Consider the following 70438-nt stretch of genomic DNA (forward strand, 5'->3'; position numbering starts at 1 on the left):
TTCCACTCCTATGTTTGTTTTGCTCTCCCAAACTAGATCTGACACGAGATGAACACTTTCGTGTCACCAAGCATCTGGATCAGATTGTAGTTCATGACGCTACTTTCATGCTGTAAAAACAAATTCAGAAGAAAAAAATCTAAGATTCGGCTCAGTAGCCAATGGAATCCTCACCGAACATATATATCCCCATCGAAAATCCCTTAATCCCAACAATAAAACTACTCAGACATGATGAATGAAATCAAATACATAGTATTAAAAAGTAGAATAGAAACCGAAATTCAAAAAGAAAGAACAATGGTTCAAGAGACAAATCTCTCTCTCCCTAAAACCTAAAACTTAAAAAGTATTCTAAAACAATAAGAACATATGAGGTCATACGAATTAGGGTTCCTAAAACATGTATTTATAGTGCTCAAGACATCTCTAGGGTATAGGGTTCCGGAATCAAGGCTGGGAAAATGATATGGGCTTCAGAAATGGGCCTTCGGAGTCGGAATTAGCTGGTCGCAGTCGGGAGGTGTGTGACCGCGAGAAATGGGTGGCTGGCCGAGGTCGGGATGTGCGTGACCGCGGGGATTGGTCTGTTGGCCGCGGGTGGAAACGCTTGCCGGCTGGTTTACGGGACATCTTGCTCTTCGCGTATCTTTGATTGAACCGTTGGATTGCCAAGCTGTAAAGTGTGCTGGAAAGCTGATACTTCCATCTTTAAGATCTCAAAATTTGAGCTGGATCAGACGGTGAGAAGGCCTTCAATTGGAGGTGAACTTCTGACGGTTTGACTCTGAGCTGAAATCTGGTTTTCTATCTATTTGTTAAGTTTTTTCCAAAATTACCTGAAAATAGTCTTGGAACTACAAATACTAGGAAAACGTAATAAAAGTACATGAAAGCAATTAAAAACATAAAAAATATTTCAAAACGATCCATAAAAGTAGTCAAAATACGGTGTTATTAATATACAACAGATAGAATCCATAGCTGCAATCACAAAACCACAAACTGTCTTGCTGCTCCAATTTGGAGTTTAAGGACTTAATCTCCTCAGCGGCCCAAGTAAGAGCCCTAATCTGGGACATACTCTTGCCTGCACCATGAGGAACCTTCATTTTCTGTTTCAAGGTAAGCTTAGATAATGAAATATGTGCGTTATTTGTGCATATGGCCACTGAGTAAGGATGTATAAACCAATTGTTTCGGGAGCTAATGCTTACAAAACAATAAGCGGCTTGGTTATCCAATTGGTATTTAGGTATGAACTTAAACACAAATTCTCTTTTGAACATTACATAGTCAGTTTTCTTACATATGATTTTTTTTCTTTCATAATTAATTCCACCACTAGACACCTAATCTACACCTAATCTACGTTGCATGGAATCAAAAGCAGATATGCAGAAGCATATGTAAGTGCAGAGAAGCGGTTTTTTAAAAAGAAAGTATAATGGAATGATAATATGGACTACATAGAACATGAATTTTTTAATTACAAAATTTACAATATTATCCACTTTTTGAGAAATTTAAATCTGTTTTTAGAACATTCAAAGTTTAAATCTGTTTTAGAACATTCAAAGTATGTCATATACTAAAATTGTGAGCTAAACAAATATAAGCGAAGTTAAAAAAAAAAGTATAAAGAGGGGACTAAATTTAACAGCAAAGATGATAAAGAGAGAGAGAGAAAACGAGAAACAAAACGTGTGTGTGGGTATATATGGAGCATTCGTATTAATGATAAGAGTATTATGACATATATCACATAATAGAAACTTTATAAATTACTATTCCGTAAATTAATAAACAACATAACTTAATAATTTTTTTTAATTCTGAATTGTACCGATTCAAAATTTGATATAATATGATAAAATTATAAGATAATATTTTTAACAAAATTTTTTAACAAAATTTTTTTTTAACAAAATTTGATATACATATATGTCTTATTAATCTTGCAAATTAATATTTATATAAAAAGTGATACATAAATAGATATAATTAAAATAATATACTAAAATATGAATTTAGTAGTGTTTTTTTTTTAAAGTGAAATATTTTTAGAATTCATCTTTATATTGCATCAAAAATTCTTGGTGTTTTCTTTTTAAACTTTTCTAGAACTGAATCCAAAATAATGAAGTGTTGGGAATAAATTAGATCGTTCTTACGTGAATTGGACGAATCATGTGTATATGGATGCTTTGACTTTTTTGTATGTACGCCCGGTACGACCTAAACATATAAGATTGGGCCTTAAATCCATCAAATTTGGGAGATTCGGTATGATTTGCCACTTGTTCCCAGATTTCTCGTATCTAATAGCGTAAGTCACGTTGTCAGGAACAAAGAAGTCAGAAACTGAATGGTCAGGAAAATGATAGATTGCCTTACTTATGTTCTAGACCTAAGCTCAATGATCTAAAAGGGTCGGGATCTAATGAAGAATAATCTGCACAAATATCGGAGAAAGACGACGGCCAGCGAGACAACCTCGACAACCCGGTCCTAATATCAAAGGATCCGAACCAGGTATGAATATCTTCTTGAGTGGGAAACACTATTCAAATTTCTTTCCATTCGACAATTAGAATATGAGTTTGACTAAGTGGATTGTCTATACCCTTGTAAACCCACAAGATCAACATTTAATGTTCAATGTTTATACGTATCAGGTAATAGTGACCATTCGTGGGATACATAGGAAGACATAGGCTTAGCAAAGGCGATACAGCGTGTGAACCACCAAACTCAAACCGTACACTGAGAGTACTATAAACCGTACACTAGTGAAAGGGACACATCAAAGGCTGGTCTCGCAGCTGGCAGAAGATACCAAGAAAAGTTGGTGAGACCGTCATAAGCATGACGAAATTAACAGCGGGTCTAACCACGCTGAATTCTAGATCGATCTGCCAACCCGACAGTCCAAAGTCTGATCCGGTATACTAATCCGGATCAAGTAAAATTCTATAAATACTTAACCATTTCTTCACTCTTTTCGCTTCTTTTGAATTATGTTATCTCTCTAGGTATTCATAACTCAAAGGTCTAGCACTCTTATTTTTCTGGTCATCACTCTGACCACTTTCTCACTTCCATTCCACTCTACGGCGGTTTCCAAACCGTGGAGCACTTCCACCCTCAAACTTTTACATTTGTTTTTTTTTCACCTAAAAAAAGCTCACTAAAGTTAGGTCCGGGTAGACACATTCCTTCCTAAGAGCTCTCGGCCTGTTTTCCTTTCTGTTTTCCGATCCTCTTTTCCTCTCCCCGATTTGTCACTTTGTGGTTTTTCTTCTATTGTATTCTGACTTGAGCGTCGGAGAGCCATCGAAAAATATCCCACCATCATGTTTTTCGGGCCTTCACATTTTCTCTTGTTTTGTAGGAGACTTACTTCCGAAAAGACCAAAAATTCTCTATACAAAAAGTATAGACGCGATAACTTATGCCTATTTACTTCCATATTTATCATATCATCTTCAACATCATCACCAATATTAAAGTTAGAGGAGATAATAATTTTTTTAAAACTAAATTGATGATAATCTTGTTGTATAAAAACTTTTTATTTTAAATAAAATGAGATTTTAGAAAATTATAAACTTAAAAATAAATTTATATTTAAAATTTTAATATGGTTTTTATTCAAATTTTATAAATTAATAACTCTGTAAATTATTAAAATTTTGATAATAGTAGTTTTTAGAGTTTCTAATTAAATAAAACAAGTTATAAATTTATCTTTACAAAAATAATTAATTAGAAATTATTTAGATTTAAGTTAAATATACAAATTTAAATAATTTTATAATAATGCAGATAATAAATTAATATGCTATTATATAATTTTATCATATTAAGATACCGAATTTCTTAAATATTGATCTATATACTTATTTGTGTAGTTATTTTTTGAGGTGTCAGCTCCACAGAAAGTTTCACAGCATTTTGTTGACGTGTCATGTTCTCAGAGAGTTACGGGTGTAGAAAGTATGTACTATCCTTAGACCAACTGCAATAGCTAGAGAATTGGGGTGTATTTTCATCCAAATGAGAAAATTTAAAAGGCAAAATGCCACATCATTCAACAAATACAATTTTTTCTTCCATAAAATTTTGACAGGTCCCACATAAATTGTGACGTGTCCACTTGTGATTCACTGCTGATATATTTTATTTTTCCTTTTCTCCATTCTTTTTAAATACTATTTTTAGCCAATAATTATTCAAAATTAATTTTTTCTTTTTACACCATTATTTTTTTGAATAATTAAGAGGTCCCGTCGCAATAGCCACTCGAACCAGCGACCTCTAGGTTTTGCCTGGGATCTTTACCAGTTGAGCTATGGGCTCTTGCTCTTTTTACACCATTATTTTAAAAAAAAAAAACATCTACAAGTACAAAAATAGTTTAGGTTTATATCATTTGAACCAAAAAAAATTCAAATTTTAATACTTTTTATAATTTTTCTTCTATATTGTGATGTGGAGGAAAGAGAAAATGAGTTGGATAGAAAAAGATACTCATTTGTCTTGCTATTGTAGACTTGGGTATGAATTGAAAAAATGAAATGAGGTGGAGAGAGAATAAAATGATGTGGAAAAAATATTGAAAGAGAAATTTGCGTTTCTATTGAAGATGGTCTTAATGATATGTTTATAATCTTATGTATATGTGTCTAATTCATTCTGTTTTGTTGACATGTATAACTCACTAAAAACAAATCGACATAGAGTTTATTGTACCGTTTGATTAATAGTAGATGAGTTACCGTAGGACAGTGTTTTGCCAGCTTCATTCATTGAAATTGTTTGTTTGACTCTGCTTTGAATAACATCTGACTGAGGACCTCTGCACACAGAAAAAAACAAATATGGACTTAAAGGATCTCTTTGTCTTATTCCTCGTGTTGGTTTTATCACCATATGATGATCCATTTACCAATACCGAAAAAGAAGCCGTACGAACACAACAAATAATCCATTGTATCCATTTTTCTTCAAAACCTATTTTTTTCATAATTTGCTCCACGACATCCCATTCTACTCGATCATAAGCAAGGCTTATGTCAGTCTTTACATCAATGTAATTCTCAGCACAATCTTTTTTTGATTTCAGAGCATTTAGCAACTCGTGAGCAACCAACACATTATCAGATATGTTACGTCCAAGAACGAAAGCTTGAGACTCTGATATTATTGAATCCAAACAATTCTTCAACTGCATAACTAAAATCTTGGAAATGATTTTGTAGTTGACTGTACACAAGCTTATGGTTCTAAACTCAGTCATTCTTGTTGAGTCAGTAGTTTTTGGAAAAAGGCATATATTTGTGTGGTTGATCCCATTTTCCATATGCCCTGTTTCAAAAAATTGCATTACCATATCACATACATCCTTTTCTATTTCTGGCCAATACTGTTGATAAAACACGGCTGTATATTCATCAAAACCTGGAGCCTTATCAGGACCTATTAGGCTATTAAAAAGATTGCATTTCTGATTTCTTCATCAGTAACAGGTCGTGTAAGCATAATTTTCATCTCAGTCGTTACTCTTAGTTGTACATCAGCAAAGATGGTCTCTAGTATATCAGGATTCGAATTAGAGAACATATTGTGAAAATATTCTTGAGCCACGAAGGCTATCGCTTCATCACTTCGATGTACAATACGTGATTGTCAATTATTTTCTTGATGCAGTTCTGAGCTTTCCTAGCTTTTGTTACTCTACAGTAGAATCATGTGTTTCTGTCACCGGCCTTTAACCATTTATTTCGAGACTTTCTTTTCCAAAACCATTCTTCATTTCTATAGGCTTGGTTAAGATCCTTTCGTAGCTTGTGGACATGCTTTGTTGGTATACTCTGATTCTTTAATGCTTCGTCTATTTCTTTCCTGAGCTTTTGTATTTGTTCTGATGCATTTGTTTTATTTCTTCTTCTCCACCTAGCAATAGATGTACAACATACAAATAAATTTTGAGATAGCCCAAGACTATAAACCAATCTTCTCCAGCGCTGTTTCATCGTTTCTACAAAATCTTCTTGTTGGTACAAACTTGTATCATATCTAAACTTTCCCCAACGAATTTTAGGCTCATATTCAATGGACACCATCATTGGTCGATGATTAGACTCTGCCAAAATTCTGTCTCAGATGCAGGATACAAAGATTCCCATTGGCTATTAACAAACACTATATCCAAACAATATTTTATGACCTCAATTCTTCTTCTACCGACCCAACTGAAATGATTTCCTTTTACCTCATGGTATAAAACTTCCAGAATCAATAATTGTGTTGAAATCAGTAAAACTTCCAGAATTTCTCTGACGACCTCTTTTTTTTTCTCTCACTGATGTTTTAATTCGTTAAAATCTCCACACATTATCCAAGTACCAATTCTCTGGATAACTATTCTTTGCAATTTTTTCCATAAAATCTGTCTCAATTGCAGAACAGGATTACTATAGATGCAAGACAAGTAAAAAGCAAATGATTTATATTCATAAAAATCAACCAGTCTTGCATCAGAGGAAATACATTGAACTGAAACATATTTTTTCCAACAAACTACTAAACCCACTACTAAGACGTTGCAGATTCACTATGTACATCTGATCATATCCTAACTGAACCGCAATATCCCTTACATAGTCACTACATTGCTTAGTTTCTATTAGGACCAACATAAATCGGGCCACATAACACTTTAACCGATCCATTCATGAACTTATCAACTATATCAAGAGCTGGTGACTCTATTTCCTCTTGAACCCTATTATTTCCCTTTTTCACCAGACAATCCTGAATTATGATTGATGCAACGTTCTTGTATATTGCCAATAATCCCCATATAGCAAGCAGAGATATCAAAGTTAAACACTAGTATATAGATGAAACTGATACCTTTCATTGCAGGTGATGGGGATTGAGAGATTAACATGCCAGAATAGTTACTTGGTTCTCCCAAGAAACTACTATATTGACCAAAATCAAATCCCGTGGTGAACTCATTCGACTCCATAATTGCATTTTCAGTAGGAGGAGTAACAATTGCTTCTTCATTTTGATTTTCAGTTCCTTCTGGTTGCTGTTCACCTACGCAATCAATCATCAGGCTTTCAATGAAAGCTCTCTTCATATTTTCAGCATCAGGATCAATGAAAACCTTTTTTTCATTTATGAATGTCTTCATTGTTGTGTTGAACTTCTCCTCAGAGAATGGAAGAAACTCCTCTGAGAATTGAGTATTCTCTGTCGTCGTGTTGCTCTGTCCCCTGTGTTTTCCTTTGGCTCATCTTTGTCCTGAGACTTGATCACTCTGAGATCCACTTGCATCAACTCGAGCCAACAGATTTTCAACAAAGCGCCTTCTTCTTAGAACTTCCTTGGCACCATACTTCTCCATCTGGTAGTTCATAATCTTCAGAATCCCCATTTCTAGTGTCTTCATCAGTCGAGTTCTCTGGGTTATCAATATCTACAACAGAATAAATTTTCAGCAGCAGCCTCATTTTCTTGTTGTATTTCCATCTCCGCATTGCCCTGGTTATTGGCTTTGTCGCCGTCTTGAGCTACATCATCACCACCTCCTTCTTGTTGTATTTCTTCTCCCTGGTTTGTATTAGCATCCTCATTGCCAGCGTTATAATCATCATCATCATTTGCTTCATTCTCATCTTGATTATGGCCGAAACAATCTCCAGTATCATGGGTCATCATACTGTGTGTTTCACAGAATCCCCTAAGCCTCTCATATCAGAATTTTAGAAGAGTATTAACTCCTGCAGAGAACTGAAAATTCTTCTGAAATCGAAGTGGAAGATCGATATTTCAATTGATCTTTTCACGGACAAACTCAACTATCGCTGTCATTTCTAGATCAAAATCCACAACAACGACATCTCCAAGTCGGTTTCCAATATGACGAATGACCGGTACCATAAGAAATTGAATGAGAATACATCTTATCTGAACCCAGAACTGGATATGATTCATATAAAAACATCCATCTCCAGACTCCATCGGCATAACACTAGCATTCTGTTGAAAACCAGATTGCATCAAATCGCAGAAGGAAACACAAACTGGAACTGCCTCCTGTCAATCACCCGACCCGATATTATTCCTTGCAGACCCTAAATGCGTGGAAGAGTCGCAACAATTACCCTCAGATTTTGACGTCTCTAAACAAGTGGTCTTCCCATAAGCAAGAATTGATTTACCCATGCCGCCGCTGCACATATTTTCGTTGGGAGTGTCTCAGGTTCATCATTAACTCCAAGGTTGATATTTTGGATTGTCCTGCGTAGAATCTGTTCCAGTGAATCCCAATATTTATAAAACCCTGGATTGTTGCAGTTAAGCGACAGTGATTCATCATAATGATCCACGATGCCCACTATGGAGATGAACGATGTTGTTATAAGTCATACAGAAAAAACTTCTGGCCTCATCAGAGTCTTCAAAGAATAGGCTGAATACTGCAGATGCAGCCCACACAAGGCCCACTCCAGCTCATCTTCTTCAAACAGAGGCATGCAACGGTAACAAAAGCGATAAAGATCATCCTGAGTCAAAAGCAGTCAAATGTACGGAAATACCAGCCAATACACTCTTGCTACGCAATCATTTTGACACACTAAGCTTATGTATATGACGTTTTAACGACCTTTCGTTTTCTTCTCTAGGTTTTATGTGTATCCTCATCAGATTCTCTATATAAAAAGGTCCGTGAAAACTCTGTAAAACAAGTATTGATGAGTTAATAAAAGCTTGAGTCTTCTTTTATTTTTCAAGTTTCTTTCTCTACTTTCATGGTATCAGAGCGCAATGCTCATCCTCGGAGACAACAATGGCAAGCAACACGCAGATTCAATCAACCCCTCCCAGTTCTGAGAGCTCTACACCAAATCCAACTCCGGCAGCTCCTGTTCGAGTTACCCATGGCCAGGATTGAGCTGCTGCAGCTACAGATCAAGTTCAGAATGCGCCAGTCTCATCAACTCCGCCGCTTTTTGGAGCTTCAACGTTCTATCCATCTCTGCAGCCGGTTTCTTCAGCACATGTCTCGTCACCTCTGAATATATCTCATTTTGTGACGTTAAAGCTCACTGCTTCCACCTATCTTATGTGGAAGTCTCAGATGGGAATCTGGTTGTCAAGTCAGCATTTTCTGGGTTATGTTACCGGCGTCACACCTAAACCTTCTGCGACAACAACCATTCAGTTTGGGACGATGCTCTTTGATGTTCCAGAGCTTATGGTCTGGCTTCAAAATGAACAGTCGGTGCTTGGTTGGATTTTTAGGTCTCTTTCTGAAGAATTCTTGAGATTTGTCTTTGGCCTCCGCTCTTTTCAAGAGGTATGGCTTTCTCTTGCTCAGAAATACAATCGTGTGTTACTCACTAGGAAGCTAGACATTCAAAGGCGTATTCAAACTTATGTTAAAAGATCTAGGTCTCTGTCTACGTATCTTAGTGAAATCAAGAATTTGTGTGACCAGTTAGCTTCTATAGGAGCTCCTATATCTGAACAAGAGAAAATCTATGGTGTTCTTCATGGATTAGAACGTAAGTATGAGTCTATTGTTACATATATCAAAAACTCTATGGATTCGCACTTTAGTCTTTTGAGGATGTGGTTCATAAGCTGATGGGTTTTGAAGACAAGCTTCAGAGCTATTCTACTACGGTTGACTCAGTGACTCCACATCTCACCTTTTAAACTGAGAAAACCGATGATTCCACCAGTCGTCTTAGAGGTTATTCTAACTTCAACAACAACAACACCCAAGGGTCTCGTGGTGGTTTCTCTAATAGTGGAAGGGGTCTAATTAAGGGTCTTTTCGTGGCCACGGTTCTTACTCTACTCAAGGCTGTGGGTTTCAGAAGCAGTTCTCTTCCAACACTAATCGGCCCACTTGTCAGATATGTGGAAGGTATGGTCACTCAGCCATCAAATGATCCAATCATTTCGACAAGAACTATGAACCTCAGGATGTTCAAAAGGTTCTAGCTTCAATGAGGGTTTCAGACTCAGCTCCTACTCAAGGTACCGAGTGGTATCCAGATACTGGAGCAACCACACATGTCACCAGCTCAGTCTCTCTGTTAAATCAGGCTCAGCCATACTCATGTGATGATTCAATGATGGTTGGTAATGGGGACTTTCTTCCAATCACTCACATTGGATCCACTGCTCTGTCGATTTCTCAAGGTACTATTCCTCTTAAAGATGTTCTTATCTGTCTTGGTATTGCTAAGTCATTTTGTCTATGTCTAAGTTAACATCCGATTATCCCTGTGAGTTCATCATTGAATGTGATTCTGTAGTGGTAAAAGACAAGAGAACAAGGCAGATGCTAGTTCAAGGCAGTAGACACAACAACTTGTATGTACTGAAGAACCCAAAGTTTATAGCTTTCTGTTCACTAAGACAACAAAGCACAAGTGTTGAAGTGTGGTATCAGCGGCTTGGGCATCCTAATAAGGAGCTTCTTCAGTATCTTGCAAGTAGTAATCTACTAGTTATGAATAAGGCTAACTCTCATTTGTGTGAGGCATGCCAGTTGGTAAAATTCACTAGACTTTCTTTTGTTCCTTCAGACTTTGTAGCCTTTCGTCCTTTAGAGCGTATTCACAGTGATTTATGGGGACCTTCTCCTGTAATTTCGAACCAAGGTTTTCAATATTATGCAATATTTATTGATAACTACTCCCGCTTTAAATGGTTCTATCTTCTCAAAAGAAAGTCTGACTTCTACTCTGTGTTCATTACCTTTCAAACCTTTGTTGAACGACAACTGCAACACAAGATTCAGGTTTTTCAGAGTGATGGAGGGGGTGAGTTCACGAGCACTAAGTTTCTTACTCATTTTCAACATTGTGGTATTAAGCATCTTCTTTCTTGCCCTCACACGCCTCAGCAAAACAGCTTAGCAGAAAGAAAACACAGACACATCACCGAGTTGGGATTGTCTATGTTATTTCAGAAAAAGGTCCCACGATACTTATGGGTAAAAGCATTCTTCACCGCGTGTTTTCTGAGCAATCTTCTTCCCTCGTCAGTTCTCTCTGATAAGAAGAGTCCTTTTTGTAAAATTATATGGTAAGCCTCCAGTTTACTCCTCACTCAGAGTCTTTGGATGCTCCTGTTACCCTTATCTCAAGCCTTATGCAAAGCATAAGTTTGATCCAAAGTCTCTGCATTGTGTGTTTCTTGGTTATAATGAGAAGTATAACGGGTACAGGTGTCTCTATCCACATACAGGAAGAGTATTCATTAGTCGACATGTACTATTTGATGAATCTGTCTTTCCCTTCGAAGACAAGTACTGTACCTTTCAATCTACATCTTCTACAGGCCTCTCCTCTTGGGGAGTTTCTTCTACTTCTAAAGACTCAAATGTAAGTCCTATATAAATCGTGTGTCTGTGGTTCCAATTGTTTCTCCTGCAAGTGCTGATGCTAATGTATTACCTCTTCCGGTCATGACCTCTTCTACTGCAGGAGATAGTTCTGTGTGTACAGCGAGCTTAGATCCCGATCTTATTGGCAACAGCTATTCTCCTGCATCTGGAAGGTCTGATTCTTCAACAAATACACAAAGTTCTCACAGTATACCGTCTCCCTTAGTCTCACCACTAGTTCTTGATTCACCATGTTCTAATTCTTCTGATGTGTTGACACAAACTGTGTCAAAATCCTCTTATGGAGAATGCTCACTCGATGGTTACTAGAGCAAAAGATGCGATTTTCAAAACATATACACGGTATGTTTTGTTTACTGTCAAGACAAATTATCCAGAACCCAAAAACAGTTAAGTCTGCTATTAAGGATCCTCTTTGGACTGCTGCTATGGGAGTTGAACACGGTACTCTATAGGAAACAAATACATGTGATCTTGTTCCTCTAGAGGTTTCTGAGAACATCTTGGGTTGCAGATGGGTATACAAGACGAAACTCAAAGCAGATGGGAGTCTTGACAAGCTAAAGTCTCGGCTAGTTGCCAAGGGCTATGATCAGTAGGAAGGAGTGGATTTTCTAGAAACTTTTAGTCCAGTTGTCAGGACAGCTATAGTAAGATCAGTGCTACATGTTGCTGTTACTCAGAAATGGTCTATAAAACAACTTGATGTACAGAACGCATTTCAACATGGAGACTTGAAAGAAGTTGTCTACATGAGACAGCCTCCTTGTTTTGAAGATCCAGATAAACCAGATTACGTTTGTAGACTCAAAAAGGCAATTTATGGGTTAAAACAGGACCCTCGTGCTTGGTTTGATAAGTTCAGCACATTTCTCATCGAGTTTTGGTTTGTTTGCTGTATTCTTGATCCTTCACTCTTTGTCTATATTAAAGGTTCAGATGTTTTGTTGATGTTATTATGTCGATGACATGGTGTTAACAGGAAACAATGATGAAGTGCTGCAAAATTTGTTGGTCACATTGAACAAGGAGTTCGGGATGAAAGATATGGGGACTCTGCACTATTTCCTGGGAATACAAGCTCATTTCCATGATGAAGGATTGTTCTTAAGTCAAGAAAAATACACTCTTGATCTTCTTGTCACGGCAGGGATGTCAGATTGTGCCCCAATGCCAATCTCACTGCCTCTTCAACTCGATAAAGTTTCTGGTCAGGACAAAATCTTCTCGGATCCCACCTATTTTTGGAGTTTAGCTGTAAAACTACAGTATCTGACTCTTACACGTCCAGATATTCAGTTTGCAGTTAATCTTGTCTGTCAGAAGATGTACAAACTAACTGAGGCTGATTTTAGTCTACTAAAACGTATATTGTGTTACTTGAAAGGTACTTTTCAAATTGATATCAACTTGAGTTCGGATACAGACTCTACACTTCGTGCATACAGTGATAGTGATTGGGCTAATTGTAAGAAACAAGACGCTCTATGGGTGGTTTGTGTACTTTCCTTGGTTCGAATATTATTTCATGGTCTGCTAAAAGACATCCTATAATCTCTCGTTCGAGTACAATAGGTGAGTACAGGACAATGTCTATAGCTGCTAGTGAACTAAAGTGGATAAGTTCTCTTCTTGATGTTATTGGTCATCCTCAGTCGTCACTACCAGAGTTGTATTGCGACAATTTGTCTGCAGTGTATCTCACGCTCCAAACACTTTGATGTTGATTTTCACTATGTTCGTGAGCGTGTGGCACATGGAGTTGTTGCTGTGAAACATGTCCCAAGTCACCAACAGCTTGCTGATGTTTTTACCAAGTCCTTGGCTCACCAGCCTTTCCTAGACTTGAGGTTCAAACTCGGTGTTTATCTCCCACCAACTCCAAGTTTGAGGGGGGTGTATAAGTCATACAGAAAAACTTCTGGCCTCATCAGAGTTTTCAAAGAATGGGCTGAATACTGCGGATGAAGCCCACACAAGGCCCACTCCAGCTCATCTTCTTCAAACAGAGTCCTGCAACGGTATCAAAAGTAGTCAAATGTACGGAAATACTAGCCAATACACTCCTGCTACACAATCGTTTCAACACACTAAGGTTGTGTGAATGATGTTTTAATGACCTTGTCGTTTTCTTCTCTAGGTTTTGTGTGTATCCCCATTCTTTATATAAAGAGGTCTATGAAAACTCTGTAAAACAAGTACAGTATTGATGAGTTGATAAAAGTTTGTCTTTCTTTATTTTTCAAGTTTCTTTTTTTTTTACTTTCAGTCGTGAAAAAAAACCGCTGCTCCACGATAACAAAAAAAAAGTCGAAACCGTTCTTTTTGTTTACAAGGAGAAATCGTAAAATTGCCTAAAAAATTCGACTTCTCTCTCTCATTGGTTTAAATATTAAAACATGATTCAATTTGCTATATATATATATATTTTTTTTTTGCTTATTTCCTTTTAATTATGTAAAAAATTTGGTTATTGATAGTATTAGTAAAATGGACAATTAAGTGAATAACCAAAATTTCATGAAGTGATGAAGAAAATAGCCATGAAGATCACAAAATAAAGCAAGTAACAATGTGCATGATTTTGAGACGAAAATAACCTTGTGGATAAGAGCGGTAAAAAACAAACAGGAGAGAGAATGTATTTCTAGATGCGTCACACACACGCGTTATCTACTACTAATCTGTGTTAGTATAGACAATCTATGTAAACTACATCTGCCATGAACATTCTTTCCGGCAAATCTAAATCTATTATCGCAACACTGTAAAAAAATAAGAATAACTATTAGATACAATAAAAATATACATTCAAAGAGTAATACAAAAGTTATATGTACATATATATAGACAATCTATAGAAAATTCTATCATTAAAAAACCCATTCATGTATGTATACATAAAAAACACAGACAGATCTAAGAATGATTCACATATAGGCATTCTATGTAAACTACATATAACCATTCTATTTAGTAAAAACTCTAAAATAGAACTTTTAATTTCATTTAATCTGAAATCCAAAATTTTAATTTTCGATGATTTCAGTTTCCAATCGCAGAACCCATAACCCGGAATCAACAATTTCATTCTATGTCTTTCTGCGATGATCTCGACAAGAACCAACAAAAAAACCCAAACCCATAATCGAAATCGAAATCATGATATAAACCCAAATCCAGAATTCAAGAAATCCAAATCCAAACTTAGAATTGATGATGTTGTCGAAAAATACAAACCCAAACCCAAAATTGATGATGTCATCGAGGAATACAAACCCAAATTCAAACCCAGAATTGAAAGAAAAAGTTTTATCGTGAGTTTAAAAGTTCTTCTTCCAACCTTTTTGTTTTTGTTTTTGTTTTTGTTTTTAACAACTGATTTACGTGGATGAGTTAAAATCAACAATTAAATTAAAATTAATATATTATATTCTGAAAGTGGGAAGTTAAAGGGTATAGTTATATATATTGTATATAATACATAAAATATAGTAACCATTTTTTTTATATGGTTATTTATTTAAATATTAAAATTTAATTTGTTATTAACTGCAATTTTCCTTAGTAAAAATACTTTTTTTTTTTTTGTGTGTGGAGTATTATTATGCTCCCAACTAGCGGGAACCCTAGAGAACTTGGAATAATTTCAAAAATGGCTTCGGACATTGAGGTTCATATTTTATCTCTAATCGAGTCCTCCTCCGACGCCGGAGAAGTTTTATCCTCCGTCTCAGCATACCTCCGACCGTTCTCAGGCCTATTAACATGCCGGGAAGAGGACCGAACCATCGCCGTTCGATCCATCGCGAAACAATTCGTCCCCTTTCTCACCAAATCCGTCTCCTTCCTGCAGAAACGCCTCTCAGTGACTGGCCCTGCTCACGAATCCCCTGGGGATTTGTTCCGCGCGTATGATTTCTGTTTGGAATGCTGGGAATTGGTCTCCCACGATCCTCACGCCGTCCAGCTTCAGAGGATCGGACTGATTCACTGTTACCAGACCTGGGGTTGGTTCACTCACGCCTACAACGATGGTTTTAGAGTCCTGGAGCAGCTTAGAGGACCCGAGTCCAGATGTGTACAGTTTCTGCAAAATCCAGAATTTGAAAGAGCAAAGCGGGCAAAAGTCTTCCTCGAGGTTGTGGCGTCCATCGTCAGGTCTGTAGCAATGTCGCGGGATATGGACGAACGCCAATACTGGAGGGTTTCTTCGCTTCCACGTGAGATAAAACCCTGGCTCAGGTAACCCGTGAGAGTTATGCTTCCATTGCTGTATCAACAATTTTTCACTTTTTTTTTTGGGGTTTTTTAATTGCAGGTATTTGGATGCCAATTCACAGGACAAGTTTGTCACGCTGCTCTTGTCAGATTTGGGAAAGTGTGCTCTCTCGATAATTAAAGAAGCAGAGCGTTTCGATGAGGATTTTGTGCATTCGTTCTGCATCTCTACACTGGAGGAATATTCTGCGTCCCCGTTGCCAAAATGTCATTTTTATAAGGTGACTTGTCCAATTTCACATCTCCCTGCTAGTCTCTCTCTCGTGCATTAATTGTTCCGTTTTGTATCCAGTTCTCCCGCCAGGTGCTTTCTTTACTGTTTCTGTGTAATGAGACAAAAACATCACCAACCGTTGAAATTGTAAGGTCTGTGTTGCGAACTGTGGCATGTGAATTCCAGGTATGTGCAAAAGTCTCGTGTCCAGATTAATCAGTCATGAGATGTTTCTAGCACTGGTCGGCCATTATGTCTTTTTATTTTATTTCTTGTGGCACTGACTGCTCTTTGAGTTCATGGTGGCTCTAGCGTCTAAGTAACTGTTCTGCTATGTAGAAATTCTCATATCGCACTTTTGCGCTCTTTCTTATTCTCTCTCAGGTTGAACCTAAACAAAATTGGTTGGAGCTTGTTGACTTAGTCTCCTATTGTGTTCGCAAGTCTCAGTTAGCAGGAGACGTATGGTGTGCAGGAGTTTCGAAACAGTTGAGTGAGATAGCAGCTATTTTCTCTGAGGTATCTTTTGTCTCCTTGGGATCTGCTTCTGTCTCATATGGTTAATGACAATAGCATATTGATATTTGAGTGCTTGGCAGGCTATACCACAAGCTAATGTGATTCTAAGACTTTATTCAGCTGGACTATCTGTCAATGTGTTTGATGTTAAGTTCAGAGAAAATGGTAACGAAACCATGGAAAGTTGGGGACTTCAAGCTTTACTTGGTGACGAGGATGTATGGAAAAGTTTAGTTTCTTTATTGGGTATGATTGACCAATACTCAGATAATGAGGCCACATCGAATGATGGAAATAAGAATTCTGAAGGACAAACTAATGTTAGCTGTAAACACAAAGGCACGATGTGTATGGAATACACGCTACCTTACCTTGATGCTCTGAAACTTTTGTGCCAGCCGCTTGCCAGCTTGATAAATTTTGAGGACAGAAAGATGGTGCCGGAAAGAGAATTTGCATGTTATACTGCTCATCTATCTGTTATACAGGATATGTTTCTCCAATTTTTCCATGGTTTACGCTTCCTTCAGAGGTAAGGTTTTTTTCCCCCTTCTTGTACTATCTTCTGTAGGCTGGGGTCTATTTTATGCCTGCATCTAATCAAACTCGGTTGTTTCTATGCGGCAAAAATATTATAAAGTATTGTGGCTTGCTTTGAGTGTGAAAGCAAGTAAACTGCCAGTTGCCTTAGAACTGATACTTGTTCCATCATTTAATATCTAAGCGGTTGCCATATTATTGAGAGTCGGGGACGGCATCTAATTTCTTATGCATCCAGTAACATGCAAATATATGATTATTTGGTCGAATAATGTATTCTGGGTTGAATGTTTTGCTTACCTTTCTTTTCCCTTTTGCGAGATGGACCCCTGACAAGGAATGTAGTGGGACTGACTTTGACAAGACTCTACTAAACGTGGCTATGGCTGCTTTTATTATTTCGATGAGAACCCAACGTAAAGTAGAGGTTAAATGCTTACATGCAATTCTCACAAATCAGTTGGAAGTTTTGTTCAAACTCTTCTTTTTACAACATTTCCATGCTTGGCAAACTAATTGCCTCAATGTTTCCTTTTTTCAGATCACTAATCGTCTAGTTGAGGATGTAATTACTAGTCCGTGGATTTCACCTCCGGAGCTGAAATATCTATATGCTTCATTTCACGATATCGGTGTAGGTTTGTACAGTATTAAGCACCTAAAAAAGGTAGCATACCTGATGCTAAAAGATTTTTCATGTCCTTTGACCTTTAGTTTTGTTCGCCTAGCTTAATCCTTCCATGCAGATTGTCTTTAGAAGATTTTGCTGCCTAGTTTTTTTTTTTTTTTAATCGCATTGATGGTGTGTACTTTTCAGGCTTCCATGGCGTTCAAATTATGTATTAGAACAGTATGGACGTGTGTTAGACTCCTCTGTCAGATATATGTAAATGAGGCTAACCCATCTGAGGATTGTCTGTCCGGAGAAGCAATTATTGGTTTTGTGAGTGAAGCATGTAGCAAATCTGCATTTTATATGGATGTTCTCCAGCAACATGGTGCACGAGAAACCGAGAAGCTGCTTGTGTTTATTCTAGAAAATTGGTCTGCCGCTGAAGATCTCATCAAAAGGTTGCCAGACCCTACGCCAATAATAAAACAGTGGGTTAAGGTAATTGGTTGGTTCTGCATATCTTAAAGGTTTCCATCCCTGACACTAATAAGTATCTGCTTCTAATTTATTTGAATGCTTCTGATTGCGTCTTATCATCAGATACAACGCAGACATCATGAGAGTCGGGATCTGGCTGGCTCTTGTACACCTTTACACTCCTTGCTGTTATCCTCTCAGAAAATTTCGAAAAGAGTGACTAGAAAAATCTTAGAGCAGGTTAAGATCCTAACAATCTTTGAATTGGTACGATAATATCCGAGCAGGAAGTGACATGTACCATGCATTCTAGTTTACTAGTCACCTGCTGTTCTTCTTTTGCATATAGGCGGAATTGGTACTAGTAGAATTCTATTAAGCTCTTATTGTGAACTTATATTTATTGGATAAATGCGTGTAGGAGCTTCTTGCTTATGAGGAAATACTTCCTTTGCGCTCAGAACTCTGTCGAGCTAAGCATACACAAATAGCTGATATTCTTCTGAAAGAGGTTTTCATTACAAAGGATTTAGCTGTGGAGAGAGCAAGAATTTTAATATGGAAAGCAAGAGTGAGAAGAGCTTCTGGAACTGAACATTTAAAGGAGTGTATTCATTATTTGTCAGAGGCAATATTTATATCGGTATTTATCTACTACCTTGATGTAAACAGCTTATCTACAGCTCAAAGCAATTTTTGTGAATGGCATCTTTCTCATTGAGACAGGGCAACATTTTAAATGAGCCAAATAACCATGGGACTTTATGTTGCCACCAACTAGCCGTTGCATACTGCTTAAGAGCGTTATGCATCCAGGAAACTGAACCAGACTCAAAGGTGCCAATTCAGTACACTAGCTTCATTTAATTCTGTCAACTTTTTTTGTTCAGGTGACTGTTTTAGTCTCAGATGTCTATATTTTTCTTGCCATGTTACATATTTGCCTACCTCTTATCTCACTTTTATGTGCAGCAAGTTTTCCAAGATGTTAACACCTCTCTAAATTTCTGGCTACGGATTCAGACCCCATGTGATAGTAAGGACAGTATTCCCCTGGAAAACACGATTCATCTACTGTGTAATGTGAATGATTTACTCTCAATAAAGGTAAATCTTGTAATTTTATTTCTCTCAGGATATATTATTATGCGTGCTTTACGTCTCTCTAGTCCTTAATACTTCATTTCCCTCCTTTTTCAGGGTTGGATAGAGCTCCAACAGCACATATACGAGCTGATTTTTAGACTCTGTAAAGGGAAAAACGTCAAATTGGAGGTCTGTTTGGCAATGCTGTGGGACTGTAGACGTCTAAGTCATGCTCTATGCCCTTCTCCAATAAATGATGCTGTCATCCTGGGCTTATCAAAGTACTTTGGTGAAAAATCAGAGTCCACAGATTTCTGGATAAGTTGCTTGCAGTTTTCAAAAGCAAAATCAATTGGGTTCCAGCTGAGCTTGCAATGTTTGCCGTACGAAACCTTGCATACATTAAACAAGCCTGAAGATCCTCACAAACCAGACATCACTGTAGATGACGTTAACAACACAGCTTCCAAACTAGTTTCAAGTGTAAGAAAATAGAGTTATCTATTATTTCTTGGAGATATACATATCTAAAATGTGAAATTTCTTTCCATTCAGGATCCACTTCCCAGTCACTCGTCTTTTGTAGCAGCATCTCTCTATTATGATCTCTGTGAAAGACAGTTGTCATGTGGTAACTTATACGAGGTAAGATATTGTTTATTCATGACAGTCTTACTAGTGAATTGCTGCCAGTTTGTGTTAGTAGTAGTTTTTTCTTGATAGGTTCTGAAAGTTTGTCTTTTAGTTTCAAGAATTTTAGTTATCTATTTATCTTTCTTGTTTTCACAGGCTCTCTCCTACGCGAAGGAAGCTCATAGGATTCGGCGTCTTATTTTCAAGGATAAGTATAGCTATGTAGCGGAGAAGCATTTTGAAAAGCATAACAGGTCAGGAAAAATAATAGGAATACCGAGTTACATCATTAGTAAATTTGAAGTATCAAGTTTAGGAGCTGCCGATGTCTGGCCGTGTGGAAATTTTCTCTGGGATATCAACCGCTGCTACTTAAACCCTTGGATTGTGCTCCAATGTTATCTGGAAAGCATTCTTCAGGTCTTGTTTTTGCTTAAGTCTTCTCAGGTTTTTTGGACTGCCGCTATTTCTGCATTATTAATTTCTATTGATAAATGCAGGTTGGCGTTATCAATGAGATTATTGGGGAAGGAGTTGAGGCAGAATGCTTTCTATCTTGGGGAAAAGCCATTTCATGTACGCAGAGCCTACAGCCGTTTGTAGTTGCATTTTCTCTTGCTTTGGGTATGCTTTTTTTCTGCAGTTTCTTCTATTCCCTTAGCTCATAAAAGCCACTTGACAATTGCTGTATTCTTTTCTGACGCTTTAATTCCACTAGGGAATCTCTACAAGAGAATGCAAAGTCTGGAATTAGCAGCAAAGGAGCTCCAGAATGTGAAAGAGCTGCTAATTGATAGTCAAAGAGGTTTTTCTTGTCGGAACTGCAGGTCGATGTTAGAGGTTACACTGGATAAGCAACTTGGAGACTTGTCTCAAAGACGATATGATAACACAACTAGAATTTGCCAGATAGATGGATTATCACATGCTGAAAGTCTGTTTGGCGCAGCCTTGAGAAAATTCTGTTGCTCCGCTTGGAAAGGTTGCGTTAATTTTCACGTAAAAGAATTCGCCGAGGTAAGAGAATTGGGGAATAGTTGCAATGAATTTCTAGGACATCAGACAGAAAAACCAGACCCCGGTATAAAGGATAAACCAACAGATAACAGAGACTCGAAAAGGAGGCGTCGAGGTGCTATAACTTTACAGGCTTGCTTGACCAAGGAGCATAATTTGACATCTATGCCTAGTATAAGGTTGACCCGCTCAATGTGTCGATCACATAAAGAACGAGGTCAAAAAGTTTCTGCTGATATGCATAGAGGTAGTACCTTGAAGAAGCGTAGTTTTAGCGATGAATCTGATTCGTTTGATATCTTTGAGGAAAAGGAGTTGCTGCTGGGTACTGAAAACACAATCTGTAGCATCTGCATTTGCATCGACAGAAAATGTCAGCAGTGTCTCTCTAATGAAGTTACAAGGCCTGGATCGCTGAAAAATTTAATAAGTTTGAAATGGCAGTTTCACCAAAGGAGGCTCGCGTGCACTGTTCTTGACAACCTTGGTATGCTCTTGGCCCTTGTCATATTCGATGTATTTAAGTGCTTAGATTTTGGTGAATTGGGATTGGACATTAAATCGTTTTAGGTGCAACAAAATGGTCCTTTTTTCATTTTTATGGCTTGTGGTTTTGTTTTGCTTCTGGACTACTTCCTACGTTATCCTTTGCTCAGTTATTACTTATCACCAATAGTGTAATGTATGGCAGATCTTTCTATTTCTACCATTTCCACAAAGAGTGCATGACCTGCACGCATTACAGTCGGGAATCTTAGACTAAAATATGTGGCTGTTCTAATAGCTCGAAATATTTTATTTCAGGGAAATGCTTGGCTAAATCTGGAAAGGTTCATCAAGCACATGTGGCAATTTTGCGTAGCATCGCGATTTTATTTAACAGTGACAGATCCAGCCCCAGCTCACATTCTCTCTGCCTTTTGCTTAATTTTATTGGGAAAGAAATCAAAGGAGATGTATTTTGTGTTGATCGTGCAAGATTACTATACAACTTATGCAAATCGAGTCTGCGAACATACCACTCCAGGGCGAGCAGGTTTTTCATATTGTTAATACGACACTAATAGTTTTTACGACTATCAAATTTGTGGTCTCCCTTATGCAAAAACATATCTTAAAAGTCATATCTTAAATTGATAAATTATGTTCCTTTGAAAGTTAACCCAACATTTCTGATCGTTAAATTTTTAATAGGTCTTTCTGCTGTGAGCTATCTCATATTCCATCTCAAAAGCTGGTTTCATGGTTAACGTTGGCCTTTGTACTCAGCAGAGAGGTTCCCATACTTCATCAAAAGGTAAAAGTTGGTTATTGTCGAGAAGCCGATCTTTCCATGTATGTTGTGATATTGATTTAGCTGTAACTTCAAATTCACTACAGATTTCAAGATTGCTTGCTGCTTTATACTTGCTTTCTTCTTCAAGTGCTGACTTCTCATTCCCATGTGACGGTGAGCTGTCAGTAAGTCATTGGGTTACATATTTTCATCAAGCCTCTCTTGGTGGTCATATCAACTGCCAATTCTTGTCAAATTTTAGTAGAAGATACAAATCAGGAAGCAACTCGGATAAAGAGGTTGGTAAAACTGATATGGTTAGCCTTTCAACTTTTTTTATTTTGTGGTGGTGAGCAAACTACTTTACTACCATCTGTCTTATTGGTTATGGTTGTTGTACCTTAATATTGATCCCTTGCTTGCTTTTTAGTTTTGCTTAATAAATGACAAGTTGTCACTGACTACCAGTCTGACAGTTTAATTTGCAGGCTTCTAGATTGAGTTGCATGGCTTCTCCGGAATTCGACTTTCTCAGGTATCATAAGTTAGAAAAAAAAATATGGAGTAAAGTTTAGTTTTGTTGAGCCATTACTTGATACTGCAGGCTTGCTCCAGAAAGGACTGAAGATCTTGTGAAGTTTGCAAAGAACTTTTTCAATAGTCTGTCAGAAACAGCAGTCATCTGCATTAGCTTGCTTGGAGGCACACTGAGTAAATTGTTGGAGGAAATAATGAGAAGCCCCCCTGTTTGTGCGTGGCTGCTTTTGTCACGGTTAAGCGCAAAGAATCAGCCTGTAGCTGTACTTGTGCCAGTGGATTCAGTACTTGAAGGTAATGTCTACTCCAGATGGGAGTTTCCTTTCTGTCATTGTTACTAGATAACAAAATCTTAGTCAGGTTATGTTTCAACAGACGGTTCAGAAGATGATTCAAATCCTAACGATACTGAGGCAAATGGGATCGAGGAGATGGGTAAACAATGGGCTTGTCCATGGGGTTCTACAGTGGTGGATGTTGTCGCCCCAGCATTTAAACTAATAATGGAGGAGAATTTCATTACTGGTTCCGAGTTTTCTGTAGAAGATGTAAATTTAAGGTGGAAGAAGAGAGAGGAACTCAATTTGCGTCTTGCTAAATTCCTAAGGTACGTTACCTGTGTTAAGTGAACAGCATGTTTCCATGTTTCCGGTAATGCATTATAATGAACACCATGTTTCCGTGACTGTCTTTTTCTTTTTTGTTAAAAGCGTTATGTTACCTTGTGTTCATATAGAAAACTTGAAGATTTCTGGTTGGGTCCCTGGAGGCATCTGCTTTTGGGAGAATCGTCAAACAGAAAATTGCATGAGTCCACTCAAAAGACTCTGGTTAAGGAGCTTAGGTCCAAATGTAAGATGGAAGTAAATGAGACGCTTTTGAAATTTTTTCTTGGGAAAAACGAGTTTGAAGGAGAAGCATGGATATCTCAGCTTTGTCAAAAGAATGGTTGCTGCATAGGGCAAATTAGCCATATTGATATAGAAGATGGATTTGCAATATCTACCAGCACATCTAACGATCCCCAAAGTAGGTATGGGTTAGCATTACAACTGATACGGGAGGCAGAAATCAAGCTTAGGCAGCAGGAGAATAATGAGAAGAAAGAACCGATAATTCTTGTGTTGGATCATGAGATTCAGGTTGGTGGTAAATCTCATTTTCTTTCCCTTTTCTGAACGTCCATTGGAAGGTTTGGCTGAAAGAATAGAGTCTGCTTGTTGCTTTATATAGAACATAAGATATAACCTTGCGCATCTATATTATACTCTTAGCTTTTACCAGTAGAAAAAAATAAAAATAACGGTTTCATGGGTTCCTACGGAAACTCATCTGCATGTGTTCAATAGTTTAGGGATGATGAATTATCTTGATTAATCTGTAAGATGTCGGCATATGTTGTATCATCGGTTAACACTTGTGTTCAAAGAATTCGTTAATTTTGTACTAACTAGCTAGTTAATTATATGAGTAGATGCTTCCGTGGGAGAATATTCCAATATTGAGAAGACAAGAGGTCTACCGCATGCCTTCTGTGGGTAGTATATCAGCAGTGCTTAAGAAATGCTGTTCCAGAGAAGTTCCTGCTGGATGCTTTAGTTCTCCCTTCCCTCTGATTGATCCTCGGGATGCTTATTATCTGTTAAATCCGGGTGGTGATCTCAGATCAACGCAAATCGAGTTTGAGAGTTGGTTCAAGGAAAAGAAAATGGAGGTACATGAAAACGAATTGATGATGTAAATCTTCTGCGTTGGTTGGAAGTCGAACCGAAATGTTGTTATTGAAATAATTATATATACAGGGCAGGGCTGGATTAGTGCCACCTGCTAAGGAGCTAACTGATGCGTTGGAAAAGCATGATCTTTTCATATATTTTGGACATGGAACTGGTATGGTGGTCCTTTACATACTAATAACAATGTTTTTTAATAGTCTTCTTCTTAGTCAGATAATTTTGCTGATTTGATGGTGCAGGAGAACAATATATTCCCATGTGCCAAGTTGAGTATTTGGACAATTGTGCTGCAACTTTTCTTATGGGATGCAGCAGCGGTTTGCCATATGTAAGAGGTAGATACGTACCACGAAGTATTCCCCTGTCTTTCCTGCTAGCCGGTTCTCCAGTCATTGTAGCAAACCTGTGGGGTGTAACGAATGATATTAACCGGTTTGGGAAGGCAATGCTGGAAAGCTGGTTGAGAGAGAGGAGTGATGATAATACATCAGAGAGAGTTGGGTCGTTCATGGCTGATGCACGCGATGCTTGCACTATGCAGTTCTTGACTGGGGCTGCCCCGGTGTGTTACGGTGTCCCGACTGCTATTACAAAGATGAAGAAAAAGACATTAAGCAATTAGGCTGACTCGAATCGAATCCATTCTTCCGAAATATTTTGATGTTTTCTTTGTAATAGATATCATATCATGTTTCAGTTACCTGAGGAAACCAGACGAATGTGTCGATCCAAACGATTCTTTACTCTTTCATTAGCATACGATGTATTCAGTAGTTTGAATTTTTGTTCTTATTCTATTCTATTTAACATGTATCGAAATTATAAACGAAATTAAGTTACATTTCTGTAATATATATATATATATATATACATATATAATTTTTGTTTTTTGAATCATCGTATGCTTGAATTTGAATCTAATAAAGAATTCAGTAGTTTGAATTTTTCTTATTATTATTCTGTGCCATTAGCATGTATCGAAATTGTTAGCCTAAATTAGGCTACATTTCTGTTTTATATTTTTTATATCATTTTAAAATGAATTTAGAAGTCTATAATGTTATTTGAATTCATTTTATGGTTTTTTTTAATTAATTCCTGTATTTCCCTAAATATTTACGGGCTTAGTTAAAAACACAAAGGGAAATTACACTCGATCAGTGACCAAAAATCTTAGCATAATAACGAATTTTTATCATCATATTCTATATATATTATGTATTTAATGCCAGTATACCCTTATGCAGTATCACATATTCAACACACTTTTTTTTGTCTTTTCTCTTCTTTGTTGTTAAATTGTAAAATTTTAATTAAGAAATTAGTGTTCTATATAGTCCATGAAATCATTCCACTCTGATTCTTTTGATAAGATTCATTTCTATTTCCTAAAGCTTAAAGACAATTTCAAATTTCGAGTTTATTTAGAGGATTTGAATTTTATTTTATTTTTTGTATTTAGGCTTTTGGGTTTAATATATTATATTTAGAGTGGATTTTGTATAAAATATCTCTCAAAAAAGTAATAATGAGTATAATTAAGAATGCATTTGTCTATACTATTTGTTTTAGATAGGCAGCATAGGATATAATAGTAACTCGCGGTATTACATATAGAACACAACAACATTCCATTCCGGTGTTTTTTCAAAATTCATTATTTTCAAGGTTTAAGTTTATTTGTTTATGCTAACCTTACCTTAGTGTTTAGTAGATAGATAGTCAATCAACGAAATTTTGAATTTCTAAATTTTTATTAAAGAAAAAGAATATTTACAAGCATTTTTTTTTGTCGTATTTACAAGCATTTAAGAATACTTAATTTTGTTTGTAGTTCTTTTATTGGTAAGCGGTTGAATTATTTTTTCCTTTTAGGGACTAAAGAATCGATTTCAATATAAACAAAAATTAAGCAAATTAGAACAGCTAGATAGTAAACTAAATATCAGATGGTTTACACGTGTCTTCACTCTAAAGTGACTGCCAAGATGTATGTGTGAAAATCGTTGAGCGCAAGTAGTAACAGAATTGGGGAGCTGATAACGTCATGGTGCCGGTGACATTAGTTTTGTCACAGGCACTAAACGATGCGTTTTGTATAAATTTGCTCTGCATTGATGAAACTCACCGTTTCACAAATCGGAAACCTTCTGGATGATGTGGAGTTTTCTTCATCTTCTTCGCGTCGACATCGACTAGCTGCAAAACAAACCTCCAACGTTCTCATAACCTGCGAGACAGTGGTTGTGGGCCTGTTCGGTAAGTAGGAAAAAAAATTGGACCGAAACAAAACACAAAGTTTTGGTCACGGCTGTGTACTGTAGCATTTCCTCAGTGTCTGAAAAGAACGCGCCCATATTTTGAAGCTCTGCTTCTCTTACCCTGTGAGACGTTGTTGCGCCCAGCGGAATTAAAATTTGTTAGGTCACAGTCGTGTTACTCTAGCAAATCCCTGAATCCTAACCGTCTGAGTTTGAATAGAACGCGCCGCCCACATTACAAGCTCTTAGTTTCCAGTCCTCATTACCTGAGACAACAGTGTTGAAGGAAAAAAGTTTTGTTAGATCACAGTCGTGTACTGTAGCAATTTTATCACCGCCTGAAAAGAACACGCCCATATTAAAAAGATCCTGCTCCTCAGAAATTCTCACAACTTGTTTCTGAAATTTCAGTCTTCTCTCTCCAATTTTCTCTGACGAAAAGAACAATGGCGAAATATCCAACACAGCTCAGAGGTTACGAAGCTCTCTTAGGAATCTTATGGTGATTTCTCTCCCTCTCTCTTATGGTTCGATTGTATGATATGTTTTTTTTTGGTTTATCCTCTGTTTTCTCTTAATGCGATGCATCGTATAGTGATTTTCTGGTTTTTTCCCTACTCCTGTTTTTTTTTTTCTCTCTTTTTCCTCTTACGTATCTATGGTATGATCATCCTCTTCTTTTCGACTGCGATTTCTGTTCGTATGATCATCCTCTTCTTTTCGACTGCGATTTCTGTTCGTATGATCATCCTCTTCTTTTCGATGGCGATTTCTGTTCGCTTGTCCTCTGTTTTACCTTAATTCGATGAATGATAGATAATAAGGTGATTTTATGGTTTTTTTTCGCATTATCTCTTACATTCCCATGGTTTGATTATCCTTTTCTTAAGGACGTTGATTTCTGTGTTTCCTCTGTTTTTTCTTATTACGAAGCTCCTTTACGCATAATATGATTTTTTTCTTAGGTTTCCATTGTTTGATTTTTTTATTTTCTCCAGGGTGATTGCTATGCTCGGATCGATCGAACGGATGAGACATGAAGAACCGAGGAATCTGAGGAGGATCGAGCGGGTGGATATCTCAGAAATATGGTAATTTTCTTTCGCTTTTCCTTTTTGTTCAAGTGTTAAAAAAAATATTCAGTGGGCCTTATGGGCCAAAAGTTGTTGTTAGAAAGTTCGAACAATAGAGTGACCAGATTAGAATAACACCTGTTCCTTCCGAAACTACGCCTCGAAGAAAGAAATTGTCGGAGAAGGAAGGAAAATAAGAATGGAATAGTCGCTGTTGTTAGAGATCCAGCGAACTCATGGCTAATTCTGATGGTTCCAATTTTTTGGCTGAGGATGGGAATATGCAAAATGGAAAAAAAAAAGAATTCCAAAGTGTTCCGAGGAAATGGGACATACATGACATTGGGCCAATTCTCCGCTGCTAAAAGGTATGATTTCTCGAGTAAACAAAATTCTTGGGTTTCTTTTCTTCAATGCCTGATGTTGCATATTACATACCTCAATTTATAGCGAATGTTTTCTTTTGATTGGTAAGTGGTAACATCTTGTGAGTGTTTTATCTTCCGTATCATGCATGTTAGGTTTTCCTATTCCTAAATCGTTTATAAGAGTCAAAGGGATTCCTGTTCTCTGCTTGTTTTATTTTGTCTTACAACTTCTCTTATCTGATCTCTTTTTTTCTTTTTCCTGAGCAGAACCTTCTTTTGCGTTAATTTTTCCGTTTTAATCTGGAGTTAGTTGTATTTTCTAAGTGATTCTTGGTTGTTAGTGTACTCAGATTTACACATTCCCGTGATTGGCTTATTCTTTTTAAAGTTTGATTTTGAACATAGTTAGGGGACAAGTAGTTACTTACTTGGTTCATGTTCATAGTTATATTGTTTTCTCCGTTTCGTCTGATTGCATATAAGTAAGCTACACACTAGAAGATAAAACTGAGGTATTAATATCTTCAGGGTTGACAAATTCTAGGTAAGAATTGGAATACTAATTGTATATCTAGCAATGTTGTGAAGAATCCCGTGTTTAGATTTCTGGCGTACAAAAATTAGGAGGAAATTTGAGTTCAAGGCTAACAATTTTTGGGCGCCTGTATGTTTTCTGCTTCATATGGTTTTTTGTTTATGGGTGAGGTACAAAGACTAGTACTAGTTCTTGTATCTGTGACGAACTTATGCATTTGCAGGGATCAATGGTCCCTTCTTATCAAACTCTTGTTTAGCTTCTCCTCAAAAGTGAAATTTGATGTCATGTATCTTGTGTTTTGTAAGACTAAACATTTAACGAAGAACTAGTACTAGCCTAGAGTTTTGAAGTTTGATAACTTGTGGTAGTTTTTTTTATCGTTAATAATTCCATGCCATCAAAAGTTTGTAAATGAATACCGTAAAAACTAGTGGAACACATTGTGCTAAATCAGTGTTTCAAAAATTTGCAGAAAATAACTTCACAGAATCTCAAGGGTGCTTCAGGTGACATATCGTTGAGTGGTAGTATCGGAATAGCAAGGGTTGGGACCTCATCTCCATTGGAGAAATCTGGTTCCAAGGAAAAGAGAGAGGCTGAAGAAGCATCACTTGGGACTTACAATTTAGACTTACAGTTTGATGTCTTCTTTTGTTATCTTATTTCAGTCAAGGCGTTCGAGACTTGTCTTTGCAACAACAGCCCCTCCAACCAGCAGACCTCAGAGTCATGGCCTTTTTAATGTGTAAGTAGTTCAATTTTAATGATGTTTCTTCTGCAGTAACTCAGTCTTGTTTTTCAATTCAGTTGGTACAGCACTGGCGTGGCAGTACCAACTGGATTTGCTCTCTCGTAAGGCTATGCATGTGAGTTCTCAACTCCAGCCTTCACAGCCAAGGCTCACATCCAGTTCTCAAATCCAGCCTTCACAACTCAATTTGGAGGCTCTAGTGTTCTCAGTAAGCTTCTTTTTCTCTCGTGGGTTTTATAATTAGTCTGTGTACGCTGATAATATGAGGTTCTTTTTCTAACTCTTACCTTAAAACCTTTTTTCAGTTAGATGAAGTTCACATAGGAGAGGTTGAAGAAGACAACCATGACCACCATCAGGTTGATGCTGACACAATCACTCTGCAAGACGAGATGCCCAGGATCACAGAGGCTTCATATGAGAGATTTGAGGATCTTGGAGGAGAACAGGGAGGAGAGAGCGATGTTCTAACTCTGCAAGACCACATACCGAGAACTACAGGTGACTTCTACGAAAGATTTGAAGATGTTGGAAGAGGACAGAGTGATTTTGTACGAGGACGAGAGGAGGAAGCAGACCGTATCCCTGATTTTGGACCTGATTTTGGACGAGATGAAGGAGACAGTGTCTCTGCTGCTGGAGGATCAGAGGGGGGAAACAGAGATAGAGTCTCTGCTTCTGGTGTTTCTGAGGGAGAAAACAGAGGCCGGGACTCTGCTCTTGCAGGAGAAGGAGGAGATCCAGCAACTAACGTCCCAGTCTCCAATAAACGCAAGCGCACCATCATTGACAAGAATAAACAAGTCAAAATAGAGAAGCTTTACAGAGTAAAAAAAAGGCAAAAGCGCAGCATAGCCGAAGCTAAGAGAGCCATGTACAAATTTTCAGGAGATGTGGATTCTTGTTCTCTGATATTCCGTCAGCCTCTGATAATTTGTCAGCCTCCAAACCTGAACGCGCAAGACCGAAACCTGCATGAAAGGGAGAATCCAGAAGACCTTAACCCGCATGAAAGGGAGAATCCAGAAGACCTTAACCCGCATGAAAGGGAGAATCCTGAAGACCTAAACCTGCTGCTTGAAAGGGAGAACCTGCAGGAAAGGGAGAACCCAGAAGGCCTAAACCTGGATGAAAGGGACTGGTATGATGATGGAATATTTGAATTTGGAAGCTCTTCCAGCCCGAACAGATTTGAAGTCGGAAGTTCTTCTAACTTACCGAGTGAAGAAGATGTGCGTCCTTGTACAGATGGACCTGAGTGGGGTTCTATGTTTCAATTGCACAGGGAGATAACACTTCAAAGACCTGAAGCCCTTTGGTTATTCACTTCGTACTTAGGTAGAACTCAAACCTGATTTCTCTTTTGCACGTTACATATATATTCAATTTTCTAACGTTGAGAATGTTACCTTTTTTTAGCGTTATCTCATCTAAAATTGAAATACCGTGGGCTTGGATACAAGCCACTCCTGGAGATGGTTTAGGATGTGCCAAGAGAAGGCGAAGAGTTTGGTGACATTCGAATTAGAGTGAGACCACGAGGTCCAAATGACCTACTACCACCAGACGTAGACTCTGATGATGATGGTGCTGATCTGGGAGTATACACTAGCAAGAAGAAGCAGAATGAAGCAATGGATAAAGGGTACTCTGCTCCTGATGCAACTTCTCATCCAGCCGATGATGCAACTTCTCATCCAGCCGATGATGCAACTTCTCATCCAGCCGATGATGCAACTTCTCATCCAGCCGATGATGCCACTTCTCATCCAGCCGATGATGCCGCTTCTCATCCAGCCGCTGATGCCACTTCTCATCCAGCCGATGATGCCACTTCTCATCCAGCCGATGATGCTACTTCTAGCTGATAATGCCACTTCTCATCCTTGAGAAATCTTTAAGAAGATGGCGACAATCTAGACTTACTACTTCGATTTGTCGACCATATTGCTTCACTTTCTTCTTCATTAATTTGTAATTGATGTAATATCTACAGAGGATCACATTGCCGTAAACTTCAAAATCAACCAAATCTTGAATGTAGAAACATACTCTTGCCATTCTTTAATGCTACGTTCCTTGAGTTTTTTTCCAAAGGCGACCACTTTCTTCAACAAACAACTTAGAAGTATGGGAATGTGCAGAACTGGAAATTACTGCAGATTTTATTCCCTTGGAATGGGTATTTCTTGACCACATCTCAAGTACAATGGACTTAACTTCTATGGGGTAAGAACTATGAAAAGAAAACACTAATGCAGGGAGTTATACGTAAAACAAGTAAAATTGTGACAAGTAAATGGGTTTTGTTTCTTTACCTTGACTGAAGGAGTGAGTAGTTTGTAAGCAGCTACAATGGAGTTTGCGGGTTTTCGTGAATCTTCAGCAGATTCTTCACTTCCATCACCATCATCTTCATCATCTTGTTCTGTTTCTTCTGATGCAAGCAAAAGCGGATTTTGAAGAGCTTTCTCCATATTTCCATCTTGATCAGCATCACCATCCTGTTCTGTCTCTTCAGGTTCACGTGCTGGTTCCCGAAACAAAATAGCTAACCAGACTAAGTAAACAAGCCAAGCAATAGTCATAACCCAACCGGGTACTGTATCTTGGTTAATGGTAAGATTGTAGATCTTGAAATTGGTTTGCAATAAACCGCCAAGAGCAGGACCACACGCCATTCCTAAAGCACTTGCGCTAACAAAACCTGCTGAGGTTTGCATCCGAATGTTCAATGGAACACAATCACTTATGTCTCTTCACTGCTCTCGCTAATGATAATCATCAAGCTAATGTCTCTTAGGAACTAAATAATGTATAACACAAAGTATACTTACCCGCAGAAAAGCCGGCCAATCAAGAGAAGTGCTAATGAATTGGAGTCATAAGCTAAAGCATATAACAGGTTCCCAAAGAAAAGAACAATGCTACTGAATATAAGCGGTTTGAAGTAAGATTTATTGGACCAGGCGCTGAAGTAAACCGAAGAGAAGAGCTGAGCTACAGCCATTGCACCGATCACAACACCACAAACCGTTGCTGCTGCTCCAAGGCTCATGGAGTAATCATCTGCTGTAGGAACAATGATGTATGTATTGACCATATAGAGAAATGTGTTGGCCAAGTTTAACAAGAGAGACATGAAGTGATATTTCCCTTCTTCTTGATCCGCTTCCTCGTCTTGAGGGATTAGTAGGTCTTCGTCTTGCATGATTAGAGCATGTTGAGCCATGAAGTTAAGGAAGTTTGTCGAATGTGTTAGTCTGTCCACTGCATTCTTAATTGAATCCACCACAGGATCCTGTAATAAACACAAAAAAAAAACAATGAAACTAAACCATTTTAGGTTTTGCATGGGCAAAGCTTGGGGATTTACAATATATGTCACACACAAGAAACAAACCTGAAGAGGAAGAACAGGCTGATCGTAAATCGATAAGTAGCTTCCTTGATTGTTTTGAAGCTCGTGAAGATTACGCGATATGGCTCCAACAACAGCTCCAAGACCCTATAACAGTTTGAAACATTAAGCTTCAACTATAGTGGTAGATTAGACTGCTTGAGATTTCAAATAATCTTACCACATGTCTAAACACTTGCTGGAGTTGAGAGTAAGGATGATCAGCGCGAGTCTTGACATAATAGTTTGTGAATCTATAACCGAATCTTTTATCGAATTTCTTCAGTATCTTACGGATACCAATAGCATTCATATCGATGAAAAACAGAAGCTTGAGAAGATCTTGTCCCACAGATCTATAAGCCTCTCTTAGATTATGTATCTGAGATATGTCAGGCTCATCTTGAAGTGCATCATGACATTCTCTTAGTTTCTGTAACCTACTTGAAAGCAAACCTTGTTGCTCCAACATAAAAAGAGTTATTTTCTCGATCTGCATGCAACCGAAAACGGGTTTTAACAAGAGTTTGATACGTACACGAGAAATTTTCTGAAGGAAAAGGAAAAACCTGATGATCTAACATCCTTGAGAAATCTTTAAGAAGATGACGACGATCTAGACTTCCTACTTCGATTTGTCGACCATATTGCTTCACTTTCTTCTTCATCAATTTGTAATTGATGTAATATCTACAGAGGAATCGAACAAAAGAAACAGTACTAAAACATGAAATCACATTGCCGTAAACTTCAAAATCAACCAAATCTTGAATATAGAAACATACTCTTGCCATTCTTCAATGCTACGTTCCTTGAGCTTTTTTCCAAAGGCGACCATTTTCTTCAACAAAACAAGAATCAGAAACAAAGATTAATTACATGAGACAAAACTAGTTTTACAAGTATATATACACTACAAAGCCATTTTATGTGTATACTTAAAAATTTCAGTCAAACGTTATTAATTAACTTGATTGTTTATTTGGTCAACTAGGTTGCTTTTATAATTCAAATTCTACTAGAGTCAAATTTAATTCAGAGAAATAAGCGAAAATTAGGCAAAAAATTAAAAAATTTACTATATTGAGAAGATTAATTATGTAAGTGTTGTAATTAACGACAAAAAAGTGTTGTGATGATAAATAAAATAATAATGTACTTACCTCTTATCGTCCTCGTTCTTATCCTTATGTTCGGTGAATTTAGATTCTGAGAAAGACAGAGGAATTAATAAACATTTAAGAAACGGCTATATGATTATTATAAATTCCAACATCATCAGATACATACACGTGAACTAATGACTCTTTTAAAAACAATTTACTTGGCATTTTATTCATTTTTTCCTTGGCATTTTCCAGAGTTTTCTCAGCCAACAGATTCCAAAAAAAAATTAATTAACGACAAAAAAGTGTTGTGATGATAAATAAAATCATAATGTACTTACCTCTTATCGTCCTCGTTCTTATCCTTATGTTCGGTGAATTTAGATTCTGAGAAAGACAGAGGAATTAATAAACATTTAAGAAACGGCTATATGATTATTATAAATTCCAACATCATCAGATACATACACGTGAACTAATGACTCTTTTAAAAACAATTTACTTGGCATTTTATTCATTTTTTCCTTGGCATTTTCCAGAGTTTTCTCAGCCAACAGATTCCAAAAAAAAATTAATTAACGACAAAAAAGTGTTGTGATGATAAATAAAATCATAATGTACTTACCTCTTATCGTCCTCGTTCTTATCCTTATGTTCGGTGAATTTAGATTCTGAGAAAGACAGAGGAATTAATAAACATTTAAGAAACGGCTATATGATTATTATAAATTCCAACATCATCAGATACATACACGTGAACTAATGACTCTTTTAAAAACAATTTACTTGGCATTTTATTCATTTTTTCCTTGGCATTTTCCAGAGTTTTCTCAGCCAACAGATTCCAAAAAAAATTAAAAGAATCCAAAAATAAAAATTAAAACGCTTGATGACCGATGAACTTTCCCTCGTTTTTTCCGCCAAACAAACGGGAAAAAAATAATAAAAATTATCACCTTGAAATTCAGGAACTAAAATAATTTAACAAATCATCAAAGAATTCGAGTTCCGAAATTACAATCTTCAAAAAATCACTGGAAACTCCTCTTTTTGTCTAAGATAAGAAAATAAAAAACAAGACAGTAATGTACCTCAAAAGTTGAATACGCAAAGCCTAGATAGAGAGAAAAACAAAATTTCCAGATTTTATCTGTTGCTGAATCCTAAATAACGCTGAAATTTCGGGACTTTTCTTAACTCAAATGGGATTTAGGAAGGAGAAGAAAAAAAAGAAATGAGATGAAAAAGAAAAAGATAAAAAAAAAAATCGGAGGAAAATTAGATAGTGGCTCTGAATCTCTGATATGCTTTGGGTATTTATATAACAGAGAGATAGATTCGGAATCTCGGATAGGAGGTTCATGTTTTGGTCGGTATTCGTTTTCTTTTATATTATTTTTCTTTCCTCTTTAAAATGGGGGAAAAAAAGTTTTTAGTTGAAATATTTTTCCCTCTTTTATATTTTCCTTGTAAGAAAGCATAGATAAGTCACAAATTATATATAGAGGAAATTTGGAAAAATACTTTATAGGAGATTGTACCCTTCTGGTTATTCCATAACTGTTTTTTCTTTCCCTTCTAGGTTTTGGTATATCCAGTTGTTACTGTTTGTCTTTTTAATAATTTTTTTTATAAAATATGTCATTTTCAATATAAATCAAATTAAATGTTGACCGTACTTTATATGCTCAATGAGATAGGTTACACCTTTTTTACCTACATTTTGGTATCCAATTGGAATTATTTGTATATATATATATATATATATGATAACTTTCAAAAAGAATTAGGTCATTTTCAATATAAATCAACTGCTAACTATAGCTTTTATGAATCAATGAGATGGGAATTATGATTTGATTATTGTCGAACACAATAGTAACCATTGGTAATATTTACTGTGTTAGAAGTGAAACATCCATATAATGAATATATGTTAGAGGTTAATTAGCAAATATGGCATAGAAGAAAATAGTATCTATGATTCACTAACTAGTCTCAAAAGTTTTTGTTCATCTACAATTCTATATTACTCCACCTTCTAAGAGCATCTCCAATGGTTTCTTCATTTTTTCCTTCAAATATGAAGTTTCTTTATTTTTGAAGGAAAAAATGAAGAAACCATTGGAACAAATTTTCTTCATTTTTTTCTTTAAAAAGAATATTCCAAACATATTTTATCTCTATTTTTTTATTAATTGCTAACAAAATCCTATACTTTTCAATTTTATAAATTTTCACCTATTTATTTACGTAACATAATTATTCAACCAAATTATAAATTTTATATAATTAAAAATTTTATTACATAAAGAAAATTACAATACATAATGTAAATAAAAACAAACCATGCTATTGTATTGTCAATACATAATGTAAATAAGAACAAACCATGCTATTGTATTGTCATTTCTGTCATAATAAATTGAGAAAAAAAAGATTCTTTGACTAACTTTGCACTTGTATTGTCAATTCAAGTTAGGAAACGTGAGAATCTTTAAAACACTTTACAATTATATTGTCAGATCATTTTTAAAAAATTTAAAAATATGACAATTTTTACTAACATCTATAAATAAGATCATGAGTTTTTATTTTCATTCACAACATTCCACAATCTATAATTTTCATATTCATCTATATCATTTCTCACTTTTATTTACAAAAATGCATTTACGTTCTTGTGGATATACTCAAGAAGAAGATAAATTTTTATGTCAAATTTATATGGAAATTTCTCAAAATCCTATCACGAGTGTTTATCAGTCATCCGATCATTTTTGGTCTCGTGTGGTAGAAGGCTACGAGAATGGAAAAGATGCATCTTGGAGTGAACGGTCAAAGAAATCCATCCAATGTCGAATTCAAGTTATTGAAAAAGCAACAAAAAAATTACATGCATGCATCAGATAATGTGAAAATCGACGTTCAAGTGGTGCCTCAAATGATGACACTGTGAGTATTTTTTGTGATAATTAATATATGATTTCTTAATTCATTTACATTAGTTTTAATAAATTATTTAATTATGTGTAGTTTAATCAAGCCAAAATAATGTTAAAGGAAGATCCAAAATACAAAGCAGGTTGGAAATTTGATCATGTGTGGAGCATTATTAAGAATTTTGAGAAGTTTAAAGATGGTGAAACTCCAGCTAGAAACGTACCAAATCCATGTGGTTTTGGGTATGCATCTTCGGAGTCGGAAAATCCAACCCCAGACTTTGGTACACAAGCATCTTCAGGTTTGCCTTCATTTTCTTTGAATTTAGATGATGAAGAAGACATTATTGGTGGGTCTGCATCTAAACGACTGATTGGAGTGAGAAAAGCTAAGCTGAAAATAAAAAGTGATGATAAAAAATCACTTGTTATCAACACTTTAGAAGAAGGAAATAGACAACTTGTGGAGCAACTAAAGAAGATCAGCTCCCAAAGACAGCACCATTTAGATATTCAAAGTAAGAATTATGTTTTGAAAATATTTAAAGAAGAAAACAAAATTTTGTTTCAAGACATAAATTTTATACAAGATGTGAATATTCGTACATATGTTCAAGCTGAATAAGCACGGATTAGTTGCTCTAAGGAGGGTTAGTTGTTCTGAACATGCTTCTAAGGATCTTTCTTCCAAAGATCCTATTTGCGAGTTTCAAATCACATGGATCGTTGTACATAGACAAAAGTTTGTCATTATCTTCTTTGGTCCACAATCACATTCACATGGATCGTCGCACGTAGACGTTTACCATAAAACAATGTTAACATTTGAAAAAAAGGAGAGAAATAGTCCAAATCCAAATAAAATTCTATGTGGTTGGGGTGAGCTTAATTAATGTGCCCCGAAAGACATTGCATGTGTTTTGTTTGAGTCCATCAAATTTTGCATTTCTTCACCTAACACGTTTATCTCTGCACTCACTTATTACGAGTTCCGTTTTTACATTTCTTTCTAATATATTCACGTATTTTTGTGTTTCTGTTTTGCATTTACAGTTAAACCTATTAGCTAGTATAAAGAGTCCATAAACCATTTTTAAATTCCAAAATTGTTTTCTCAATTCCCCAATGCATCATTTTTTTTTTGTTTCTAACTTTGCTTTCTTTTTAATTTTTTTGTCTATCTTATTCTTAACCAATCAATTTAGATTTCTTACTTTATATAATCAAATTTTCCTTAAATCCATTAAGAATAATACTCAAATAATCTGCTTCAATAAACTAATTCAGTTTTTTTTAATATTTTTTTGTTAAAAAAATATTAGTACATTACTTCGATTACAAGTTCTAATAAATGTACACGCAAATTGTTTGTAATGAAATTTCTCAGAAAAGATTCGGACATTTGAAGGTAGCAAGAAATGGAATTATTCGTTGATTCCCTCCAATCCTCTCTAATTTTTTAATTTAATTGTATTATTTTTATAAAAAAAAAAGCTCGGACGAAAATGGCTATCATTTGGTAACCGCCTCTTTCATATTTCCTCTTCTCTCTCAGAAAAGGAAATAAAAGAAAACAAAAACAAAAATTTCTGCTTTTTCAACGAACGCACTATAAAACCATAGCCACGTGATTCGTTCTACGCTTGACTCATCAGATCATTGATTGTAAAATTCATTTTTTTTAAAAGAAATTAGGGTTATTGTGTATTTGGGGGTAAGCTCTAAGCACCACCACATTGATTTTGACTGAATCAATCGGAGATATTCGCTTATTTGATTCTGCTCGAAAAGGGTTTTCTAAGACCGAGATTCACCTTTGATTCGTTGCTGTTTCGGTCCCAAATTTTCTCCACTTCTACAGGTATGGTCTCTCTCGAATTATAGCTTATAAAAAAGAAGTCTTTTAGGCTTCTTTGTTACCTCAGTTCATGATTGCTTTCAAATTCCAATTTATTGCGAATGTTTCTCTGTCGATGGGTCAGAGTTTAAAGATCATCTGATGTTTAATGTTTTTTTGTTCCCATTTCTGGATTGTGTTAACTTAAAGAGTCACAGGGTTGCCTATTTTGAACTTGGGGAAGGGCCAAGTAGTTGCTTATTCGGTTCATGTTCTTAGCTGAAAGTGTTTTTCTTTTAATGATATAATTGAGTTGCGACGTACTATAAGATAAAATGAAGGAACTTCAGGTGTTTTTGTGTTGATGATCTACTCTGGCATACAATAATTACGACGAAAATTGAGTTCTTTTTTTTTGCTTACGATTTTGAATTGCTTTTTGATGTTTGCTTAGTATGTTTCTATTTGATGGGTGGTTTACAAAGGCTCGTACTTGTTCTAGTATCACTGTATATCAGTGACGATTTTTTGGAATTTAGGGGATCCAAGGGTTCCTTAGTATCACATAACAGTTCAGCTTCTCCTCGAAGTGAAATTTGATGTCATTTATCATTTGTTGTATTATTTGGCACTTGTGCAATTCAGGATGTTATTGGGTTTCGGAGTTGGAAGTTTTATAACTTCTGGCTGATTTCTCCACATACGATGCATCAACATAGTTCATGGATACTGTTACATTAGTGGATCATACTGTGCTGAATATATAATTTGCCTTTCTGTTTTGCTTGTTTCATTAGGCACAAGGTTTTGTCATTAACCATTCTTGGCTCTGTCAAGAGTTGAACTGTCATCAAGAAATTCAAGTGCAAAGGGAAACTTATAGGAACCACATGCGATGGGCTCTGACAAGCATTCTGCTCGTTTATTAAATACCCTCAAAATGGAGAGGGTCAGAACGATTCTAACACATACTTACCCTTATCCGCATGAGCATTCACGTCATGCTATCATTGCTGTGTTTTTCGGTTGCCTATTCTTTATCTCGTCCGATAACATGCACACCCTCATAGAAAAGTTCTCTGTCAAGTGGTGGTCCATGTATGCATGCTTGCTCGGATTTTTCTACTTCTTTTCTTCGCCATTTATTGGGAAGACTATCAGACCAAATTATTCAAACTTCAGTCGGTGGTAAGCAACTGTTCACTGTACCTTCCAAAAATATTTATCAATATTATCTCTTAAAGGTTCTTAGCTCTTTGTTTATTTTTTGTCTGAGGGCAGGTACATTGCCTGGATTTTAGTTGCAGCTTTGTATCATCTTCCTAATTTTCAGTCAATGGGTTTGGATTTGAGGATGAATTTGTCCTTGTTTTTGACAATTTACATATCATCCATTGTCTTCCTTGTTGTTTTCCACATCATTTTTCTTGGCCTTTGGTATGTTGGTCTTGTTTCTCGCGTGGCTGGAAGACGCCCAGAGATCTTAACCATTCTTCAAAACTGTGCTGTAAGTTCACCATCGTCAGTCTTTCACATTAAAGCCTCTTATCTGCTTAAAATATTGTCTTCATGTCTCTCATCCGTGCAGGTTCTTAGCATGGCGTGCTGTATCTTTTACAGTCATTGTGGTAATCGAGCTATTCTGAGGCAAAAACCTCTTGGAAGACAGCATTCTAGCTGGTTTTCGTTCTGGAAAAGAGAACATAGGCACAATACCTGGCTTGCAAAATTCATTCGTATGAATGAGCTGAAAGACCAAGTGTGCTCGTCGTGGTTTGCTCCAGTTGGATCTGCAAGTGATTATCCACTGTTATCCAAATGGTTTATCTACGGAGAGGTATCTCTTCTTTAAACTGTTCTAGTGAGCTGTGAATATATTTAATTGTTCACCCTTTGATTGTTATCCTTTTCCTACCTTGTTAATTTCAGATTGCCTGCAATGGGTCGTGTCCTGATTCATCTAACGAAATTTCTCCCATATACTCGTTGTGGGCCACATTTATTGGTCTTTACATTGCTAATTATGTAGTGGAGAGATCAACAGGGTAAGTTGCATCTTTCATGAACAACTTTGGTTCTACACTCAATTGGAATGTTTAATCTAAAACTTTTGTTAATCTGTTTAGGTGGGCTCTGACACACCCTCTGTCAGTCGACAAATATGAGAAGCTGAAGAAGGAGCAAATGAAACCAAATTTTTTAGATATGGTTCCTTGGTATTCAGGGTACGTAATGCCAAACCAATTTTTCCCTTCTCTGCTTACAGTTGTTTTTATTGAGGCGAGTACACAATGAAAGCATGACACTTGATCAGCTGCTGACTTCTCTAATTATCTATTTCAGAACATCGGCTGATTTGTTTAAAACCGTATTTGACCTCCTCGTATCAGTGACGGTATTTGTTGGCCGCTTTGACATGCGGATGCTGCAGGTATACTTGTTTAGTTTAGATATGATGACATGATCAGGTCATTCCTCTTTCTGCGGCTAGACATTTATGATAGTTGCATTTTAATGTTTTTGCTTCTTTCCTTTTTGAAAAAATCTTTAGGCTGCGATGACCACATCTTGTGATGGAACCAAGAGGGAAGAACTTTTATATGATCACCTTGCTAATAAGGACAAATTTTGGTTTGATTTCATGGCGGATACTGGTGATGGTGGGAATTCATCATATGCTGTTGCGAAACTTCTTGCTCAGCCTAGTCTTGAAGTCTTGGTGGATGGTAAAGCTCGGCCTTTACCACGGGGTAATGTACTGCTTATCGGAGGAGATCTTGCGTAAGTGTTATCTGTAGTTTTATACATATTTTCTAGATTTTGGCAGTTCCAAATGTAACCGGGGATGTCTTTCAACGATATGTCCCAGCTACCCCAATCCATCAGCGTTTACATATGAGAAACGTCTCTTTTGTCCTTTTGAGTATGCGCTCCAGCCTCCCCATTGGTATAAAAATGACTCTATTGCTGTTGACAAGCCTGAATTACCCGAGGGAGTGAAAGATCTAAAGGACTATGATGGTCCTCAATGTTTTCTCATCCCTGGAAACCATGGTGAGTGTTAGGTCTCACCTTCATTTTTACCTTTGAAATACTTTGTTTCACATGCTTACTTTGGTTTCTTCTGCCATTTCCTCTGACGATAGAATTATTGTTTATTATTTCGTAGACTGGTTCGACGGACTCAATACTTTCATGAGGTATATATGCCATAAGAGTTGGTTAGGCGGCTGGTTTATGCCCCAGAAGAAAAGTTATTTTGCCCTGCAGTTACCTAAGGGATGGTGGGTGTTTGGTTTGGATCTTGCACTTCATGGTGATATTGATGTCGACCAGTTCAAATTCTTTTCTGAATTGGTGAAGGAGAAGGTAATTTGTTTATCATTTTTTCGCGGTTTAGAGATGACACTATGTAATAAGTTTTATCACGTACTCAGAGTTCTACCATTTGTTAACGACTTAGCGTAGAGTATATTACTCTGGAGTAAATTTGCGGTGTCTTTAATATCTGAAGTACTCCTAAAAAGTGGTTTAGGCTATGCTCTTGTTTTCTGCGTTTTTTCAAATTACTCAAGTTACATTTTAGTGCTCAAGTAAAATAATATTTTTCTCATTTAGGTTAAGGAAGATGATGCAGTGATCATTATCACGCATGAACCAAGCTGGCTTCTTGATTGGTACTGGAGTAGCGATACAGGGAAGAACGTGAGGCATCTCATTTGTGACGTTTTGAAATACAGATGTAAACTTAGAATGGCAGGGGACTTGCATCATTATATGCGACATTCATGTACTCAATCAGATGGACCTGCCCATGTCCAACATCTTCTTGTTAATGGATGTGGAGGAGCTTTTCTGCATCCCACCCATGTGTTCAGCAAATTTTCGAAATTCTATGGAGCTTCCTATGGAAGCAAAGTTGCCTACCCTTCTTTTGATGATTCAAGCAAGGTAAACATTTCTTTCTCCAGTCTCTTATCGCTAACTTGCCTTCCTTTCTTTGCATTCCGATGTTATATGGTGTTTTCTGTTGTCTGCAGATTGCTTTAGGAAATATTCTGAAGTTCCGGAAAAAGAACTGGCAGTTTGATTTCATTGGTGGCATTATATACTTTATCTTGGTCTTTTCATTGTTCCCGCAGGTGCGTTTTAAGCTAGCTTGTCCTATTTAAACAGTTTACAACATCCATTTTATAGATAGGGAAGCTTAGCTGGTGTTTATATTATGTAGCTGGTTTTTTTATCCGAGGTTTGCATATACGGAACTATCTTATAGGCTTACTGCTCACAAGAAAATCTGTATCTCATTCCTGCTTGTTCCTCATTGGTTTCAGTGTAAGCTAGCCCACATCTTACGAGGTGATTCGTTTTCTGGTCACCTGGAGAGTTTCTTAGGAACAGTTTGGAACGCCTTTGTGTATGTGATGGAACAATCTTATGTGTCTTTTACGGGTGTCCTGATGTTGCTGATCACTGCAATCATATTTGTCCCCTCAAAAATATCTCGGAAGAAAAGGGTGTTAATAGGAGTTCTTCATGTTGCTGCTCACCTGATGGCAGCTCTGATTCTCATGTTGATGTTGGAACTGGGCATAGAAATCTGTATTCAGCATAATCTCTTAGCAAATTCTGGTCAGTGTCCATTCCATATATAGTTGTTTGGATTTCATGCCAAAGGTGCAACCTTTAATTGCACACTGAGCATGTATCATGACTCATCATTGACGCCAACGGATAATACGTGACTCAGTGAAAGTTTCTGTGTTTTAGCCTTGATTTGATTTTGTGACTTACTGAATCTTGACACTTTTGTTCGCACAGGGTATCATTCATTGTATCAGTGGTACAAATCAGTGGAAAGCGAGCATTTCCCCGACCCTACTGGCCTTCGAGCCCGTATCGAGCAATGGACGTTTGGTCTTTATCCCGCGTGCATCAAGTATCTTATGTCAGCATTTGATGTTCCCGAGGTAATTACTGTCACTGTGTTTTGTGTCTTTTTCGATAAATCGAAGTTGCAAACCAAACCTGAGTGTGCTTTAACATCAGGTGATGGCGGTTACCCGGACCAACATTTGCAAAGAAGGCATGGAATCGCTCTCCAGAAGCGGAGCTGTTATATATTATGCTTCTGTCTTCCTTTACTTCTGGGTCTTCTCAACTCCTGTGGTGTCCATGGTATTTGGAAGCTACTTGTATATCTGCATCAACTGGCTCCACATTCACTTTGATGAAGCTTTTTCTTCACTCCGCATTGCCAATTACAAATCTTTCACCCGTTTCCACATCAAAGAGAATAAAGACATCGAAGTATTCACTCTCGCGGTTGATAAGGTAAAAAAAAGAAGAAGAGAAAACTCTAGTCACAACACAAAACTGATAATGCTGATGCTACAAAAGATATGGCCCTGTCACTGGTTTTGTTGATTTCTTAGTTGTTAAATGCATGTTTAAGAAAACTTTAACGAGAGGTGTGTATGTGATATGAGTTTAGGTGCCAAAAGACTGGAATCTGGACAAAGATTGGGATTCAGAGCCGAAGCAGAGTGGGGTGATGAGCTATAAGAGAAAGTTTCCAAGTAAATGGAGTGCATCAACAGCGCAACAAGACCCTGTTACTACCGTAAAAGTAGTGGACTATTTCGTTATTCATAGATCACAGAAACAAAACGGAGAATGTTAGATATGAATCAGTTCTTCACTGATCCTTTATTGTTTCCCTCATTTGTATAAATTTAGGATGTAACGTATGTAGCCTCTCTGCTTCTTGTTTGAGATGAAGGAAGATTGAAGAAAAATACATGCCTTTTGATAGGTTCTAAATTCCAGTATTCTGTACAGTTGTATTAATCATAGTATACTATAATCAGATGAATATATAGAAAAAGAAATGATTTTATTGTTTTCGGTTTTTAAGTTACATGGCAAAACATTCTCTAATAAGCTACAAAGTAACTTTGGCCTTCTTTCTCTCACATTCACTCAATCATACAACAGTTTCATGCCCTTAATCAAGCCTTATATTAATCTTAAGAGCCTTCCTAATATTACAAATCAAGGGAACAAAAAATAGAGAGGATGGCTCAATTAAAGATTATAAAGATGGTACAGTAAAGATCTCAGCTGGGTTTGGGCATTTTATGAAGAAGGTGCGTATTCTTGGATGGCTGTTGCTAACTTATCTCTTGCCTCTGCCGTCTTTGTCCTTATCAGAAAGGTTCTAGGAGTTACATTCTCGTTGGAATCCTCCTGTTGCATGTAGATTAAATCAGAGAGACTACAAACCACCATGAAAAAAGAAAAAGCTTCATATGTTTTTACTTACCGAAGAGTGGAATATTGCAACAAGTGCGTTCTTCTGTGCGCTCGTCTTAATTCCAGCGTACAGTAGAGCATTCAGAAGCAGTTTCCCGACCTGGCAAGAAATATGGTTTATAATGTTGGGAATCTGTTGACCAAGTTGGATGTGAAGTGAGTGTGTAATGAAATCATACATCGTTTCGGACAAGAATTGTGGGTTTTGATTCTTTTGTTCCCTTGTCGACACCTTCTTTGCATTTTATGGAAAGATTCCCAGTTCCTTTATCTTTCCATGTACCTTTATCTGATGGATCATTTGACTGCATAATAACATTGATACAAAGGTTACAACAAGTTACTACGGTCATCAGCAAGAACAGAATATCAACGTAACTAAGGTAGAGAGAGAAGACACTCTTTTACTATCACTATGATACCTAAGATGACTTTGAGGATGAAGATTGATTAAAAAAAACATTTTCATCTCTAACAATTCTAATGGTTTCATACGTGATGCTCTATATCCTTGTCGTGGTTATTCATATTAGATCACTAAAGTTATATTTATGAACAAGAGAAAAAGTATTTGGAGGATATAGCGAGTGCTGATACTTCAGAAAAACGGGAGGAATATTGCAGATCCGGAAGAAAGGTGACATCAAAGTTTACAGATAACATATACCTTGACATAAAGCTTGCATTTGACTTCATGAACCACAGTAACACCCTTCTCTTCGGTCTTTTTGACGGATGGACTGCTTGGTTGAGGTTGTTCATCTTCTGCAGAGTCAAAAGAATCCGATTTAGAACTTTGCACAAAATGGCTTAAATAATTGGCAGTGGTAATTCCTAACAAAACTTTCAAAGTAGAAGGGCAACAAAACAGGAAGAAACCAGACTACTGATCAACTCACCTCCGTCTGCATCATCTGGGGAATCCCGCTTTGCCGGTATGGACACTGGAGTTACTATTATCAGCAAACAAGGAGAGTAGAGGTTAGGTCTCAAATATACTTTTGTCTAAAAATGCAAAGCTGATCATTGACAACTCCAATAATTGCATTCTGCTAATGGTAAAGTAGATACCTCCAGATGAAAAAGGGTTCTGATTATTAGAAAGTGAGAAAGAAGTTTGGCTATTAGAGATTCCTCCTGCTTGACTGCTGGAAAATAGGCTGGGTTGGCTGCTTTTGGTCAAACCAAACTGGCCACTGCTAAAAGATCCAGTTTGGCTATTGGATGTTAAACCAAATGGACTGCTGGATAATACTCCAGGCTGGCTTGAAAACGAACCAGACTGACTACTGGAAAAATTGGAAGATTGATTGTTTGAGAAGAGCCCAGGTTGATTGTTTGAGCCAAACAGGCTGTTATTTGAAACTGGTTTAACGTCGCTATTCTTGACTTCAGCCACTAACTTCTTCTCTGCTCCACGAGATTCAGGGGATACATTCTCTCCCTTTCCCTTATTTTCTTTTAACCAGTTGACCACATCCCTAAACTTTTCCTGCACGTGAACCGACATGAAGTAGAAAGCTGATGAGCTAGTGAACTAAAGAAAGTGTTTATCACAAAAGAAGCAAGAGATTCTAGGAGCTAGCTACTTTATCTTTTCAATATAGATGGACATCCATACTGAAGACATAACAGAAAATTAGCATTTTTGATGAGTCGATCAATGGACAAAACCATCCTAACCGAAGATAATTTTTCATTTTGAGAATTTACCATAATGTTTGAAGCATGGTTAATGTAGTTATTCATCCCATCTTCCCAGAGTTCATCAGGATGATTCTTCAGCTGTATTTGCACCCAACTGTTTTTTACATTGAAGCATAAGCAATCTCTTTATTGAATCATAAACTATACAGAAGGCTTAGCAAGTACAGAAAACAACTATTCACCTTACAAATTGGTTATTAAGAGCTCTCACATGCTTCCTTGCTAACTCAGCCCTCTGTTTATCCAATGATACCGACGTTAATGGACTCTGCTGCATCGGTGCCACATTGAGGGTACCAAATAAGTTTCCTTCCACTGGTTTTGCATTCTTGAACTGCAAATTCCCTTTCAAAATTAACTCCAAGCAAAGCAACACAAAAGCAGCTCCAGTAGATTTGACAACGAATATGAGGCCACAAATTCAATTCATGAAAACTTAAACACTCAACATTTAAAAATACTAAAGCTACTGCTTGAACAAAATACAATGCCCATCAAAAAAATCCCGACTTTTTTCAAAATCCAATGATACTATAGCTAGAACGTCACTAATTATCAATTACCCACCAAAGAAATATCAAAAGTGCCAATTTTTTTTAGATACCCACGAAACAGAGAATCCACTCAATTCGTAATCCTCGACGAGATTCAATCGACAAAACCGTGATCTAAACCAAGTACGTTAAAAATCACGCACACAATAGAAACACGCAAAAAAAAACTCACGGAAGATTCATTATCTTCGGAAACGGCGGCGCGTTTTAATCCCCTCATGATTCAGTCGCGGCTTTTACTCGGCGGAAGGGGAATCGGAAAACAAAAAATGAAGAAGAGGCAGCTGCTCAAAGGGGGAAATTTGATTTAGGGTTTATTGTGGCTTTCTTCAAAAAAAAAACATTAAAAAATAATAATGAAAACTTTAAAAAGAGTAGAAGAAAAAGATGCTCTTTTTAAGATGCCCTTTTTTTCCATGAAATTGTATGCTTCTTTAAAATAAAAATAAAATCTACTCTAATAAAAAAAAGTAGCAGTTTGAAGCTCTTAGAGGTGTCCACATCAGCTTTTGGAGAAATCTTCACGGCCTGTCACGTAACACCTTTTTTTCCACATCATCATCGGATTGTTAAAAGAGCCAACAAGCCCAAATATACCTCAAATTTTCTAATTTTCCAAAAGACCCAAAATTTCTCACGAAAGCCCAGTACCCTAAGAATTTCCGGTCTCTAAAATTTGACGAAACACAAAGACGCCTCATCTTCCTCACGATTCCTTGCCGTTTCCCCCATCATCTTCTTCTTTCTCTCTCGATTCACCTTTCAAATTTTCGAATTAAACTGCCAACCCATTCCGTCTTCATCTTAATGGAGACTATCAATTCAGGCATCAATCCTCCATTTCCGAGAAATAGCCATACCTGCTCATTGTGGAAGAAGAATTTGTTGTTATAGGTGGTGAAGATGGACATGACTATAATATGTCCGATGTTCATATCCTTGATACAGGTGAACAGCATTGCTAAAAGTCATGTATTTTAAACCTAACGAGTGTACAATTTCTATATGAAGGTTAATGTAAGTATTTTTGCACTCATGATATTTTCATTTTAACTTTCAAATACACTATAACATATGGAAGGAGCTCTATACTTCAGTGCAGATGTTAACACCTCGAGCTGGTCGTGTTACTGTTTCATATAACCTTAGCATGTTTCTGATTTCTTTTCAGCTATGTGAGGTTCAGCTTGACCATCAAGAGATACTCCTACGGTATTATTCTGGCATTTTGCAGAGAGCAACAAATGTATTTATGAACTTAATTCGCATAGCAAATTACCATTTTTACTCATTTTGAATTGCTTGGTTCAGTGTGTATACGATATACCTCACTTGGTTCGATCCTCTGCTTTGGATCTGTAGTAGTGGCATTGGTGTTTACCTCACGTTGAGTTCGCTTATAACCGAGCTGTTCATTCTACCACTTTATTTTCACCATTTCAGTTAGTTTATGGTTTTAATCCTCTTACACCTTTGGATCTAACCCCTTTACCAATGAATGAGCGTGAAAACATGGATGGGAAAAAGAAAGTCGATCTGGTGAAGAAGATGCACGAAAAAGCAAGGCAAAACATCGAAAGAAAAACAGAGCAATTCCAGAAGTACGCCAACAAAGGAAAGACCAAAAAGATGTTCGAGCCCAGAGACTAAGTGTGGATCTACCTAAGGAAAGAGAGGTTTCCGGAAGAAAGGAAGTCTAACTTGAAGCCGAGAGTGGACGGACCATTCACTATCCTAGAGCGGATCAACGACAATTCTTACAAGATCGATCTCCGAGGTAAGTACTCAGTCAGTTCAAGTTTCAACATTGGTGATATCATTCCATTTCACGCAGATGAAGCTGACTTGAGGACAAGTCCTTTTCGAGAGGGGGGGGGATGATAGAATCATGGAACCGGAGGGAACAAGGGACGAGGTGCGAACCGCGGTTCAGACCGGAACGTAGGACCAAATGGCCGACCTAAGCGAAGTCGAGGTTCAAGACGGGGCACAAGAACAAGGAGCCGACCTGAACGACGTCCTGACCATACCAACTGGACCGATGACCAGGTCGCGTACCAAGAAGCTTACGGGAGCAATCCAACAAGTTCTCACCGAGCTAAGAAGCCAAGGCCGAGCTGACGACCTAACACCCGTTCACAAAGTCATGACCGTTTTGGTGGTGAGTCATTGATCGATTTTCGGTATATCAAGTAGTTTCACCCTGCTTGACGCAGCCTTCGATTCCAAAGTGAGAGAGAGAGTTGTAGTCGTATTTGGGGCTTAGGGAATTTCGGGACTTATCTCACACCCTAACATCTGGTATCGCAATTCTTTAATCAACTTTGTCCATCCCCTCGTTTCCAACCTCTTCTTTGGATTTGGGCCTAAGGATTTTCGAGCTCTCGCTCACGCCTTAGCATCTCTTTCACCGAACCGATCTGGATCCAAGGTCTAACAACCTCCACTGAGCCAAGTGTGTGACAATTCTAAGACGGTCTTCTATCATTTATAAACAAACTATGCAGCTGCAGTGACTGAAAATAGCAAAGCAGATTACCCGATTAAAAAAATTACAATCTCTATACAAATAGGAATGTTGACACAAAACTTTCAAATATGTTTCAATAATAACTAATTTAAAAACTATATTTTAATTATTATGAGAATTTTTTTTCATAAACTAAAATAGTAAAGTAAAAAAAATAAAAATATATAACTCTTTTAATATTGTACTTTAATAAATTTAAAATATTTTAATTAAAGTATAAAATTAATAAACACGTATCCGCGCGTAGGCGGATGAAAGACCTAATCCCTAGTAAAAGTACAATAGTGGAAAATCTAATCTTAATACCATCGGGAATAAGCCAAAAAAATATTCGGGATGATTTCAAATCATGCCATATTTGCTAAATTATAGAGTCAACATTGACGTTGACTTCTCTGACCAGAAGCACTTTAGTAGACGTGCAACATGTTTAGTTATTGAAGGTGATTTTCTCTGCTTATCAAATCAAAATCATCAAATCAAAATCATAACATTCTGACTACTGTTTTGTTGGAATCAATGAGAACAGTGTCGCATGTGTGTGTGTGGTATCACTCGACTCACTTCCACAAAACATAGTAACATACATATACTTCTCTTCATCAAAGCTCTTGTAATATCACTGAGTAGCAAATTGGGCTTATAATCACTACGTAGTAAATTGGGCTTATTATCACTAAATAGTAAATGGGCATATGATCATGAAACACTTACAATATGTTCTAGTTGTTTTTTTGAATGGATGATGAGCTAGGAGTTAGGACTCTGAACTTTTGATTTGTTTTCTTGAATGAATAGTCCTCACTATGATTCAAAGAGTATATGTACTGCTCATACTCTTTAACGTACAAAATTAGACCATCCACAACCCTGATACTCATTTTGGAGTTCATCAGAATTTTTTAATAATATTTTTGGTGATAAAACTAAAGCAGAAAAATTGCTTCCCATAATAAAAAATTAACTCTCTCCAACAGCCAATACGCGTGCCACGTACTGTTGAATCTCGACGATACAGGTTCGTCCGGCTCATCTCTTTGAGATTGTATCAACGAGTATGTGGGCCAAAATGATTAAAACAAATCAAAAACATTACGTTGAGCTCCGCTGATGAACTCGGTTGATACTGCGTTGTGGATGGTCTTAATGATTCTTGAAGTTGATTTCGAATTTAAAAAACAAACTAACCCAGAGTTCATATAAGAAGAAAACAATACATCATGATTAATGACTATGGACTCTAACTCTAATCTAGACTCTAAAAATTGGGGAATGAACATGGCCTACATAATTTTAATACGAATCATTCCCCTTTTATGTCAAACTACATAAAGTTTTATTCGAGATAACATATATCTAATACATCGTGAAATCTAACCTTTATAACACAATGTCAAAATCTTAACTCCCAACCAAAACAAAAAAACTATAAATATCATTAAGAAGCTAAGTCGAAGATAAATTCATCCACCAAGGAAGTGAAGAAACCATTAGCCAAATCTTCAACCACATTTTCTCTCCCATCTCCATTAATGCAACCCCATTTCATTTCTTTCACATAAACCTCTCTCTTCTCTCTCACTTCCCAGCTCATAAAGATCTCGTCTTGTCTATCCATCACCCAATCTTCTACTTTCTTCACCATTAATGCTTCCTCTTTTGATCCAACATTTTCTTCTTGAAGATAATCTAACAATAGATTATCAGCTACTTTAGAAGCCAGTATGTTGTTTGTTTCGCCGATTCTTGACTTCACAAGAGCAAACAAGCGGTTTGCTCGGTTTTCTGATTCATCCTCTTCGGTTTCTAACGTGTGATATGAGTACTCTTCTTGTCTCTCTTCATCATAATTCTCTATGCGTTTCTCCAAGTCTAGTGGCTCAATCCGTACCAAACCATTTAATCTCCTACTTTTTCTTGCAATTTTCTCATATGTATCTGCAAAAGAGATGGCTTATAATTCACGTTGTTTGGATATACAAAATTACATTTTTCTTGTAACGTATATCAACTTATTAAATGTTGATGGATGTAGTCTATTAATGTTTTAAAAAATTACCATTTTGGTGTGAAATAGGAATGATTTCATTGTCTTCTTCATCGTCATCATCTTCATCGTCTTCAAAAGGGCACTCCAAGATTGATACTGGACTAAGTTGTTCCTTTTCTTCGTTCACACATTCCTAACAAATGGCAATCATAATCAATTCCGGATTCACATCTAATCACACAACAGTACAAAAGAATAACTAAACTAAAACTAGTCTCAACAAAAACAAAAATAATGATATGAGTATAAATCATAGTGACATTGATAGTTGACAAAAGTCAATCCACCCCACGACAACATCATATCTCTACCTATCTGTCTCTGCCCCATTCAATTATTATTCTAAAAGTATATTATATATTCAAATCCAAGTATAAGTCTTCAAATATTTCGTTAGTTAGTTTATGCAATTAAATTCTTGAATTTTATAGTATTACTAGCTAGTACCAGTATTGTAAATGTGTGAAGATATGCGTATCTAACTAAAGAAATATAAATTTTTCATGAAATGTGTAAATAATTGTGTACGTGAAGTACCATGAAACATAAAAAAATACTCTCGCGGGATCATGTGCCGTATAATCCGCATTAGAAGCTACGTGGAAGAAAGAAATCTCAGCCCTCGATTCCATCGCTAAATCTAAATCTTACACCACACGTGACTCGCACGCGTTCCCCGACAAGTTTCAACCTCTTTTCTCTAATTTTTTTTAATTTAATTAAACCAAAATCAAATTCAAATGCATTCACACTGTACAGTTGTACACTGAAGAAAGAAGAAAGAAAACGATCTTTTAACTAACTAACCTTTCTGTTACACAGGCTGTTGCGGTTGACAGATGATCCGTCACAGTCATGTGCGTTTAATCTCTCTCCGCTCTCAATCCCGTCTTCCACGGCGTCGTTTTCGTTCGACGACACTTGTTCAGATTCACCGCTCGACGTCGATGAGAACGATGAAGAAGAAGACTGTACTATCTCCGACGACGACGACGACGAGTTCGTGAAAAACTCGCTACCGGAACTCGACGAGTCACCGGAGATAAATTCAACCGTCGTGATCGGAGCAGCTGGAGAGATTGAGAATGTTGCTTTGTCAACGGTTGAGATTTGAGAAATCAGATCGGACGAACAATCTTCGTCCGGGAAAAACGCGGCGGATCTCCACCATTGGATCTCTCCGTCTCCTTCAACGACAGTTACTTCACGGCGAGATTGACTCGCCGGTTTTCTCCAGAAGCTTTTGCTTAAAAGCCGTTTAGAGAAGCTTCTAGAGAAAACGCCTTGTTTCTGATCATCTCCTCCTTTCCGTGAGATGACGGTGGAAGGAAACGGTAACAATTTAACGGCGTTAAGAAACGCCGTGGAAGCTTTGTGAACGGCGTGACTAATAGCCGTTCCGCAGGTTGTACGTGTTCTTCTGGTGAGACGTGGTTTGTGATGATGGATCAATCCTGACCGTTTGATCTCAGCGTCAAGGAGTCGACGAACGGTGGATGATGATGAAGAAGAAGAAGGATGAGTTTGACGACGTGGGAATGATTTGAAGCCGTTGGATGAACAAGAGCTGAGATCATCAAGTAAGTAATCTCTTAACATCAACGGCTTTAAACGTCTTTTGCTTGTTGAAAGACGTTGATCAGATGAACAGGTGATCGACGCCATTTTGAGATTTTGTTTTTTTTTTCTTCTTTTTATTCAAGTGATGAGTTTGACAAACAGTTAAGAAGATATATAGTGAAGAAGAAGAAAGAAGCTTCTATGTGAGGTGTGTGATCATAAAACCGAGGTTTTTAATTTTTTTTTTATTAATTTGAATTTGAAGTTACGTTGGTTGAATTATTTATTGGTGTAGATTTGAAATCAGAATCTACTAAATAAGTAGATTATTATAATTAATAAGGTAGATTTAGAAGTTAAAGAGAGAGGGAGAGAGACCAGAAGTTGACCTTGTAATAAAACAGGAGACGAGATTCTTGCGGCTAAAATACAGTTTTTGCCTCTCACGTGTGCACGTCCATATTCGATCCTCTACGTCCTTTCCTCTTACACTTTTTATATTACTCATTTACATTTTGTTTTTATTTCATTAGTGTAATTTCCAGATCTTTATTAGCAGATTCCAACTATTACATCGAAAGTTGGAAACTTTAAAAAAAGTTCTGATTTTTTCATAAACAAATTTTGTATCTAGTAGTTAGTTATGTAGTTAGTTGTGTAGTTCTTAGTCTTTTGCAAAGGAAATTGTATCTTGGTAGACAAAGTTTTTTTTTGGATGAATTTGTCTACCTCTAAGATACTCCACTGGACCAAATTCTAGTCTTGGATATCTAAGCTGATATTGAACCAGACTACCTCTAAGTCAATTTTTTTGGTTATGAGCATATATATGCATAAACCAACGTAATATTTATCTTTTAAACACGGACTTTTCGAATCTTTGGTTCGTTAACTAATATTTTTTGTTATGTCCATGGATGCATAAACCAGTTCTTTTTGGTTCTTTATCATTTTTGTTGTTGTTGTGTTTATACATAAATCAACACTACTTTTTTGTGGTGTGAATGTGTGATGTTTATCTTGCATAATCAAATTTGGTTTGATTCAATTATATGATCTCCGGTTTTATATCAAAATCGTTTTCAAATAATTTAGCCCAGCCCAACATAATCTGGGTATAACTCAGTTCAAATACACTTCGGTTTTTCTTTTTAAACTCAACTCAACTCAAGTATGATAAAAAATTGCATGTTTTTTTTTTTTTTTAATTTTACAAATTTAGTCTAAATTTAATTAAGAGAAATTATAATGAATAATAGTCTGCAAAAAACAATTTGCAAGAATAAAAAACATTTTTTTTACTTTTGTGCAAATACACTACACACCGCCAATTACCCAATCTTATGACATAAAGTTTACATCATAGCAATATAAAATTTTCTGGTCTGACACAATTTATTTATTTTTTGTTTAATTTTTCTTTCTTCATATTTCAAATTCAAACCAAATATTTCATATTTCTTTCTCTTTTTTTTCTCCCAAGATCGTCATTTTCAAATCCTCCAGTCTAAATCCCTCGCTGCAGTTTCTGGTCTTTTCACCACCGTTAAATTCTCTCCCTTTTCCGTCATCACTCTATCTCTGTTTTTCGTTTCCACCGCAACCTCATTTTCACCAGGTATGTTTGACACTTTTTGTTTTTGTTTTGATTTTTCTCATAGCTTGTTAATATCTGGAGACTTCATTCTTCTAAAAACTCTGGGTGGAGTTATTTGCATTAATGAAAAATACTAGATCTATATTGTAGTTCAAACCTACAATTATTACAATATTACTTTCCAATCTACACTTATTTCATAATTTCCGACTTTTACACTGCTGAACATCTCTGGATTGAATGATTTGCATTCATTAAAAACAGATTTCTGTGTAATTATTTGTCTATTAATAATTGTCTACCTTTCGTTCAGTTTTTAAATGGCCAACATTCCTCTGGCAACAGACGCATCCCCTACTGAACCTCTCTGTGTCTCGGTGAATCATTTGCTTCTAAATATATTGTGATCAATTTAGATGTTAGTAGTATTCTATTAATAGTTTTTTACATTATCTTTGTTCAAGTCGCTTAGTTCTGATGTACAAATATGTTTTCTCAGATTTACGCTTTCAAATATATTATGGTCAACTACAATCAAATAGTAGTGTCAAATATGCATTTTTTTCATATCCATCCATTACAAAGTAGTGTCATATCCGTCCATTTTATGTTAATATTGCTAATCAACTACAATAGCAAAACCAAGAAGCAAATCATATGTCATTTATTGTCTACTAATAGTAATCTACTTTCTATTTATTTATTATAATGGATAACCTTTTACTAATAATTGTCTACTTTATATTTATTTATCAGAATGGACAACCTTCCACTAACTAAAGACATATCCACTTCTGAATATCTCAGCATCTCAGCAAATAATGTGTTTCTCTAGATTTGGGATGTATTGCTCGATGTCTTTGTAAGGCTGAGGAGAGAATCTGCGGCAGATGCTGTTTCTTTTGGCTGTTCATCTAAGGCTAGGGAGATCATGCATACAATTACCTTAATGGTGATTGATGGCTGGGCATATATGCCACATATTTTGACTGATTTATCCAAATGCGGTTGGAAACACCACTTGAACTGTTGTGAGCATTGTTACCTGTTCACTCAGTACGCTACTGCGAGGAATGTTATTGCACCTTAGTTATCAGGAAAAAGCATGTTAAACCAGTTTTTTCAAATTTAGTTGTTGTCTCTTGTTTTAGTAGACTACCTATGGGTAGATGTCTATATTTTCCATTATAATTATGAACCTTTTATATATTTGCAGTTAACTACTATTTAATTATGAACATTTCGTTTTTGAATTTGTAACCAACTATTTATCTATGTATATGCCACAGATTTTGACTGATTTACCCAAATGCGGTTGGAAACACCACTTGAACTGCTGTGAGCATTGCTACTTGTTCACTCAGTACGCTACTGCAAGGAATGTTATTGGCCTTAATTATCAGGAAAAAAATGCTAAACCAGTTCTTTTAAATTTAGTTGTTGTCACTAATTTTAGTAGACTACATATGGGTATATGTCTATGTTTTCCATTATAATTATGAACATTTTACATATTTTGCAGTCAACTAATATTTAATTATGAATATTTTGTTTTTGAATTTGTAGTCAACTATTTATCTATGGATTATGTTTCAATTTAATTTTCAATTGTAGTCGGTATTTTGTGTAACTGACTACTTGGAATTACCATTCAGATATACCCCTACTCAGAAAGTCAAAAATACCCTAGTCTACTGTTCACACTAGCCTCCTTCAGAAACACTAACATAGCGGTTTCTCCTTTGATCAAGTTCGTATTCGTATAATTAAAATCAAATATGTTGTAATCGTATATTTTTATTCATGTCGGATTACTTTACAGGTTACCGAGGATATTGCAAACCTCCCAGATTCAAATTTGGAGTCCGCAAAGTTCAAGATTTATATCCATCTACTAGTAGACATCTACCATATAACCAATTTATTTCATGGGTGATGTGTTAATGTTCGCGCAACCGAGGAGATTTCAGACCTCCCAGATCCCAATGTCGAGCCCGCCAAAGATCAAGTTCGTATTCACCTATTAGTAGCCGTCTATTTTATACTCGATTATTTTTACTTATCTTGTGTTACTGTTTGACCCACCCTAAAAAATGCAGACATCCCAGATCCGAATTCCAAGATTGATAAAATACAGGTTCGTATTTAGCTATTAATAGTTGTTTATGTAGTTGATATATGTACTCGACTATGTTTTCTATTTTATTGTGTCTGTTCAGGCAACTGAGGATAATGCTGACATCTCAGCCCCAAATTCCGAGATAGACAAAAAACAGGTTTGTATCCATCTATTAATAATTATCTATCTAATTAATATTTGTATTTGCTTATGCTTCCCATTTTTTTTATCGTTCGGGTTACTGATATGAATGCTGGTCTCCCCAATCCCAATTATGAAGTAGCTAAAGAACATGTACATAATCAACTTTTAATAATCGTCTATTTATGTAAGACATGTATGTCTCTTATTGTAGTACATTATGTCTACATATTTTTAAAAATATTACAGTTTCTCAATTTAGTATGTAGTTGACTATGTTTTAACCATAATTGACTATTGTAAAGGATATTGAACTCAGTAATAGACGATTCTCGAGCTTTTTTCTTTAGTTTTTTTCTCTTGGATTATATTTTAATCATAATCGCATACACTTCAATCGATGCCTAAAAGTAGTCAATGCTACCGTTTTAAAGTTGATGGTAGCGTCTTCAACTTTACAAAAAAGAGACGTCCTTTTCGTGTCAGGAAAAAACATTTTTTTAGAGAAAGGAGAAAGGGCTTGAGAGTCTTTTCCACCTATTTTTTGTGTTGATTTGTACTATTTAGTGAATTGACCGTCTTTTTATGCTATTCTCCTAATTTGTTATCTCCAACATAATATTGATGCAAATCACCCTTTAATTAGTATAATAAATTTATTATTCTTCTAATATGTTATCATAATTTGTATTAGTGTTAAAAAATCTAGGTATGTTAACTACGAGTTAAAATTTTCATCTCCAAAACCACCGTGAAAGTGGTCAAGTCAACAAGACTCCTTAGAGCATCAATATCGCGGTAACTACACGCGTTTCTTATGTAATTTTTGAAAAAAAAAACAAAAACACAGAAAAGAAGGAAAATCTGTTTCTTATTTGGGGTCAATGGAAAACGTTTCTTATTGCAACGTGGCACGGTTTCATTGGCTTAAAAGAAAGAATGAAATTTTCCTTCTTTCTCATTCTCATTCTTCGACGAAACCAATTCCTCCTCCTTCGATGATTGTTCTCCTCCGATGAAGAACAAATTTGTTCCTCTCCGGCAAAGCTCCGTCACATGCATGGCTTCTCCGATTCGTCTTTCTGGAGTCAAAGGCTCGGTGGATACCTCGGTGATTCCTCTCTTCCTTCGACGATTCCTCTCCAACCGATTCGTCTCTGCCGCTTGCATCTGTCATCTGGGCTCTTCACGACGATGTCTCTCCAATTCGATTCGGCTCCTCCTCGTTCTCTGAAGGCCACGGTAGATTCATCGGTGGATGATGATCTCACCCCCGACGGTAAACTAAGTCTAACTTTGGTTTTCTTTAATTGATTGCTTTTGATAGTTTTATGTGTTTGATTAGGTTAATCAAAGAATATGATGGGTTAGTAATTGTTGATCGATGTGTGTAGATGAGTTTAGTTGATATTGGTTGATGTGTTGGGTTAATAATTGTTGATCGATGTGTGTAGATGAATTTGGTTAAAAATCGATATGTATAGATGAGTGTGATGATATTGGTTGATGTGTGTAGATGAATTTGTTTCCTGTTGTTCTAAACCATCTTCGTCAACTTCTCATCTTTTTCTTAACTTTTTATTCTTCTCCTTCTTTCACTTCTTTCACTTTTACCCTTCTCCATGTACTTCTATCACTACTTCTTCTTCTCATCTGCTTCTTCATCTATGTATACATCTGAACAGATATACACATATATGTTCTCCATCAATCTTGTGGATATGAACTTGGCCATCATTCTTGTCTATCTTTGGTCACAGATTCGTTTTCATGTGTTAGTTCATTGGTAATTTCATTGAGAGCACTTAACAAGCTCTTATTTGGAACAAATATGACTTAGTTTAGCAACTCTGCAGTTTTTTTCAGGTGCACGGCGTTTTCCGACATGTTGTTCTTGAAGATGACGACTTTACCACATGGTATTCACTTGCTGAGGGAAGAAGGTGATACAGCTGTTACACCATATCTTGCGGCTGGGAGCTTCAAAAGAACAGAGTCTCAGCTGCAACCATGAACCAGGTTGGTGTTTACATCACTAAATGCATGGTTAGAATTTAATAAATGCATAGTTGGACCATCGATTTTGTTCTGTTCTGGTTTTACTTTAAGGCTCAGTTGTTGTGATTTGTTTGGTTAGTAATAAATGCTTAGTTAGGCTTAGGTAATTGTTTGGTTAGAGAGAGCTTGAATGTTGGTAAATGCATAATAAATGGAATTGTCTCTTGAATGCATTGTTAATGTTGGTTAGCTAGATGTCATGTCTCGGTGGTTTAGAGAGAGCTTGAATGTTCTTTCCCCTTTCCCGGTAATAAAAGCAGCTGCTTTTCATCTGCTTTTACTTCTTGCAGCTTTTCATTTGCTGCTTCTTCTGCTCCTTCTTATTTGCTTCTTCTTATGAAAATCTGAGCAATCAGTATGAAGATCATTAAGAGGCACCCAGGTCAAAAAAAACGAGCTTACATCGAGAGAGAGCGCGAAGAAGGCCATAATCGATTATCGAACAATTATTTTAGTGAGAATGCTACATATCCTGCAAATTATTTTCGACGCCGTTTTAGGATGAACAAACCTTTGTTCATGCATATTGTGGAGAATATAATTTTAAAATTTATATATTTTTTTGTTAACAATATAATTTTAAAATTTATAAATTTTTTAATTTTAAATATTGAAGTGGACCAATAGAATTGAAATTTTAAATCATATGTAGACATTTTTAGAGGCATATAACATTAAAATTTACTAAATTAAGGCTGAAATATCCCACATAAGGCCCGTAGTGGCAAGTGATTTTGGTATCTCCTCCTTGTTTTGAGTTTTACCAAATGCATTCGGATGCTGCTTGGTCAGCTAATTTTTATTTTTGTGGTTCAAGTTGGGTTGTTAAAACCCCATCAGATGCCATGTTATTTCAAAAATATTTCTTGGATATCTCAGTCTCTTTCGTCTTTCTCTATTTTCAGTGCTTCTTTTATTAAAAGTTTCGAGTATCAATCACTTGACATGTTTCTCGGATTGCTTGGAATTTATCATTCTTCTCAAATTCGGTGGTCAAGCTTTGGAGATTTTAATTATGGTTTCTTTTTCAATATTAAAGCGGCTTGTAGTGACTTTGTTTATCTCTTTTCATTATATTCTTTGTAATTTAACTTGTAGTTAAACACATAGTTTAGTCAAGTTGGTTCTTTTACGTTGTAATATTCATTTTTTAGTGAAACCTAACTCTATTTTTTTATTTTTTTATTTAAAATGGTTGCACACACAAAAAAAACATAAAATTTATCATAGGGATGTGAAACAAAATTGGATGCTAATGTAAGAGTCTCTAAATATGTGTGTATACATCTAATTTCAATTTAAAATTATAGATTTTAATATTTTTATTTTAGTTTTTTTTATTATTAATATAAATTTCATATATAATTTTTTTTATTTTTAATAATTTAAAAAACAATAATAGAATTTAGAAACCTTTTAAATTTCAATGTTAAGGTGGACCAATAAAAAATTTATATAGAATTTATTTATTCAGAAATAATATTAGTATTTGTTAGTTTTCTTAATTTTCTTACTGAGCAATAATATTAGAATTTGTAAACTTTCTTGATTTTGAATATTGATGTGGACCAATAAAATTACCTTATAAAATCCTATATGGATATCCTGAAAAGCATTTAGCTTCAACTTTTATTAGTATAACTAGATTTTGCATCCACGCTACGTGTGAGTATTTTGTTAATAAACATTATATACAATTAATTATATTTGTTAAGATATAAATTTTATATATTAGTGTTTTAATAATGTATTATCTTATAATTTTTATGTAAATTTTGAGGGTTTAACTGCTTTGTTTTAAATCTATATACAATATGTCATATTTTGAAAAACATATTATTTGGTCAAACACTTATAAGTTAATATATCCAAACCAACAAATTTTTTTTTACAAATTAATCAAATGCTACGTTTTAAACATAGTATTGATATGATGGTAAAATATTATTCATTCACTTCTTTAAATCATGAAGATAATTTTGTTTTCATCATTTTCACTTTTATTCCAATTATATATGTGTTCTTTAAAAATAATAAAATTTAAAATTTAATTTTTTTCTTCTCTTGTTTAACTGATACATAATTTAAAAATAAAGTAATAAATAATATGTTTGCCTTGAGATTAATAACAACTTTAAATTTGAAACCAAAATAATAGTTGAATGTAAAATGAATAAAATTACACAAAACTATGAATTAAATATATTTTTTGTTAATTGGTTGTGTAAACGTTTGAATAATTTTTTTCAGTGATTATACATCATTTCTTCTAATAAGAATAAATTTGTTTTCATCATGTTCATTTTTGTTCTTGTTATATCTGTTTTTTCAATGAATATATCATATTTATTTATTTTAATGATTTTCATATGATTATATCAGCTTCATCATATTCACTTTCACTTCTTCTAACTATAATTAAATTGGAAAAGTCTTAAAATCAGCTTCATCATACCGTTTGAAAAATTTAGATGAATTTATATCATAATTATTAGTTATTTAAAATTCTACATGAAAAACCTTAAAATCAAGTAACTTAAACTTGTATAAGTAGCATATAATTTTTGATAGAGAATAAATTAATTTTTTAACTTAAACAGTGATAATAGAGATCATAATATCAAGTTTGTTTTTTTTTGTTGTTAATAGAATGTTTTATTTATTTATTTATTTATTTATTTATTTTCTTAACCATAATATTAGAATTAGCAAACTTTTTATAATTTACAATTTTGATATATACGAATAGAACTGAATTTTTAAATGTTGATGTGAATGCCTTGAAATAATATAGATTAACTGTCATTAATAATAGAATAATTTTAATTAACAATTTTCCTATATTGTTTTGTACTACCAATGTAATTTTATAATTTAGAAACTTTTAAGTTTAGTTATTGATGTACACTAATAAGATTGACCTTTTAAAACTTATGTGGATGTCCTTAGAAGCATATAGATTCAATTTTTATTTTTTTATTAAGATATTTTTTTGTTAACAATATAAGTTTAAATTTTGGAAATTTTTTTGATTTTAAATATTGATGTGGACCAATAAAATTGAACTTTAAAATCATATGTAGACATTCTTAGAGGCATATAGCTTTAACTTTTTTAATAATAGATTTAGAAATCAAAGCTGGAAGATCCCACACGAGACAAGTGATTTTGGTCTCTCCTCCTTGTTTTGAGGCTTACCGGATGTATTCAGATGCTGTTTGGTCAGCTAATTGTTACCTTTGTGGTTAATGTTAGGTTGTTAAAACCCCATCAGATGCCATGTTATTTCAAAAATCTTCTTCGGATACCTCAGTCTTTGTCTTAATAACAGAACTTCTTTCTCTATTTTCTTTGCTTCTTTTTTCAAAAGTTTTATGATTTTGGTCTCTCCTCCTTGTTTTGAGGCTTACCGAATGTATTCAGATGCTGTTTGGTCAGCTAATTGTTACCTTTGTGGTTAAGGTTAAGTTGCTAAAGCCCCATCTGATGTCATGTTATTTCAAAAATCTTCCTCGGATACCTCAGTCTTTGTTTTAATGATGGAACTTCTTTCTCTATTTTCAGTGCTTCGTTTTTCAAAAGTGTCATGATTTTGGTCTCTCCTCCGTGTTTTGAGGCTTACCGAATGTATTCAGATGCTACTTGGTCAGCTAATTGTTATCTTTGTGGTTAAGGTTAGGTTGCTAAAACCCCATCTGATGCCATGTTAATTCAAAAATCTTCCTTGGATACCTCAGTCTCATTTGTCTTAATGACAGAACCTCTTTCTCTATTTTCAGTGCTTCGCTTTTCAAAAGTGTCGAGTATCAATCACTTGACATGTTTCTCGGATTGCTTGAAATTTATCATTCTTCTCAAATTCGGTGGCCAAACTTTAGAGATTTTAAGGTCTCTTTTCAATATTAAAGCGGTTTGTAATGGCTTTGTTTATATCTCCTTTTATTATAGTTAAACATATAGTTTAATCAAATTTGTTCTTTTACGTTGTAATGACTCATTTTTTAATAAAACTTAACTTTATTTTTTTATTTATTTGAAATAGTTGCACACACAGAAAAAAAGGTTAAAATTTATTATAGTTATGTAACAAAAATTTGGATGCTAATATAAAAGTCTCTAATTTAAATTTAAAATTTCCTTTTTAATATGATTTATTTTATTTTTTATTATTAATATAAAATTTGTATATAATTTTTTATCTTTAATAATTAAAAAAAAACAATAGTAAAATTTAGAAACTATTTAATTTTCAATGTTGAGGTCGACCAATTAAAAAATTATACAAAATAACTTTATTCAGCAATTATATTAGAATTTGTAAACTTTCTTAATTTCCTTATTCAGCAATAATATTACAATTTGTAAAATTTCCTTAATTTTGAATGCTGATGTGGACCAATAAAATTGCACTCTTAAATCCTATGTGGATGCCTTGAGAAGCCTATATCTTCAAGTTTTATTAGTATAAGAAGGTTTCTCAGTATAAAAAAGATAAGATAATAGATGACAATAATCCTTCCCTAATTTATTAAGTTTTTAATAAGAAAAAACATCATATGAAAAAAAAATAGACCGAGGAATTATCAATTAGGGATTTTTTAGAAAAAAAACAAGAACAAACGTCAAATCGTCTCAATAAGTATCCGAGTATAGTAGTACAATACATCATTCCAAATTCTTCAAACAAAGATCTGATCGACGAACAAAGATCTGATCGACGAACAAAGAACTGATATAGCCTTCACCTTCATTGTAGGTAACACTTATTCTAGTTTGATAAATCGATTAAGAACTTAGAACACAAAGTTTAAGAATAACTCTCTTATTGCTTTAGAAAACTGACTCAAAAACTAAAGCTCTCAAACTCTGATAAGTGAAACCACAACTTTGGTAACTCCTTATATAGAGAAAGATTTAGACAACTCCTAAACCTAATGGAATTTAGATTACTCCTAATTTCCTTTTTCTTAATCCTAACTCTTATAGGAAAACATTACTTAAGAAGATTTTAGAAGCTTGCTCTTCAAGCTTACTCCAACAATCTCCCCCTTAAGCTTGAAATCACCTTTGGACACTTCTTGTACTCCAATGAGATCTCTCATCTCTTTGAATTTGATCCTTCCAAGTGCCTTTGTCAAAATGTCAGCCTTCTGTTCTGCGCCTGGAACATGCTCCACTCCGATCTGACCGTTTTCCACACATTCTCTAATAAAGTGATATCTCCTATGTATGTGCTTGCTTCTTCCATGAAACACAGGATTTTTGGTGAGAGCTATGGCTGATTGATTGTAAATGCGAATGATGACTCTTTCACTTTGAGAACCAATAACTTCACACAACAAATCCTGTAACCAGATGGCCTGTCGAGCAGCTTTTGTTCCGGCCATAAACTCAGCTTCACAGGATGAAAGTGCCACTATTTCTTGTTTTTGCGAACACCATGATATTGGACTTTCACCAAGATAAAAGATATGTCCGGAGGTGCTCTTACCATCGTCCGGATCAACATTGTGACTACTGTCACTGTATCCGAGTAGCTTAGGAACCTTTGTTGCTGATTTTCTAAATATTAACCCCAAAGATGCTGTTCCTCGCAAATACCTCAAGAAATGCTTCATCGCAGCTCCATGAGACTCTCTTGGGCTCTGCATATATCGGCTCAAGACTCCTACACAGAAGGATAGATCCGGCCTTGTATGAAGTAAATAATGAAGGCAGCCAACGTTTTTCCGGTATCCTGTAGCATCAATCTCCTTCTCGTCTTCAGCCTTTGATAGTTTTAGCCCAAGCTCCATTGGTGTATGAGTTAGATTACATTTTTCCATCCCTGCTTCTTCAAGGATTTTTAAAGCATAGCGAGCCTGACACAGAGTTATCCCATCTTCGTGTTGACAGACCTCAATCCCAATATAATATGTCAGCTTCCCAAGATCACTCATATCAAACTTGGAGGACATCTATTTCTCAAATTGATCGATGATCTCTCCATTAGTGCCTGTAACAAACAAGTCATCTACGTATACCGCCACAAGCAACAGGTTTCCTTTTGTCTCCTTTCGATAAATTGAAGGTTCTTTCGGAAACTTTGTAAAACGCAGTTCCAGCAGAATTTGATGTAGCTTGTTGTTCCAAGCTCTTGGTGCTTGCCTTAATCCGTATAATGCCTTGTTTAGCTTATAAACCTTTTCTTCGCTTCCTTTCTTTTCGAAACCTTCTGGCTGTGTAACAAACACTGTCTCTTTCAGCTCACCGTGAAGAAACACCGTTTTAACATCTAAGTGATGTATCTCCCACTTATGAGAAGCCGCAAGGTTGATGAGAAGCCTTATAGTTTCCAAACGTGCAACTGGTGCGAAAACTTAATCGAAATCGATCCCATATCTCTGCACATATCCTTTTGCGACTAGACGTGCTTTGTACTTGTTAATACTTCCATCAGAGTTTCTTTTTTAGCTTAAATACCCACTTTAAGCCGATTGGTTTTGCTCCAGCCGGAAGATCAACAAGATTCCAGGTCTGATTTTTCTCAATGCTATGGATTTCATCTTCACATGCGAGTCTCCACTCTTTTGAATCTTTTGCCTCTCTGTAGTTTGCAGGTTCATTATTCAGACATAACAGTAGTTTTTCTCCTTCCTCTTCGGCTAGCAGGACATAGTTTTCGACAAGATACTTAGGTTTCACCGATGGTCTTGTTGATCTTCTTAGAATCGCAACAGATTCGTTGTCTTCATCTCCCATATCGTTCTCTTGTTCATATGCCTGTATCGATGATTCCTGCTCATCCGCTTCGTTAATGTCTCTTGCAGTTTCGTTTACATGCTCTACTTCGTCTTCTTCATATTGTTGGATACCATGGTTTCCAAATTTCCCAATCGTAACTTTGAAGCCGTCATCTTGTCGCTGTTCTGAATTCTTTGAATTCCAATTCCACCCTTTTGTTTCATCGAATACAACATCTCGACTCACAACTATCTTCCGAGCTTGTGGATCAAGCAATCGGTATGCCTTTGATCCAGGCTCTGTTCCGAAGTGAACGAGTATCCGAGATCTATCATCAAGCTTCTTCAACAATGATTTCTCTACTTTAGCATATGCGATACATCCGAAGATTCTGAGATGCCCCAAACTCGGTTTCTTAGCCCAAAAAATCTCATATGGTGTCCGATCCTTGAGTGCTCGTGTTGCTACTCTGTTCAAGAGATACGTCGAATGTCTGATTGCCTCACCCCATAAGTAATTTGGTACTTGCTTGTCCTTCATTATGCTTCTTGCCATCTCCATCAGAGTTCTATTACGCCTTTCAACAACTCCGTTTTGTTGAGGCGTGTATGGGGCTGTGAGGTGTCTTTTGATTCCTTCTGTGTCGCAAAAAGAGTTGAACTCAACAAACTCTCCTCCTCTGTCTGTTCTGAACGTTTGTATCCTCTTTCCTGTTTCTCCTTCTACAAGACTTTTGAATTTCTTGAATTTGCAAAAGGCTTCACTCTTTTCCTTTAGCAAAATCGTCCACATATATCTTGAACAGTCGTCGATAATCACAAAAACATATTTGTTCCCAGCAAGTGTACTTGGCGAGATCGGACCACATAAATCTCCATATATAAGTTCAAGTGTCTTAGTCGCTCTGTAGGAAGTGGCTTGAGGAAATACTTTCCTGGCTTGTTTTCCTAATAAACACGAGCCGCATATCTCCTTTTGGAAGTTCACATCTGAGATTCCTTGAACAAGTTCTCTTTGCACCATGGATTTGATCATGTCGAAGTTGATATGTCCTAATCGTGAGTGCCACCTCTTCGATTCACTGATTGAGGACAGATGTAGGCTCTCGCTCTCTCTTATTCCCATGCGAACCTTACAGCCGATTTCTAGATATTGTCGCTTTGACAAGTAATTTCCCGTCTTGATCGTGCATAGTAAGACATTCTCCTCTCATCCTTATGTCGCAACCAGACTCCGTAGCTTGACCGAGACTGATAATATTGCTCTTCAAATCCGGGATAAAGTAGACATCTGTCATGATTCTCGGTTCTCCATTCATGTCAGTGAAAGATATTGCTCCTTTTCCTTTTATATCGATGTGAGAATCATCACCAAACCTTACTTTCCCTGTGATTGACTCATCAATCTTTGAAAAGTATCTCCGATCACCCGTCATGTGATTGCTTGCCCCTTTATCAAGGTACCACAAGTTTTCTTCTCCAGAGTTTGTCTCGTAATCACTTGGTCTGCAATGTTTCTCGTTTAAGAATACCAGCTTGTGCATAAACAGCTCGTCTGCGCTCTGTGTCTCTGAATTGTTGGTTTCTTGTACTTCCTGCAGCTTGAGGAGCCGATCAGGACAGTCTGAGGCATAATGACCGAGTTTATCACAGCGATAGCATGTTATCGATGATGCGTCTCTCTGTCCGTTGATGTTATACCGTCCACGACCTCTGCCTCTTTGTCCTCCGCGACCACGACCTCTCCAATTGTTGTTATAGTCGCAATTTTGTTGCCCTATTTGGTCCTCTGTTTTTGCATACATTAGTTTGCTGGAGTCTTCCTGTGTTTCGGTTTCTTCAAAGATTCTCTCTTCATAAGCTTCTAATCGTCCAATGATGTCTTCGAAAGTAGTAGTATTGAGATCCAAAACTTGCTCTAGTGAAGCCACTATATGAATGTATTTTTGTCGCGGTAAGCTTTTGAGAAATTTCTTCACAAGTTTGGATTCTTCAACAGCTACTCCTAATGCCGCCGATTTTGTTGAGATTTCTGAAAGTTTCCCAGCAAATTCATCGATGGATTCAGAGTCCTTAATCTTCATTCAATCGAATTTGGCCATCAAGGTTTGTAGCCGAGCTTCTCTGACTCTATCGGCACCCATATGCCTTGTTTTTATGGCCTCCCATACTTTCTTTGCGGTTTCGAGCTCTCCGACCTGTAACACGAGTGATTCCGGTATCGATTGGAACAATAAAGCCATCGCCAATGTGCTCTTTTCATCGTTTGCTGTTCCTGGTTCGATACTTTCCCAAACTTTGTGAACTTTGAGACAAACTCTCATTCGCATGGACCAAACTGTGTAGTTGGTTGAGGTGAGCATTGGACATTGAATAGAAGAAGGTCCTCCTCCTTCCTTAGGTTTTTCTGTTGCTGCGATAATATCCCCCATGGTGTGATCTCGTGGTGTTTGAAATCAATTTGTTAGCTCTGATACCAAATCTAGTTTGATAAATCGATTAAGAACTTAGAACACAAAGTTTAAGAATAACTCTCTTATTGCTTTAGAAAACTGACTCAAAAACTAAAACTCTCAAACTCTGATAAGTGAAACCACAACTTTGGTAACTCTTTATATAGAGAAAGATTTAGACAACTCCTAAACCTAATGGAATTTAGATTACTCCTAATTTCCTTTTTCTTAATCCTAACTCTTATAGGAAAACATTACTTAAGAAGATTCTAGAAGCTTGCTCTTCAAGCTTACTCCAACACTTATCACTCGTGTAAAGTTGATGACTATCTTTGAAACCGCCCATAGTACATGGGTATTCTTCAAAAACTCCTCGTTCAGTACAGTATCGTTGTATCTAACCATCTCACGAAGTTTTCTAATGGTTTCCTTTTCGGTAACACCATATTGCTTCATATAACAGTTGACCCCAGTAGTAACATTTCCTTGACTAATGTCATCCTAATCAAAGATCAAATATTAAAAATGCCACAATGATAACGGATTCTAACGTAAGCATGTTTATAAGTTCATGAATCATTCATTTGATTACTTTATCCAAAACAAAACATTCATTTTACTATCAACTAATTCTTAAATGAAATCTTATAATTTAACAATGTTGTATTCAGTTTTAAGTTTTTTTTTCTCGGTTTTACTCATTGGATATGAAACCCTAAGAAACATATATTTGAAAAGATTCATGTCTTTATACCTCGAAACCGGTCATGTCATTCAATAGACGTGTTTTTGTGCATAACGATTGGACAAGTTGTGGTCTAGATTTGAGCCACTCATAAGCTTCTTCATTAGCGATATGACCCATACCCATCAAAAGGGCTGCCATAGTCGAGTACACTGCGATTTCAACCTCACCAACCTTCATGTACTCTTCGAAACTAGGGATGCGACCAGCTCGTGCCCATTTGAGGAGATCAACGTTGGCTCTTACGAGTCTCTTGAACTGTTTTTAAAGACATAATTAAGCAAGTTACAACTACAAGTTTTTGTATTTGTTTTTTATTCTTATAAAAGTAAGTCAGAACTTTGATGTAGCCATGATAAGATATATAATTATAGATTTTGAAAATTTACAAACGCTTTGATTGGTTACCTCGTCTTTTGTGGCTTTAACACTATAAGATCTTCCTTCTAACTCATTTCCCTTTCAAACTCGTCGAACACATCCAATATAAATTTAAACACGAATCTCAAATAATCTGGTTGTCTTTCCATGTCATCGTTAGGAGCCCACCTATAAACATCATCATCATCATTGTCGTCATTATCATACCATATTCATCATACGTGGAAATTTAATACATATAGGATACCTTTCCAGGCTATTGGCGAGGCATTCGGCTTCCGAGAGAGACGCATATCTATCACATGTGTCATCCAGAATTAATGAAACCGTGAAGAACTTAGTAAGCATAATCCTCTTCCGTGAGAACTGCGGCTCGAAGTACATCCCTATAACAAGGAAATGATTTTCCACGATCCTGTCTTTAAAGTATGGTGGCAAATTCGATGCCAAGTCTAGGTCCTTATACCACCTTGCATCCCAAACATGTAATAAATTATGAGAAACTTCTTCCAAGTAAATCATAGGTGAAGCCAGAAAATTGCAAGAAATTGAGGAGATTACTTACTTAGTAACCGTTTTGAGTTCTTGTATGTAACAAAGCTGTAATAAATTAAAATTAATCTTGGCAAATTTGAGTAGCAGTTGGTCATGATCTTCTTCTTGTTCGTAGAATGAGATATATTCTATTGCGACCAATATTTCCATGTTCCAGTGCTGCGATAGACCTAGCGCATTTTGTATACGCTTTGAGATATGAGATGGGCATGTTCTATCTGCGGCTAATGATTTCAAGTGGCACGATGCAAATATTAACGCGTTCTCCATTTCATAATCTGTCTTTGTCCTCAACTGTGC

The 70438-nt window shown here is 36.1% G+C and overlaps 7 protein-coding genes across 9 annotated transcripts in view; 3 read left to right on the forward strand and 4 right to left on the reverse strand.

The window, feature by feature from the left end:
• The first annotated feature begins 15101 nt into the window (after window positions 1-15101).
• Window positions 15102-25177, forward strand: LOC18014533 (separase). The gene is made up of 27 exons (XM_024154455.1): window positions 15102-15691; window positions 15768-15948; window positions 16020-16127; window positions 16326-16460; window positions 16541-16992; window positions 17322-17427; window positions 17542-17667; window positions 17818-18111; window positions 18214-18330; window positions 18512-18733; window positions 18817-18927; window positions 19063-19197; window positions 19291-19659; window positions 19732-19821; window positions 19966-20229; window positions 20310-20433; window positions 20528-21313; window positions 21631-21862; window positions 22021-22123; window positions 22207-22401; window positions 22579-22637; window positions 22707-22933; window positions 23015-23246; window positions 23376-23781; window positions 24114-24353; window positions 24442-24529; window positions 24615-25177. The coding sequence occupies exons 1-27, from the start codon at window positions 15102-15104 to the stop codon at window positions 24995-24997; spliced, it is 6375 nt and encodes a 2124-aa protein (XP_024010223.1). The 3' UTR covers window positions 24998-25177.
• A 2697-nt stretch (window positions 25178-27874) lies between these two features.
• Window positions 27875-31149, forward strand: LOC18014534. The gene is made up of 5 exons (XM_024154261.1): window positions 27875-28077; window positions 29088-29360; window positions 29423-29574; window positions 29672-30704; window positions 30786-31149. The coding sequence occupies exons 2-5, from the start codon at window positions 29345-29347 to the stop codon at window positions 30848-30850; spliced, it is 1266 nt and encodes a 421-aa protein (XP_024010029.1). The 5' UTR covers window positions 27875-28077; window positions 29088-29344; the 3' UTR covers window positions 30851-31149.
• Window positions 31150-31977: 828 nt separating this feature from the next.
• Window positions 31978-35079, reverse strand: LOC18014259 (SPX domain-containing membrane protein At4g11810). Of its 2 annotated transcripts, XM_024154313.1 has the most exons (10): window positions 34964-35079; window positions 34498-34543; window positions 34214-34259; window positions 33930-33975; window positions 33552-33607; window positions 33336-33456; window positions 32948-33259; window positions 32770-32874; window positions 32204-32667; window positions 31978-32073 (listed from the first exon to the last, which is right to left on the reverse strand). In XM_024154313.1, the coding sequence occupies exons 5-10, from the start codon at window positions 33602-33604 to the stop codon at window positions 32064-32066; spliced, it is 1065 nt and encodes a 354-aa protein (XP_024010081.1). In that variant the 5' UTR covers window positions 33605-33607; window positions 33930-33975; window positions 34214-34259; window positions 34498-34543; window positions 34964-35079; the 3' UTR covers window positions 31978-32063. The 2 variants fall into 2 exon arrangements, with proteins under 2 accessions (XP_024010081.1, XP_024010082.1); XM_024154314.1 differs by lacking the exons at window positions 34214-34259; window positions 34964-35079 and having other exon boundaries at window positions 34498-34511.
• A 3250-nt stretch (window positions 35080-38329) lies between these two features.
• Window positions 38330-44552, forward strand: LOC18014260. Of its 2 annotated transcripts, XM_006396789.2 has the most exons (16): window positions 38330-38675; window positions 39449-39839; window positions 39933-40158; window positions 40240-40488; window positions 40581-40696; window positions 40778-40876; window positions 40995-41082; window positions 41203-41432; window positions 41521-41705; window positions 41821-42020; window positions 42270-42602; window positions 42692-42793; window positions 42986-43283; window positions 43473-43621; window positions 43701-43985; window positions 44146-44334. In XM_006396789.2, the coding sequence occupies exons 2-16, from the start codon at window positions 39547-39549 to the stop codon at window positions 44332-44334; spliced, it is 3042 nt and encodes a 1013-aa protein (XP_006396852.1). In that variant the 5' UTR covers window positions 38330-38675; window positions 39449-39546. The 2 variants fall into 2 exon arrangements, with proteins under 2 accessions (XP_006396852.1, XP_024009829.1); XM_024154061.1 differs by lacking the exon at window positions 38330-38675 and having other exon boundaries at window positions 39547-39839; window positions 44146-44552.
• LOC18014403 lies at window positions 44547-47594 on the reverse strand. The gene is made up of 9 exons (XM_006396788.2): window positions 47400-47594; window positions 46856-47007; window positions 46680-46767; window positions 46038-46458; window positions 45866-45919; window positions 45634-45731; window positions 45146-45271; window positions 44977-45066; window positions 44547-44900 (listed from the first exon to the last, which is right to left on the reverse strand). Exons 1-9 carry the CDS (start codon window positions 47445-47447, stop codon window positions 44790-44792), a joined length of 1188 nt encoding a protein of 395 aa, XP_006396851.1. The 5' UTR covers window positions 47448-47594; the 3' UTR covers window positions 44547-44789.
• Window positions 47595-51045: 3451 nt separating this feature from the next.
• Window positions 51046-53485, reverse strand: LOC18014261. Its single transcript, XM_006396790.2, has 3 exons — window positions 52615-53485; window positions 51817-51940; window positions 51046-51695 (listed from the first exon to the last, which is right to left on the reverse strand). Exons 1-3 carry the CDS (start codon window positions 53470-53472, stop codon window positions 51196-51198), a joined length of 1482 nt encoding a protein of 493 aa, XP_006396853.1. The 5' UTR covers window positions 53473-53485; the 3' UTR covers window positions 51046-51195.
• A 15230-nt stretch (window positions 53486-68715) lies between these two features.
• Window positions 68716-70438, reverse strand: part of LOC18014404 (putative terpenoid synthase 7) — a 2570-nt gene continuing 847 nt past the window's right edge. The window contains 6 exon segments of the mRNA XM_024154456.1: window positions 68716-68958; window positions 69212-69460; window positions 69611-69657; window positions 69660-69751; window positions 69831-70052; window positions 70149-70438. The exon segment at window positions 70149-70438 is cut by the window's right edge and continues 89 nt beyond it. Coding sequence (XP_024010224.1) covers window positions 68716-68958; window positions 69212-69460; window positions 69611-69657; window positions 69660-69751; window positions 69831-70052; window positions 70149-70438 — 1143 coding nt within the window.

Source organism: Eutrema salsugineum, unplaced genomic scaffold, assembly GCF_000478725.1.
Source record: "Eutrema salsugineum unplaced genomic scaffold, Eutsalg1_0 scaffold_3, whole genome shotgun sequence".
Classification (NCBI taxonomy): Eukaryota; Viridiplantae; Streptophyta; class Magnoliopsida; order Brassicales; family Brassicaceae; genus Eutrema; species Eutrema salsugineum.

Bases quoted from the DNA above. Each gene is read 5' to 3' on its own strand.
- LOC18014533 (XM_024154455.1), top strand. From the start codon at position 15,102: ATGGCTTCGGACATTGAGGTTCATATTTTATCTCTAATCGAGTCCTCC. The intron at 15,949-16,019 runs GTGACTTGTCCA...TTTTGTATCCAG, and splicing joins CAAAATGTCATTTTTATAAG to TTCTCCCGCCAGGTGCTTTC. The intron at 16,461-16,540 runs GTATCTTTTGTC...AGTGCTTGGCAG, and splicing joins TAGCAGCTATTTTCTCTGAG to GCTATACCACAAGCTAATGT.
- LOC18014534 (XM_024154261.1), top strand. The intron at 29,575-29,671 runs GTAAGCTTCTTT...ACCTTTTTTCAG, and splicing joins TGGAGGCTCTAGTGTTCTCA to TTAGATGAAGTTCACATAGG. The intron at 30,705-30,785 runs GTAGAACTCAAA...ACCTTTTTTTAG, and splicing joins GTTATTCACTTCGTACTTAG to CGTTATCTCATCTAAAATTG.
- LOC18014259 (XM_024154313.1), bottom strand. From the start codon at position 33,604: ATGGTCGCCTTTGGAAAAAAGCTCAAGGAACGTAGCATTGAAGAATGG. The intron at 33,260-33,335 runs GTTTTTCCTTTT...GGTTGCATGCAG, and splicing joins CAAGGATGTTAGATCATCAG to ATCGAGAAAATAACTCTTTT. The intron at 32,668-32,769 runs GTTTGTTTCTTG...TGTTTATTACAG, and splicing joins AGCCTGTTCTTCCTCTTCAG to GATCCTGTGGTGGATTCAAT.
- LOC18014260 (XM_006396789.2), top strand. From the start codon at position 39,547: ATGGGCTCTGACAAGCATTCTGCTCGTTTATTAAATACCCTCAAAATG. The intron at 40,489-40,580 runs GTATCTCTTCTT...TGTTAATTTCAG, and splicing joins AATGGTTTATCTACGGAGAG to ATTGCCTGCAATGGGTCGTG. The intron at 40,877-40,994 runs GTACGTAATGCC...TATCTATTTCAG, and splicing joins ATGGTTCCTTGGTATTCAGG to AACATCGGCTGATTTGTTTA.
- LOC18014403 (XM_006396788.2), bottom strand. From the start codon at position 47,447: ATGAGGGGATTAAAACGCGCCGCCGTTTCCGAAGATAATGAATCTTCC. The intron at 45,067-45,145 runs GTATGATTTCAT...ATTTCTTGCCAG, and splicing joins CAATTCTTGTCCGAAACGAT to GTCGGGAAACTGCTTCTGAA. The intron at 44,901-44,976 runs GTAAGTAAAAAC...TACATGCAACAG, and splicing joins TTGCAATATTCCACTCTTCG to GAGGATTCCAACGAGAATGT.
- LOC18014261 (XM_006396790.2), bottom strand. From the start codon at position 53,472: ATGGCGTCGATCACCTGTTCATCTGATCAACGTCTTTCAACAAGCAAA. The intron at 51,941-52,614 runs GTTAGTTAGTTA...GCCATTTGTTAG, and splicing joins ACAGCCTGTGTAACAGAAAG to GAATGTGTGAACGAAGAAAA. The intron at 51,696-51,816 runs GTAATTTTTTAA...TCTCTTTTGCAG, and splicing joins TCCTATTTCACACCAAAATG to ATACATATGAGAAAATTGCA.